This window comes from Peromyscus eremicus, chromosome 7, assembly GCF_949786415.1.
Source record: "Peromyscus eremicus chromosome 7, PerEre_H2_v1, whole genome shotgun sequence".
Lineage (NCBI taxonomy): Eukaryota > Metazoa > Chordata > Mammalia > Rodentia > Cricetidae > Peromyscus > Peromyscus eremicus.
This window is the reverse complement of record NC_081422.1, coordinates 51,234,843-51,304,606: the sequence shown is the minus strand read 5'-3', so window position 1 is coordinate 51,304,606 and position 69,764 is coordinate 51,234,843. Positions and strand designations below refer to the sequence as shown.

Genomic DNA, 69,764 nt, shown 5'->3' with positions numbered 1-69,764 from the left:
GGGGGTTTAGGTGCCCCAGTGGTCACAGGTCTCTAAGGACTCCGCTGGAGCAGAGCGCTAGACAGGGCTCTGAGTTTGACCTTCCCTTCCCACAGACTGTACTTTCTCCGCCTGTAAAGACTAGAGGTCTCGACCCTACGGGTGCAGCTCAGTCCTGTGATAACATGTGCTTCAAAACAACCCTCAAGGCAGGGGCTGAGCACCCTTCCCCTCATTTTGTGTAGGAAGAGCCCAGCTCAAGAGTCCGGGGTCAAAGGCAGGTGCCTGGCCATTTCCTGTCAGGGACCCAGGCCTCCTGACCTAAGAATCTTGGTGTTTTTCCTTACCCACTGCCTTCTGGAAATCTGGCCCTGGATTTAGCTCCTACCTAACAGCTTCAGGCTGGGGCCTTCTCCTCCTGGCTCCTTCCCAGGCAAAAGCCTGCCTAGTCCCAACCAGGAGCTGGAAAAAGCAGAGTTGTTGTGGCCTTTCCCAGTGCCTGAGTTCCGCCAGCCCCAGCTGCAATGGGACCTGGCCTGGGTTTCTCCAGTGAATGGATGGAGCACCTCTGTACCTCTCTTCTCTCACTCATAGCCCCCCACTGGGCTCCCTGCTGCAGCCCACGCTCCGCTGTGCACCCTCTTCCCAAGTCCTTAGCAACAGTCATGTCAGTACATTTCACAACGTTCGACAGAACTGAGCCCCATTTGGATGGAGAATCTGAGGCTGGGAGAGATCAAAGGGCTTGAGTAAGTTGATCCAGACAAGGGGTAGCCAAATCATTGAGCCTTAGCTCGGTGCTCTACTTGGCATGCCTGGTTCTCTATTCCAATTCTCTTACTTGACTGTATGGCCTTTAACTGGTCCCTTCTCCTGTGTTTCAGCTCCTCGTTTACGTTTGGATTTATAAGGATGAAGTGTTTTAATATGTCTCAAATGCCTACCCCAGGGGCTGGCATACAGTAGGTGCTCAACCTATATTTGTCTTGTATCCCCTTTTTCTTCTTTTTTTTTTTTTTTTTTTTTTTTTTTTTAAAGATTTATTTATTTATTATGTATACAGTGTTCTGCCTGCATGCCAGAAGAGGGCGCCAGATCTCATTACAGATGGTTGTGAGCCACCATGTGGTTGCTGGGAATTGAACTCATGACCTCTGGAAGAACAGCCTGTGCTCTTAACCGCTGAGCCATCTCTCCAGCCCCCCCTTTTTCTTCTATACATTCCAGTACCTCAGTTTGTCTACGACTTACTCACACACACCCTGCCCCCCATGGAGTGTCATCGGTGGACCTTCAACTTTCCCCTCCAGAGGCAGTTGCATATAGTAGGTGTTCCATGAGTGCCTGTCGAAGCTGACTAAGACGCCATTTGTTGCTAGTCTACAGGGACTTCCACAAACTGAAGAACTACCCAGGCACCCTAGGTAACTGAAGCATTGAGTCCATGACTTATTTTTTATTTTCCTTCTTTGGAGTCAGCAAGACACTTGATCCTCATTAGGAGCCAATTACTGTCCAAATATGGACCCAGGGTTGGGGAGGGGAGGCTTCTGGGAATGTTGGGGGAATAGAGTTTTCTTTTTAAGAATGAAAGGGAGAGGAGGTGTTGGCCTTTTTGTGAGTTAGAGACTAGAGTGGAGATTCGCACTGGTTCGATGCTGCCCATCTTCTCCCATCTTCCTTGGCCCCTACCCACAGATTTATTTGCCCACCACCATCAGGAGTCGTTTGCCCATCTGGGGAGCCTCCAGACAAGCGGCTGCTGCCCATCCCGCGGCTGAGATTTAAGACAGGATGAGCTCAGAGCCTTCCCCAGCCTTGGTGCTGGTGGGGCTGAGAAACACAGACCTAAGGAAGAACGCAATCAGCGCTGCATTCATGACCCAGCTTGTGCATCTCTGCCGGGGTTCCCAGTTGGTAAAGCATTCACCAGGAGAGGTAACTAGGCCATAGAGCACTTGCCTAGCATACATACACATGGCCCTAGATTCAATCTCTAGCATTGGGGTGGTGGGGAGGGGGATGTAGCTCAAATGGTGGAGTTCCTGCTCAGCATCTAAAAGCCCTGGGTTTGCTCTGCAACAGTCATAAAACCTGGGCATGGGGCTAAAGAAATAGCTCAGCAGCTGAGAGTGCTCACACTCCTGCAGAGGACCTGAGTTTGGTTCCCAGTACTTGCACTGACTGCCTCACAACTACCTGTAGCTCCAGTTTCGGGGGCTCTGATACCCTTTTCTAGCCTCCATGGGTACCTGCATACAGGTTATACATTCACATAAACATACACAAAATAAAATTCAATTTAAAAAAAAAAACCTGGGTGTGGTGACACAAGCCTTTAATCCTAACACTCAGGAGGTAGAGGCAGGAGAGTCAGAAATTCAAGGTCATTTGACCTTGTTAGTTCCTGGGGTGAGGGGTGGGGGTGGGGGTGGGGGAGAGAGATGAAGAGTAAGAATCATTCACCTGAGGTCTTGACACCTTTGGAAATAAGTGTGTTCTCAGATGAAAGAGAAACCCGAGGCCTTCAAGCTGGAGGGTCACCGGGGCTCTGGGCACACAGGCTCGGCCTCTGTGCGTCTGTTGCATGAGACTTGAACCCTGGGCTGAAGCTGAGCAGCGGCATCAGAGTTGAGGCCCCCCGTAGCTTTAGATGACTGACTCAGAGCAGTGCTGTTGGGTGGGGGTTAGTGCTGGCGCCTTGTCCTCACCCCCGCGTCGAGGGCATGCCTGTCCTGAGCAGAGCTGACCTAAACCTCCCTGGCATCCTCAGGGTTGACTCTTGCCTCCGTTCTGCCTGCTAACCTTTGCCATGACTTTCCTCCAGTTGGGCTCACCAGACAGCCACAGGCAGCTCCTGATGCCCCTACCTCCCTGCTGCTCACGTCTTTGCCCCCTCAGGAAGCCCTGGCTGCCCTCTTCCCCGCACAGACTTTTCTGTGTAGACTCCACGGAGTCTTCTCTCTAGCTCGACCAGCCCAGGGGGTTTTCACTCAGTGCTCTCCCCACCCCCTAGACTGACACCTCTCCAGGGACAGGACACTTTGGGCGACAGGAAAGAAGATGGCTCAGAATGCTCCCACCTGTCATAGAAGTCAGAGGGTTGCCAGTTCTTGGAAGTTTCAGTGACTGGGAGTGTATGCCGTCTGTTTCCCCAAGAACTCTAGGGGAATGAGACAACAGATACCTACCGACTCCTACTTCCCCACCAATGTGTAGCCCTGCAGCCTGGCCAGGTTCTTCTGCTCACTTTTACTGTCCCCCATTCCCAGTGTATCTGGGAGGAAGCATGCCAGCGCTGGCAGTGGCCACAGCCCCACCCTGCCCTCAGCCTGGGTGTTTTGCACCCTGACCAACTGGCTCCACCCAAGGAGCCTGTGGCCAAAGCCAGCCTGCTGGTAAATGGCATGTGCTTGTGCCCTCAGAGGGGTGGTGTCTGAGCAGCGCTGTGCTTCAACTGCTTGGGCCCTGCCCTTAGGGAATTGGCCCTCTGCCATGAAGGACACAGAACGCCGACTACCCTGTGCAAGGGGACATGGGTTTTAGGCATTGGTTCCTTGGCTCTATAGTTTCATTATTAGGAACTTCTCTGCAGAGCCTCAGGCTAAGCCTCTGTTAGGAGTGGTCTTGCTCCGGCTTCTGGCCCAGGAGCCTGTGGGGCTCCTCCAAGTGCAGGCAGCCAGACTCCAGCGTGCAGGAGCTGCTAGCCCCAACAATTACACAATTCAGAAGCTGAAAAGTTGTCTTTGCTGCTTTGCGAGTAAGGCTGTGGATGGGAGGCCCATGTGGAGCTTTGCCTGTCCAACCCCGGGTGGGCTCTGGACCACACCTACATCACACTGGGGCTATGGGGTGGGGGTAGGGGTGGTCTACCCTCTCAGGGCCTCTCAGGTTCCCCAGAGCAGGCTCTCCCCTGCCATACCATGTCCACAGAGGCTTGTGGCTTCAGTGACTGTGACCAGCTGGCTACAGCTGACTCCCTCTGGGATGTGCTATTTCTAAATATTAGTTCATGCTGTTAACCCTCGCTGTGCTGTCCTGATGGACACTGACCACCTGCAGAAACAGCCTCTGGGAGGGGGGCTAAATGGGCCCCAGTTAGGTGGAAAATCTGTGAGCGTACTCACTCAGGATCTGGCATGGGTTGGGCACCTTTGAGAGGTTCGGCTGGGTTTCTTGGAAGGATGAAAAATACCTGCTTAGGCCTGGGACCAAGGCTTGCAATGGGCTTTAGATGTGGGTCTGAGCTGGCGGCCCAGGCAGGGCAATGGAAAGAATGTGGGGTGAGGAGCCAGGAGTTGGGTTTTGCCAAACCTCTTCTGTGTGCCTAGGATGAGTCATATCACCTATCTGTGCCTTTCCCTCATCTGTACAGAGCCACCGTGATATTGGGATGATGGCCTCTAACCGAGACACAGAGGCTTTGTAAACTGAAGGACAGAGCCTGGAGGTTCTGCCAGGGTCTCACTCTTTGTTTATGACTCTCAGGATCTCTTTAGGAGAGGCACCTGGAGCAAGCTGGTGAGGCTACCATCAGCCAGTCTGGAGCTGGAGGAGTATGTATTCTATACAAGCCTGCACAGCTTGGGCTGTGGCCATTGCTGGCCCATTGACTACTTATCCTTGTATAGTGAAAAGCCTCATGGTGGGGCTGGGGAGACAGCTGAGTGTAAGCATGAGGACCTGAGTTTGTATCCCCAGCACCCATGTAGAAAGCTAAGCATGGCCTTATTTATTTATTTATTTATTTATTTATTTATTTATTTTTTTTTTTTTAAGATTTATTTATTTATTATGTATACAGTGTTATGCCTGCAGGCCAGAAGAGGGCACCAGATCTCATTACAGATGGCTGTGAGCCACCATGTGGTTGCTGGGAATTGAACTCAGGACCTTTGGAAGAACAGCCAGTGCTCTTAACCTCTGAGCCATCTCTCCAGCCCCATGGCCTTATTTATAATCCCAGATCTGGGAAGTAGGTATAGGTAGTTTCCGAGAGTTCGTCAGCTAACCAGTTTGTCTTTTTTTTTTTTTTTTTTTTTTTTTTTTAAAGATTTATTTATTTATTATGTACAGTGTTCTGCCTGCATGTATGCTTGCAGGCCAGAAGAGGGCACCAGATCTCATTACAGATGGTTGTGAGCCACCATGTGGTTCCTGGGAATTGAACTCAGGACCTTTGGAAGAACAAGCAGTGCTCTTAACCTCTGAGCCATCTCTCCAGCCCCACCAGTTTGTCTTAAAACTGTGAGCTCTGCATTCAGTGAAAGACCCTGTCTCAAAAAGTAAATAAGGTGGAGAGAGGGCTGGAGAGATGGCTCAGTGGGTAAGAATGTGCATTACTCTTCCAGAGGGTCTGAGTTCAATTCCCAGCACCCACATCAGGCCACTTACCACTTCCTGAACCCCCAGCTCCAGGGATTGGATGCCTCTGGCTTCCTGGGGCATTCCCTTACACATGCACACACCCACAAAGACAAATGTGTTACAGGGTTAAAATTAAAACAAATCCTTAAAAAGAGTAAGTTTGAAAGTGGTGGAGAAAGACAGCTCACATTAACCTCTGGCTTCTACACGCACAGGCAAACACACCTGCACATCCATGCATGTAACACCCACATACACAACTTGACGGTGGCCAGTCTCTAAGAAGCCCTCGGCAGTCCCCATCTGCTGGCATTTACATTCTAGTGCAGTTCCTGCCCTGGATGAATAGAGCTGGCCTGTGCACCCAAGAAGGCAGTGCAGGAAGATGATGCAACCCCCAAGGTAAGGTCACAGTGGCTTCTGCTTTGCTCCCTCTGATCACTCGCTGTGACTGGCCATGAGTAAGGACAGTTCAGCGTCCTGTGGAAGGTGGAGGCCTCTTGCTAACGGGCAGCACCAAGTCACCTGTTAGGAGAACAAGCCATCTTTGGGTGTGGATCTGCCAGCTCTCCAAATACACTTTCTGGTGACTGCAGGCTCTACTTCTGTCTTGCCTGCCCCTCCCAAGAACTCTAGAACCAGAGTCTCCAGCCAGGTCTCTCCAAATTCCTGTACCCCAGACCCTGTGTGGGACAGGAGGTTGCTGTGGTAAGCTCTGTGTGTTTTGTGACACCAGATAATGGGTGTAATGCTGCACAGCTGCCTGCCAAGGGTAGGCCAGTGAGCGGGATGGGCCTGTGTCTGCACTCAGAAAGGACGCTCTGCTCCTGCTGGCGGAGTGGCATTCCCCTGATTAACCAGTGAGCCAAAGAATTACTCAAAACAGTTCTCCTCCATCCCCTCTGCTAAGGATTGAACTCGGGCCTCACACAGCTAGACTTACCTGAGCTGCACCTTCAGCCCCTCAAAAATATTTTTCTTTCAGTGTGTATATACATGTTATGTATTCATGTGTCCATGTGAGTGCATATGTGGGAATGTGTGTGTGTGTATGTGTGTGTGTGTGTGTGTGTATGTACATTTGTGCACATGTCTGCTGAGGCCAGAGCTCAGCATCAGGTGTCTTCCTTAATTGCTGTACATCTTATTTTTAATTTGTGTGTGTGCATGAATACATGCTAGAACACACATATGGAGGACAGAGGACTACTCTCGGGAATTCTCTCCTACCACTTGGGTCCCAGGGTTCAAATTTAGGTCTTCAGTCTTGGTGGCAAGTGCCTTTACCTACTGGGCTGTCTAGTCAGCCTGTCACCTTAGGTTATTATTATTATTATTATTATTATTGTTATTATTATTATTAATGTGTGTCTGTGTGCATGTATGCCACATGTGTGCAGGTGTTGGTAGAGGCCAGGATCTGCTGCAGTTGGAGTTGCAGGCAGTTGTGAGCCCATGACATGGGGGCTGCCAACCAAACTCAGGTCCTTTGGAAGAGTTTAACTGCTGAGCCATCTCTCCAGTCCCCCACCTTAGCTTTTAACTCAGGGCCTTGTCCCCGAACCCGGAGCTCATTGACTGACTGGCCCAAGCGGTCCAAGGATCTGCCCCTCTCTGCTCTCAGGCCCTGCTCCTTAGCTCTAGAGTTCTAGAGGTGTGCCGGGGATCTGAACTCAGGCACTCATGATGTGTGGCAGGCACTTTATCAACAGATTCATCACTTCTCTGCACCAGGCACTATGTTGGGGGCGCACACTGGGGACAGAGGGGTGCCTAATATATAGAAGCCTGACTTTTGGGGACTTATAAGCTCCCCAAAGTGACTTGGTGGTTGGTTGTGCAGTAAAGACTTGTGTAAAGACAAGAAGGGTGTGTAGGACAAGCCCAAGGCTCAGGCACTAAGGTGGATGGTAGGGTGATACACTGAGATGAACTTGGGGTGGGGAACATCTCACAAGTTCTTTGGGGGCTAGGGATGTAGCTTAGTTGGTAGAAGGCTTGTTAGCGTGTCTAAAGTCCTAGGTTTGATCAGATGAACCAAATAAAACCAGGCATAGTGGTGGGTGGCTCCCACTTGCCATCTTAGCACTTGGGAGGTAGAGACAGGAGGATCAAAAGGTCATCCTCAACTACAGAGTGAATTGGACGTGTTGATTCTGCCCCTCATGTGAAACCCAAGTGGCATGGTGCAGGCATGAACCTAGTGCTGCTGAGAATCTAGGCGAACAGGGAAGGTTGGGGAATTGTTGATGTAACACTAAGGAAGGAGCCACAGGAGGAGAGGGGACTGCCTCGGGCAGATGAAGAGTGACATAAAGAGAGACAATGATCCAGGTCTGGGCTTCGAAACACCAGGTACTGACAGTTTTCTTTTTAATTTCTCTTTTCTTCTCTTTTCTCTGTGGCATGCACATACCCATACAACACAAAATAATAGAATAATAATAATAAACAGCTTTTGTGATATATATATATATATATATATATATATATATATATATATATATATATATCTGTGTGGAAGCCAGAGGTCAGCCACCATTGAGTGTCTTCTTCCATTGCTCCCCACCTTCTTTTTTGAGGCAAAGTCTCTCTCTGCACCTGGAACTCACTGATTAGGTAAGTTGATGGCCAGGCATTCCTCCCCAGTGCTGGGATTACAGGCATACACTGCTCCATGCAGCTTTTTGTGTGGATCCTCTGAGTCTGAACTCAGATCTTCAGGCTCGCACAGCAAGCCTATTACCCACTGAGCTATCTTCGCGTGCATCACCTGGGTGAGGGAGAGCCTGCCAGACTGCTTCCGAGTAAACTTACTATTTTTCCATTCTGTGATTAATAAGCATTTGCCAAGACTGAAAGGTCAGGGTGAGGAAGAAGAGCCAGAAGAGAGCCTGGAAAGGGAACCAGGGAAGGAAAACCAGGAGAACATCCTGGAGCCAGGAGAGGTTCTGGGGGATGTAGGGAGTGGTCAGCCGTGTTGGCCGGTGCTGCCAAGAGGCTAAATCAGAAGATGATGCTAAGAGCGCACTGTGTGCAGGTCTGCGGGCATCTAGTCCAGCCTAGCATGGGTGGGGCAGTAGGCCTCCAGCCAGCTTTCAGTGAGTCAAGAAGGAAAGAGAGGCAAGACTGGCCACCACAGGAGAAAACACCCTTTGAGTAAACGTGTCTGTAAATGGTGGAGAGGGACAGGTGGGTACAGACAGGTATGGGTTCAAGGGCAGAGTTGTTTTTCATTTTTTTTTTTAGAATATTACTTATTATTTGGCAATTTTTTTAAAGATTTATTTATTTATTATATATACAGTGTTCTGTCTGCATGTATCCCTGCAGGCCAGAAGAGGGTGCCAGATCTCATTACAGATGGTTGTGAGCCACCATGTGGGTGCTGGGAATTGAACTCAGGACCTCTGGAAGAGCAGCCAGTGCTCTTAACCTCTGAGCCATCTCTCCAGTCCTTGTTTTTCATTTTTAAGAAGATTTATTTATTCATTTTGTGTGTATGTGTGTACGTTTGAGTGTATGTATGTGTACCACATGCACACAGAGCCCTAGAGGGCCGAAGAAGGTACTGGATCCCCTGGAACTGCAGTTACAAGAGGTTATGAGCCACCCAATGTGGGTTCTGGGAACAGAACCCCAGGTCTCAGGAAGAACTGCAAGTGCTCTTGACCACTGAGCCACCTGTCCAGCCCCCCAGAAGCACAGTTTTTAGCAGATGGAACGGGCCTTGGATATCAGAGGTGCCAGAGGTGCCAGATGACATATGGAAACCTGAGGGGAGCAGCCACAGCTTCCAGTGGGAAGTGGAAGTAGGTAGGTCTAGCTTCCGGCCTTTTTTTTTTTTTTTTTTTTTTTTTTTTTTTCCCCGAGACAGGGTTTCTCTGTGTAGCTTTGCGCCTTTCCTGGAACTCACTTGGTAGCCCAGGCTGGCCTCGAACTCACAGAGATCTGCCTGGCTCTGCCTTTGGAGTGCTGGGATTAAAGGCGTGTGCCACCACCGCCCGGCTCCAGCCTGTTTTTGCTTGGTGCAGGTGAGTAGGAACTGCATGAAGCCCTAGTCATGTAGAGAGGAGTAAGACATGCTGGGACAATGTCTGGGGACAGGGGAGCAAGCTGCCCAGAGGTGAGGCTCATCGAGGTTGCCAGATCCAAGGTTGAGAGCTTTGAAGGCAGGAAGGGCCTGAGGGTGAGGAGGAGGTACAGGCTCAGTAGTCAGGTGTTGCATAGAGACTGCGGGGGTGGGTGGGGGGTGGGGGAGTGGGGGGTGGGCCTGCCTAGAGTGCTCACAGGGTGGGGTGAGCAGGTAGCTATGGTCTCCCAGAAGAGGGGCTGCTGCTGCTACCTAGGAGTCTGCTCTCTGTTCTGAGCCTTTCAGTCCCCAGGAATCTTGGATTCCCAGCATGCCTGATGGTGGATGACTGTGCTGGGTGGCTGCCACGAGTTCAGATCACCACCCCAATTGGCAACTCTGTGAGCAGTGAGACTGTGACCTGAAGAGATTCCTGAATTTTGTGTCCTAGTATTCCTGCCACTGATGAAGCTGGGGGCTCTGGATTAGTCCTTGATTGTTGTGGACAATTCCTTTACGCTGTGTGAAGGTCTGCCACCCTGATCGGTTTAAAAAAGAGCTGAATGGAAGAGATTAGGCAGGATTTCTAGGGACAGAAACCTCTGGGAGGAAGAAAGGTGGAGCCACCAGCCAGAGGGAGAGGGAGCAAGACATGCAGGAGGAGAGGTAAAAGCCATGAGTCACATGGCAACATATAGATGAATAGAAATGGGTTCGTTTAAGTTCTAAGAGCTAGTGGGACGAGCCTAAGCTATAGGCCAAGCTTTTATAATTAATAAGTCTCTGGTTTGTTTTTGTTTGTTTGTTTTTGTGAGCTGGTGACCCAAAGAAAAGCCCGTCGACACTTGATCCCTGTTGTGGTCTCAGTGTCCACACTGGGGTGGTGACAGACCCCATCGAAAGGCCACTCTCCTTGTCCTTTAGTTCCTATGAAATGAAGACCTTTCTTAACCTGACTCAGATCAAATCCCACTGGTGGATTAAAGACTGAGCCCCGTATCCTCCTAAGCTCTTGGGGGTGAAGAGGTTTCTGGGGTTTTCCCAGCCCTGGGGCTCATCCCTTCATCATGTGGAGCCTGCATAGCGGCTCCAAGCCTCAGTATTTCCCAACATACTCTGTCGGAGGTGCTCTCTACCATAGCCATGGGAAGCCGCTGCTGTGAACATCAGTGTGAGCCCTCTCTCTCTCTCTGTCCTTCACTCCGTGTCTGAAATGCCACCATGAGGTAATGCCACTCCTTTAGCTAGATGTAGCTCTTTAAAGATATCATGCCCTGGCAAAGGAGTCTGGGAAGGGGCTGTGAGATAGTCAACCTTAGTGGGAAATACGTTCGCTTAAACAGGAAGACTGATGGAAGATAGGACTTGTCCAGAGTCTGGGAGAGATAGGTGGAAGGGACGGAGGGGTAGAAGGTCCCAGAGGGCTGTGGAGGTGGACAGGAACCCTTCACCCAGGACCTACTCACCCCTTCTGTTCCTGTCCCCAATCATAAGATACCCACTGGTAGTGAGTCACTGGCTCAAGGGCCATGTCACTCACTACCCCCTCCTTAGACCTTAGTTCCTTCTTACTGAGGAATGCCCGGGGCGTTCAGCCTGGTTGGATGTAAGAGTGGGCAACGGAGCTGCATTTTCCTGTAGCAGCGCTCTCAACAGAGAGCTGCTGTGCCACTGTTCGGGCACCACGGCAACGGGGGAAATAAACACTCCGGGCCTCACAGTCCAAGTTCTGCCGTGATGTGATGTCACCCTGCACTCCAGCCACTGGGCCGTGGCTGGCTGATGCACCTCTGTGGCTTCAGCTACTGAGCCCAGACTTCTTCCCCGCAGACCCCAGCTGTTCGGGAGTCTCTGAAGTGGGGTGGGTAGTGGATAGAGGGGCCTGGGCGTCTCCTGGTCTCTCAGGCACTGCTTGTAACTGCTCATGTTTCCTCTCAGCCTTCACCATGAAACTGCCCAAGGGAGCCAGGAACTGTGTGTTCTATGCACAGCACCCAGAGAAGGAGGAAGAGGTGCCCTCATGGCAGGAGATAAAGCAGACCCCTGTTGTCATGGCCACAATCAAAGGTGAGAGCAGCCCTACCCTAGGGCCTACCAGGCTAGGTTGCTGTCAAGGGCCTAGCCCAACAGCCCCGCCTCCTGCGAAGCCCCACAAACACTCCTCAAGTCCTTAAAGCAACCTGCACCTCCAAGCTAGGCCCACTCACTGGCTCTGTGAGACCGGGAAGAGAGTTGGAGCGTGGGGGCGTACAGCATGTTTTGGGGAAAAGACTAGAGCATTTAGCTTGGTTTTCCACTTTTCAAGGTGCTAGAGATTGAACCCAGGGATCCATCCATTATAGGTGAGAGCTCTACCACTCAGCTACTTCGCCAGCCCTACCTTTAGTGATTTCTGTTTCTTTTCAATAGAGACCAGGCAAATGAATTCTCACTAGGTTGCTATTGACTGATCATTACTTGGGAAGTGTGTTAGAGCAGTGATGAAATGTTTGGGTTCCGTTGGTTCTCACATCACCAGTTACTGTAGCTGGACAGATTACTTTTTTTTTTTTTTTTTTCCCTCAGTATTATTGTCTGTGAGATGGAGAAGACAAGAGTGTCTGTCTTAACAAGGTTGTCTAGAGGCTCAACTGAAATAACAATATCAAGCGGTTAGCATGGGTCTTAGTGCAGACCAAGTTCTCAATGAACTGTGACTGGTGTCTTTCTGTATCAGGCTGCGGGTCCACAGGAAATCGCATCTTAGCTCTGCATACTACCTTCCTTGTAGGGCACCAGCTCGATGCCCGGCTCTGTGGCAGGATGCCATCAGCCAGAGCAAAGCCCCCTGTGTTCTCATGGTACATCAACCGCACTGGGGGCCGAGGCTAAAGATCGTCTTTGTCTGTCCTCACAGGTCCAGGGCCTGCCAAGTACCTCCGGCCATCCTGTACCGGCTACATAGCCCACGACATCTCCATGTTTCAGGAGCCGGCTTACACCCTACACTCGAGGCACACTGAGAAACGTGAGCAGTCCCCACGGTCTGTCCCTGAAGGGTCAGGGCGACTGTCTAAGATTGCATCCGTAGGCCGCCGGGGGCTTGGGCTGGTGAAGATGGAGACAGGAGGAAGCCAGTAAAATTTCCTAAGTGGACCCCCACATGTGAAGAAGGTAGCTCTGTGCAGCCAGTCAGGCAGATCTCCCCAGGGGGAGCTGTGGGGGCCTAGAACTGTCACCAGCAGAGCAGGGCTCTCTTTCCCTGGGGCTCTTTGGCTCTGTGTGTCTCATATTCTGCTGGGGATGCTTGCAGCAGTCAAAGATGACCTGTGACGGAAAGCCAACACCAGTGAGATGAGAGGTTAAGTGGGGATATGGTCATGTGTTTGGGGGCCTGAGGTTTAGATACCTGCCTCCCCCCCCTCCAAAGTCACATCTCCTTGGCAGAGGTTTCTTGGCTGGGACTGAGCCCTTTCTCAATATTCACGGTAGCTACAGTGGTTGTCATTACCCTTGGCACCAACCCGGAAGTGTCTGTGGTAGGAGACTAACCACACTGTGGTCTGCCTGTTCTTATCTGGTCCTTCCAGCAGTCTCTGGCGGTCATGCACAGAAGGTCCCATTTTACAGATGAGGAAATCAAAGTACACAGACCCCCCAGAGGAATCTGAAGAGAGTCCTTGGTGGGGTGGCAGCTGTGGCCCCTCTTTGTCCCCTGCAGGGATCATAGACACATACAGCCCCGGGCCTTGCTATTTCTTGGATCCCAAAGCGACTCGTTTTGGAATATCTACCTGCCCCCAGGTCCCCATGGAGGAGCGCATCTCCAATCTTCGTAAGATGGGCCGGGAAGATGGGCCGTTGGGAGGATGGGGTGTGGGAGGTATCCATCCTTAGAACCTGGGAAGGGGCACAACAGGGGCATGTCTGAGAATGCTGGCATCTGCTCATTGTCACATCAAGACCCCAGTGTTTAGCTAAGTATGGTGGCACGCAGTAGTAATCTCAGCACTTGGAAAGCAGAGGACAGCCTGGTCTACACAGCCTGTTCCAGGCCAGCCAGGGTTATAGTTAAAAAAAAAAAAAGACAAATATCATGATGCTGCCATCCCCACCTATGTGTCGCTGTTTTTATGCATAGAAGCCAACGTTATGATATACATTGTGTTATGATGTCACAGGGCTCACGTCAAAGTGGCAATATTGTCATGCTAATGAGCTCACAGACTAATGACCTAAAGAAAATTTCCTGGTGCTGTTGTGGGACACGGGGCAATGCCATCATGTTGACTGCCAAGGAGTCATTGCCACAACGTCAGTGATGGCTTTTGTTTTAGGACAACAATGTCACCATGGTGGTGACTGTCTTTCCCTGCCCACAGTGCCATGTAGCCCTAATGTCCACACCCTGCTGCTGCACTGTTTGGTTTTTTTTTAAGCCCCCAGGGCTGGGCAAGAACTCAGCTCCCCCTGAGACGATGCAGCAGCTGGTATCAGGGCCTGTGAGGTTCTCCCCATCTCCCTCCCTTTCAGGCCTAAGCACCACTCCAGCCCCCTGCCACTACAACCTTGAGAAGACTCGGCCCCCTGGGGAACGGACGGCTCCCCAGTTCTCGATTGGCTACCGGTGTCCGTGCAGAGTGATGGATCCCAACCCGGCCTCCAACCAGTACCAGCTGCCACTCTCACTGGGACCCAACATCCCTGTCTTCCGAGCCGCCCCCTGCTATAGTCTGGGCTCCTCAAGCAAGAATTGGTTCTACAAAGAGAATATAGCGGGAGGTCCTGGACCTGCGATGCATGCCCGACCTGAGCCGTCCGTCTACCAGAACCGCAGCCCTGTGTTTAGCACGGCCAAGCGCTTTGCCTATCCATTGGACCACACACTTCGGCCTGGCCCTGGCTCCCACAATGTCCAGCCGGTCACTGTGCACAAGCCCCGCATACCTGCCTTCACCATGGGCATCAAACACTCGCCCCACTTGTGCCCATTGATTGTGGACATTCTTGACTGAGGCCAGTGTTAGTATGTGCCCCTCCCTCCTCACAGATGCTTTTTTTTTTTTTTTTTTCTATACCACATTGAGCAACCTGATCTCATATGAATTCCTTTAGCAGAGCTGGTGCCTGGTGAGGAGCCAGCACACAGAGGCATTAGATAAATATTTTTGTTTATTCATTCCTTTGTTTTGTAAACATTTTCAGCTGCTTCCTCTGGACTCTGCTCTGGGTGAGGGGCTAGGGATCCTTGGTACTGTATCCTGTATACATGGGGGTCGATGCTGGCCACTAGGGGAAGCAGCTGTGTGACTTCCAGGGAGCCTGGGCAGGCCCACCTTAGAGTGGCCACTGACAGGCTGTGCGGCCTTTCCCTGCGCTTCTCTGGGCCTCATGGTCCCTTTCCGATAGTGCCAGGGATCGCCCTGGATGAAGTTTAAATTCTCCCCAGTTCTAGGGCTCTATCTTTGGTCCCTGCCAGGGTCATTCCTCAAGATAGGAGCGGGGACCTGGGCAGAAATGGGAGGGGTCATCTTGGTTTGGGATCGGGAAAGACAGGCTCCTGGAGAAGGACCCAGATGGATATGTGGAGACTTGGGGGCAGGTAGAGGTAGTGACAGCATGCAGGGAGACCGAAGGGTGCTGCTGCCTGGAAGCTCTAGCCAGGAGTTCCAGCTGAACCCCGAGGGCTTTAGCTAGATAGGACACAGTGGTTTTCCTTGTTTGTTTTGTAGTGCAAGCAGTCCTCAGCCTTCCAAGTGTGGGATTAGCGCACAACACTACACTCAGTGAAGACTGTACTTCCGGAAGACTTTGGGCAGTTAGAGAAAGGCAGCCAGCATGGGAAGTGCTGGAGGTTGTGGTCAGCCTGCGGCCTGCTGGGAGGGGTCTGAGTGTCACATGCCTATCTTTGGAGAGTCATTTGCTATATTCCCAATCTCAGCAGCTCAGCCTGGCGAAGGACATCAGTGTGACCAGGGGAGGGCAGCATTGTCTCAGTCCTCAGGGCCAGGCCTGGCTCCACCTGCTTTTGGATGGTACCTGTGGGCTGGGGCCTTCCAAGCAGGAATCTGACATTCCTTGACTCTTGATTCCTACCCTTCAAGACCCCACTGGCTCAGCCAGAGGGGGACATTCAGAACCAGAATCAGTGTCTGATGGCTTGTCCCCTCTATTTTATTTTATTGAGACAGAGTCTCTCTTTGTGATCCTGGCTGTACTGGAGCTCTCAATGTAGAGCAGATATCTGGTCTTGAATGCACAGATATCTGCTTACCTCTGCTTCTCAAGGGCTAAGATTAAAGACGCATGCTACCACACCCAACTCCCTCCCTTATATTTAAACAAGCTGGTTTTAAACTTACATTGCAGCCCAGGCAGGCCTTGAACTCAGGATCGCCCTCCACCAGCCTTCAGAGTAACTGGGGTTCTAGGCCTGCATCACCAGGCTTCCCAAATGATTCACCCTTGTAAGACCAAGAAGTATTCAGGATTTTTTAAAAACTGTTTTTTGTGTGTGTTAGGTGTTTATGTGTATGCACACCCATGTGTGTGTGGGTACACATATGTGTGCATCCTTTGGCCAGAGTTAACATTAGGAGTCTGCCTCAATTCCTCTTCACTTTAATTTTTGAGACCAGTGGGGTTTTTTTTTTTTTGTTTGTTTTGTTTTGTTTTGTTTTGTTTCATTGAACTGGAAGCTCCTCAATTTGGCTGGACTTGCTGGCTAGAGAATCCCCCCAAATCCTCTTGTTTCCACCTCAGGGCTGGGATTACAGGTGGGCTGCCACATCCAATATTTTTACCAGGAGCTGGGGATCAAACTCAAGTCCTGGTGCTTGTGTGCCAGGCAGTTTACTGAGGGAGCCCCCACTCCCCACCCCTGCCCCACCACTTCAGGATTCTGTTTCCTTTTAAAAGACAGGGTCTTGCTGTGCAGCCCAGGCTGGCCTTGACCTTGTGAACCTTCTGCTCTAGTTTTGAGGGTTGGAATTTCAGGTGTGCGCCACTACACCTGGGCTAACATTTGAGATTTGGCTGAAATGAAAACTGAATTGAGTATATCTAAGTATGGATGGTGAAGAACGGAGATCACTGTAGTAATATTAAAAGAGACCCAGCAATGTTTAGGGAAGAGGCTTGTAGCAACCACCTACGTTCATATCTGGCTCAGAGCCTGGAAGTGTCTTTCTTCCAGACCCCGAGTCCATGTCAGTCCCATCCTACCCATAACTCGGCAAGGCTGGCCTGGGCAGGCGAGAGAGAGAGAGAGAGAGAGAGAGAGAGAGAGAGAGAGAGAGAGAGAGAGAGCGAGCCTGCTCGGGGACCCATCTGTCTTGCAGCAGATTAGAAAGATGTCATTTTGCCGACAATGCCATTTATCACAGCAGCTGCAAAAATTAGTGATGCTTGGGCTGAAAGTGTTGGATGGGGATGGGGGTGGCAGGTGGCAGCCGCTGAGCTCCCCTGTGGCATCAGGTCAGGTGAGCCTCACACCAGTCTCCAAACAGGCCTTTTTGGATGGAGTGCCTAGCCTGGGCCAAGACCACTGTTGGAAAGATGAAACTGAGTCTCGGGGCATAGAAACAACCCTGACTACATAAGGAATGTGTGGCCTGTCTCCAAATTGGTTTGGTATGTGACCAGGATTAGGGTTCAGTGTGGGATTGGAGGTTTTACTCATCCTGGGACCAAGTCCACTTTTTCTTCACTAGACAGATCAGTCTGGCCCTTAGCTCACCAGATATGAGTAGGGTTAGATATGAGAGCTAGAAGGGAATTTTGGAACGGATTTGGGTTTCTGAAGGATGGAGAGAATGAGGAAAGAGGGTCACAATGAGTCACTCACAGACATATGTCCCTTAGTTACAGGTCCACTAAGCCAAGGTATCTCCCAGAGAAACGGAAAACCCACCCTTTACCCTCTATCTTATGTCAGCTACCCCCAAACACACACCTTGCACTGTCCTCCCAGGAAGAAAGCAGGAACCTTCCCTAGACTCCACAGCAGATGCTACCCACACCTTGTGACACTCCAGGTACTCCAGGCACCTCCTCATCTCACACACCTGAGCCTGGTTCACAGCTGCACCCCAACTCCCCAGAAGCAAAGGATATAGGCTATAAGGGTAGCAGGGCATGTGCATACATGCGCGCGCGCGCGCACACACACACACACACACACACACACACACACTCATGCACGCACGCATGCACGCACACAGAGATGGGGGTTGGGGTGGGAGGAGAGTGCTCTGTGCTCATGAAGAAATTGGGGTGCTCTGGGTCAAGGGAGTCACATCCATCAGGACGAGTTGGGGTGGTCTCTGCCAGTCTCCAGGACTCGGAAGGAGCACCCAGGGAGGCAGCCCTTCTGTCCTCATGCCTCAAGGGGCAGGGTGAAAGCTGATTGGAGAATGTCTCCCTGAGTCCTAAGGGTGGGAAGGTGCATGTCCCAGCTGCCCATCGTGGAAAGAGGACTTCCTGCTGTTCCCCTTCACCCTCTGTGTCTGCAGCCTCCCATCTGGTCTAGCTCTTCCCCCCACTGGGTCGCCCTTCCTCTGGTCCCCACCACTACTCTCCTCCTTGATTCCTGTGTCCGTCTGCCCTGTTTATATTCCAGAATAAAGATCGACATTTTCAATTACCCCCGAAATAACACAGCTGCTCTTGGAGGCTCCAGCCAGAGGGGGGATTATGTGTGTGTGTGTGTGTGTGTGTGTGTGTGTGTGTGTGTGTGTGCGCGCGCGAGTGCACACGTTTGCGTGCGTGTGCATGCAGGCACGCACATGAACATTTGTTTGTATTTGGGACTCGTGTGGGAGTGGGGTGTCATCATGGTCCCAATGTCCTTTGTTTGTGTCCTCTCGTCTAGAGCCTTCATTTCTTCCTGGGAGATTGGAAGCACGTTTCCCTTCAGGGGAGGAAGGGAGACAAAAGAGAGAAATAAAAAACTGTCATCGCTGTCTTGTAAACACAGTAAGCGGAGACTCAGCAGGAGACAGGGACGAGGGAGAGGCAGGGCTATGGAGAGGGGGCTGGGAGAGAAGGGTGGGCATCGGGGAGGAGAGGGATGGGGTGCTGGGGAGAAGGGCTCCCTTAGCTCTCCCTCAGAGCCTAAGTGGGTGGACGTGCGCAGAGGGAGGGCTTCCTGGGGAGGAGAGAGATGAAAGGGTTGGTCCAGAATTGTGGAGGGGAATCAGGGAGGAAGACCCTGATGGCAGGTGCCAGGTGAGTGAGATGGACACGCCTCACTCTTGTGGAGCATGGCATCTACCAGGAGCCTCATGCACACTTCTTGCCGTGTTCAGGCACTGACGTAAGCAAAGGACCAGAGATGGTCGTCGAGTGGTCCAGCAACACAGCTGGATGTGAGGCGGAGGTTTCCAGCCAGGTCAGCTCTCCTTTCACATGGCCTCTCCCGTAGGAATGGCAGCTAAGAAAGAGGGTTGAGGAGCTGGCTCCAGCGCATTTGGTTGTAGGTCTTTGTGCAAGTCCTCCTTTCTCTGGTCTGGCTCGTCAGTTTCCCCATTTGAGAAGTGGGGAGAACACTGGCTGCTTCTCAGGGTTGTGGGGAACATCAAACATCTGGATGCGATGGTCTTCCAGCTCTGGTTCTCTGAAACGCTGGCTGGAGGCAGAAGGGAGCTGGAGACCCCATCAGCACTGGGAGAGGGACTGGCCAGCAGCCAGACTGCGGCCTCCTCTGCAGCTGGAAGGAGGCCGAGCTCCAGTTCCACTCCCTGCTGCCTCCAAGTGGTAAGAATTGGGTACTGCAGGAGGTGGGTCTCGCTGCTTCCTAAATTGGTCCTCCCTGGCTTTGTCTTGATGGCCAGAAATGGGAAGGGCTTGCTCTCAGGTGGTCCACAGCAGAAACTTAGCTGAGGCAAGGTACAAGGTGGTAACCTCAGCTCCATTTTCATGGAAAGTTCTGGATCTTTCAGGGAGCCCCTTTGCTCTCCTCCAGCAGGAAGCTGCCTCATTCCCTGAGCTCTGTAAGCCAGGCAGTGGATCTCTTGAGACCTCAAGTCCTCTGTCTTGGGGTTTTGTCTGCAGCATCTACTGGACTCTCACAGTGGTTGGACTCATTTTGATCCCCGTTTTCTGGGTAAGGAAGCAGGTATGAAGAGGTCGTGGCTGTTAAATATACATTGGCAGAGCAGGGATACAAACCCAAGTCAGTCTATCCTCTGGGGAGAAGCCTTCATTTGGACTCAAAAAAATTGCCCCTGTGGACATGTGACAATCAGCTGTGACTAGGCTTTGGGCTCCAGGGTGAGCCTTTCCATTGTACTGCTACGTAAACAGGCAAGGTCCACTCCTCTTTGGACCTTTGTTCATGAATTGAGTGTGTGTGTGTGTGTGTGTGTGTGTGTGTGTGTGTGTGTGTGTGTTCTGGACTTCTCAGATGTTTTATCTGGCTCTGGATTCAACAGGTTCAGCTGAACAGCTTTCAAAGCTTGGGTCCAGGGGTGAGAAAATGGAAGACTTGGAGGATGCCTCACTGTAGTCCTTGTAGGCTTGCCCAACAGTATGTAAGATTGGGGGTGTTTGGGGAAGCTGGTCTGTGAGTGTGGACACATTCAGAGCTGGGGCAGGTGCAAGGTAAAAGCCAGCCCTTGGTCCTGGGAGTCTTTCCCTCACTGCCTACCACAGAGGGGAGTTTTTCTTGGCAGGAAACAGCCTCATCAATCAGTGGCAATGGGGGGCTGACAGGCAGCCCCTCCTCACGGCCGGGGCTTCAGGCAGACTCATAAATCCCACTCTAGGCTGGCTGTAAATTCCTGTGATTCACACCAGCCTCTTGGAGGACACAGGCATTTGGGGCCGTGGGAGAGGCTGTTCTCTCCTGGGCAGAATAGGTGAGCATGTGGAGGAGCCTAGGTCATGACAGGGCCCTCAACAGCCCTGGGAAGACGTGGAGCCACCTCTGTCCAGATACAGTCTTTAGCCGCGTCCCTCAGTGTTCTTGCCTGAACCAAACTGAGGCCACACCTGTGCACCCTGTGACCACGAGTGTGACGTGTCTGAGATTCTGTGGGACCTGTGACCAGAGTTTACATCATCCCTACATGCCCCTCAGCAAATGGCCCATGTCTTTTCAGACAGTATTCTGTCTTAGTGACTATGAGGGCAAAGGGGCACAGGGCCTTGTTGGCATAGTTTGAGTTCCGGGGGTCTAGAATCCAACACTACTCAAGCAGAGATGACCTTAGGGACCCTCAGGCAGGTGGGGCAGCCATTTGTTAGTACCCAGTCAGGACTTCTGTCACGCTCACATGCCCTCTGAACACTTACTTGCTCGTGCTTTTCTTTAAGCTAGGTTACTTTTCAAATGTGTGAGTTCACCTGGTCTTCAACAAGATTTGTAAAACCAGGATCTAAGGCATGAGTTAATACAAACATATTTGCACACACATGTGCAACTCCCCTCCGAACACACAAGTGTATACAGTCATCGCTTCTTCCTGGTGGTGTCAGCATCCATAGATTCATCCAACCAAGGATTGAAAATATCTGGAAAGGGACATCTACACTGAACATGCACAGAATTCTTTGGTTATTATTTCCTAAAAACATACTATATAAAAGCCCTGTACATAGCATTTGCACTGGGTTAGCTGTTTAAACATTCTGAAGAAGATTTGAAGCAATCGGAAGGGCGTTATGGCAAGTACAAAGCATTTTGCACAAGGTGTACTTTCTAGATGGTACGGCATCACCAAGGATCACACACCACTCCGTGAAAACTGATTTCTAGTCGTCCCTCATTTTACAGATGAAGAAACCAAGGCCCAGAAGCGTAGGGACCTGCTCAAGGTCACACAGCTGTAGGGTAGGCAGCCTCCAGCCCAGCTGACTGCCAGCTTGGTGGTCATTATTCAGGAGTGTGTTCCTTGTCTGTGGAGGAACTGCACAGGGTGTGCAGGGCTTCCTTCCCACTGGAGCACACTGGGATTCCTGAAGGTTTTTTAGAGACTGTGCTCAAATATGGAGGGATGCATGGGGAGTGATTTCTGGAAGCAGGCTAATGGGTCTCTTGGTGGGACCAGGCACTGACCTCTGACTAGCCCTCTGCCTTCCCCCACTTTGTGGTGTCTGTGGATTTGGTTGTACCTCAGGGTTAGCAGGGAGTAGAGGAAGAGTACTCAGGGGAGGGAGAGAGCGGGGCCCTTCAGCAGTCCTTCTCCAGGGAGCTGCTCACTGAGCAATAATTAGTGGTACCTGCTCCCAGGCTGGCAAGGAAGGTGGCCTCATTAGTGAGCCTTTCACTGCATTGCATAACCCTCACCTACAGGCCTAGCTTTCTGCTGCCACTGGCACCACTGTCACCCAGAGACATGGCACAGAGGGTCTCTGGTAGGGGACAGGTGTCAGCTCCAGGGGGCCAGGATGACAATATGTGCTGATAGCTAGAGTGTGTGGACACAGCATAAGACACACAGACATGCTCGTGCACACGGAGTGGGCACCGCATAAGACACACAGACATGCTCGTGCACACGGAGTGGGCACCGCATAAGACACACAGACATGCTCGTGCACGTGGAGTGGGCACCGCATAAGACACACAGACATGCTCATGCACACGGAGTGGACACTGCCTAAGACACACAGACATGCTCGTGCACATGGAGTGGGCACCGCATAAGACACACAGACATGCTCGTGCACGTGGAGTGGGCACAGCATAAGACACACAGAAATGCTCGTGCCTGTGGACATACTGCTGGACGTGTGTACACAGGTGTGTGTACAGCAGCAAACAGACACGTACAGTAACACATGCATTCCCCAGCCTTGCCACTCAGGCATGACATTGCACACAGATGACCTGCTGCACATGCACTGAGATCCACAAGGAATGTAAAACCCTCCTGCCAGCAGCTGAATGTGCATTGACGTTCTTACAGCTCAGGCACACACACAGAGGCTGTTCAGAGATGCATACAGATCAGACCTGCAGATTTGTGCAGAAGCCCAGGGTGTGCCCAAACACCTTTTTTTGTGAAAGGATACCTGTGTGTACATATATCTTCATGAAGAACACACACGTGTATTTTTCTTGGACTCTAGCAGGGCTCAAGGGTCTAGAGTTGGTTAATTCCTTGGGGGAAGTGCAGAGACAGGACACCATTATCATTCTGGCAGGGAAGGGGAGGAAAAGGAGAAAGTGGACAGAGCAGAGAGGACAGGGTGGGGGGAGGAGCAGCTGGAGGATGACCCAAGGGATTGGGAGCAGTGGGGACTGAGAAGGTTGAGGGACCTTCAGGGCTTCAGAATGGTGATCCTTCTGTTCTTTCGTCCTAGTCCTAAACCAGTGGGCTGTCAAGGTCAAGTGTCTGGGCTGGGGCAGAAGCCTCCATCCAGTGCTCTTGGCACATGACGTGGGATGGAGACCCACGAGTGTCTGTCTCATCATTGGCTTCCATCCAGATGAAATCAGGGACCTCCAACTCTGATCCCACATCTACTCCAGGGAGGGGAGTTGCAGGGGTAGAGCGTTCTTTTCACAGGAGACACATCTGCCCATGACATTCCTCCCAGATACCAAGACAGTTCCCTACACCCCCACCTGACCTCGGCCTGAAGATACAGTCTGGGAGACAGAGGCATGGACTCTGAGGGACAGAAGGAATGAGAGCCAGGAGAAGGGAATGGGGCTGGATGGGAGGATGGATGCCAGAGACTCTTGGGACCAGAGAGGACAGAGACAGGTGTGGAAGAGCCAGGCCGAGGCTCAGAGCCATCCAGAAGCTTCCAGAGAGGTTCAGGGACAGACAGAACAAGGCAGATAAATGAGGTAGAAAGACCTGGAGATTGGGACAGTTAACCAGACTCGGGTACTTACCCTGTTCACACAGCCATTTCTCGGCCTCTGGCAATGTGGAAAGAACTCTGGCCTTGAGAGATGTTGCTTGACCTAGCTCAGACCACCTAACATCTGAGCTCTGGCTATATATGTATATATATAGCATACATAGCAGGGGTACTGCCTTTGCCCCTGGGTAGGCTCTGAGACTCCCAAGGGGAGGCTGGATGACCTTTCTTTTTTTTTTTCTTTTTTTTTTTTTTTTTTTTGGGTTTTTTCGAGACAGGGTTTCTCTGTGTAGCTTTGCGCCTTTCCTGGAACTCGCTTTGGAGACCAGGCTGGCCTCGAACTCACAGAGATCCGCCTGCCTCTGCCTCCCGAGTGCTGGGATTAAAGGCGTGCGCCACCACCGCCCGGCAACCTTTCTTTTCATACTCTGAGTTATATGGGGCTGAAGGTAGGAGTGGAAGATTTGGCAAGGGCTGGGAGGCTAGGCCACCTTTGGAAGTCCCCGAGATAGTAAAACAGGGGGAGGAGGGATGTCTCTGTGGGGCCAAGGTATTGTGCTGGAGCCACACAGCACTGAGTGATCGAGCATTTGCCCTGAATATTGAAAATGCATAAATATCCATTTTCAGCCACCAAGGCAGATATAAATATGAGCAGGGGTGTGCAGTCCCCAGCTGTAATTTACTGGCTCTGCTCCCCTGGTGGCACGGGCAGTTACACTTGGTTGTCAGGAGCCTTTTCTGGATGGCTTTATGACGGTCAGATGCCACCTAAGTCCCTTCTCCTGAGAAGTGGTACCCCAGGAATTGCTCCAAGGCAGAGTGGTCATTCCCAGGCCTGCTCTGCGTCACCTGTCCTGTCAGTGGGGCTTCCAGTTTATGAAAGAGACACTACCCCAGATCCTACCTTGAGAAGTAAAGGGAAACAGACTCAGGAAGAACCACATGGCCAATAGTGTCCTTTAAATATCCTGTCTTGCAGAGAGTATTCCCAGGCCCAGCCTTCAGGTTTAAGCAATGAGACCGAGGGGCGAGGCCACAGCCTGTTTAAGACACCATCTTTCCTCAGTATCCAGACCCTTCCTTAAGCCTGAGGAATTGTCCACTCTGGTGGGTGGCTCTGCCTCCCCAGAAGTGGGCACCCTGATTCCTACCAGCTGCATTCACTGAGGTGGCTTTTTCCTTCAGGTTGAGCCATGGGGCCAGAACTGTGTTCTTAACCTCCTTCCTTGGCACAAAGCTCTGATGTGAGGCAGAACGTTTTCCATCCTTTGGTCTTTCTTGGGTCCTTGAGTCTCTTGTCCACAGGAGGACTGCACTGGGCTCCCCTACCCTGAGTGTGAGCCTACTACAGAAGAAGGGACATGGAGGCACCTGCTGTTAACCTGTTAATAGGGAGACATTGAGTCAGGGCCTGGGCACAGGGCAGGGGCTGGGTATCCAAGTAGGAGACACTGGCAGGTCTCACACCTACAAGGCACACACCCCTTCTGGGTTGTTCCAGTCTCTACCACCATACTGTGACACCTCTAGGGCATAAGCCCTAGAAAAGAACTCCAAAAACCCCACCCCTCACTTCGTCCTGGAGGAGAACCCTACTTTGGCTAAGGATGACGGGACAGTGTTTGCCCCTTGCTAGGAGGCAGGTATACCGGTTAGTTTGTGGTTTTGTTTTGCACTGTCAATGTGGTATAAGCTAGAGTCACCTGGGACCCTCAGCTGAAGAATTACATGGATCGGATTGGCTTGTGGGTGTCTGTGTAGCTTCGTCCGGATTGCTGGTTGATGTGGGAGGGCCCAGGCCACTGTGAGTGGTGCCATCTCTAGGCTAAATAAAAAAGCTCGCAGCGTAGGAGCCAAGGAACAAGCCAGAGAGGAAGCCACCAAGCAGCATTCCTCCACAGCTCTTGCCCCTGCTTCGCCTTGAGGTCCTGCTCTCATTTTCCCAACGATGGAGTGGTGGTGTCTGCAAGTGTGAGATGAAATGAAACTCTTTTCTCTTCAGGGGGCTTTGGTCATTTTTTTTTTAAATCCTAACAACAGAGGGCAAACTGGGACTGTCAGGCTAGACTTACCTGCCCCACCCCACGGACTGGTTTCCCGAGTGGGATCTTCCTGGGTGACGCGGAGACAGCTGGACCTCCAGGCTCAGGTGCACCAGGGACCTCACTCACTCTGCAGCTGGTCCTCAGGGTCTCCTCTGTTCTCTCTCCTCGAGGGCTTCCCTGGAGCAGTGAGGCCACCCTGTCTCCAGCTGTGTGTGCTGACTGCACTGGAGCTGTGCTCTTGACCTCAGCCTCTGGGGAGCTGAGTTGAACTACTCCCTAGGTTTGTTTCTGGGAGGGCTTGACTTAGGGCACTAGTGGGGCCATCTGGTTTAGGTCATTCTCTACCTGGCCCGAGGTGAGGGAGGGAAGACTGGCATGGTTTCCCGGACCAGAGTCTTTCTTAGAACAAGGTGGGAACAGTCATTGGTGGCTGAGCTGGGGTTGGCAGCCACAACCCCCAGTCCCCCAACCTTCCCAGACTCCAGCAATTGCTGCTCTATGACGAACCTTCTACTGGACTTATGGGAAATTGTGAGCAAACAAGACAAAGTCCTTTCTTTATAAGCACACACTTCTGCTGTGTGCTTATAATGCCAGCATACAGGGGGCTGAGGTAAGAGGATCACAAATTCAAGGCCCACCTGGGCACATGAGCTAGACCCTGTCCTGAAATAAAATGTTCAGAAGGGGTGCTCAGTGAGATGCTCAGTGGGTGAAGGTGTTTCTCACCAAGAGATGATCTGAGTCTGATCCCCAGAACCCACTGTGGAAGGAGAGAACTGACTGCCGAAAGCTGCCCTCCGATCTCCACACACACGCTGTGGCAGATGTGCATTGACAGACAGACAGACAGACAGACAGACACACGTGCGGGTGGGGCCGAGGGAGATGGAGAGGGTGAGGGAGGGAGAAAAAGCAAATGTAACAAAAATTCCCCCCCACACACACACTATACAAGGAGGGGGGTATGGTGGTGCACCCCTTTGATTCTAGCACTGGGGAGGCAGAGGCAGGCAGATCTCTATGTGTTCAAGGTCCGCCAGGACTACATAAGGAGACCTTGACTCAAAAAAAAGGGGAGTGGGCTGGGTACACAGCTCAGTGGCAGAGTGCTTGCCTAGCATGTTTGAAGTCCTCCGTTTGGTCCTGAATCCTAGCTTGTGAGAGTTTGGAGCTCTCGTGAGAGATAACAAAGTCCGAAAGTAAGGAATACAGAGCTCAGGTGCACAGCGAAGGGAGTCTAAGCTGTTTCTGAGCAGAGGGAGGGAAGGAGTTAGCTTACTACCTAGCCTGCCTGGGTTTGTGAGGGAGTCTAGAGGGGTCGGAATTAACCCAAACCACAAGTGGTGAGTAGATGGGGCTGGGAAACGGCTCAGGGGTTAGGAACATTGTTGCTTTTGCAGAGGACCCGCTGTTCAGTTCCCAGGACCGCATGGTGGCTCACAGTTGATCTGTAACTTTAGTTCTATGGGATCCCATGCTCTCTTCTGACCTCCCTGGGCACCAGGTGTACGCGTGGTGTATACACAAATGCAGACAACACCCATACACACAAAATAAATCTAACATTTTTTTTTTTTTTTAGTTGTGAGTAGGGCCAGCTCCCAGGAGGTGGCAGGGTGTGGCTATTTTGGGTCAGTAGCAGGAGCCCTGGAAGGTTCTAGGAAGGGAGCAGGGGCCCAAATGAAGGTTTCAGGGAAGTGTCAGATCTATATTGGCTGAGCCCTTCTGCTTGTCTGGGGTAGGGATACTCAGCTATCTGGGCTTCCCACTGGACTCCCAGGGTTAGCATTTAGCAGTGGACAGACACATAGCCTTCTCTAAATTAACACCCTTGCTGAGGCTTGATGTCAGGGTTAACATTAGTCTCCTGGCTTGGGGGTATATGCAGGAGATAGTTTGGGTCATCACCCCACCCCCCCACATACACTTCTTCGTTTCAGAAGTAGAGACAAAGGCTGCTGAATGATGAAGGAACATAGGTCTGAAGCTAAAGCGGAGTTGGAGTTCACCACCGCAAAAGGAATCTGGCCACCCTCCCGACTCCATTTTGGAGGGTTAGGGCAAGAGGTTCCTACCTATCTGTCGGCCAACCCTTGGGGTCCTGCCAGATTCCCATGGGAAGGGGCGGCCAGGTTTGATCAGGCCATTAAGGGCCCCTCCCCTAACCTATTTCTCTGTCTCCTGCTTGCCCAGGTGCTTGGTTGCTTCTCTCCACGGTTGCCATGGGAACCCCAGGTGGTTAAAGGGTGTGCAAGCTGGACTCCCTGAGGAGCTGGATGGTGTGGGGGTCAAGGGATACCAGTGGGAGTGATCTCAGCCTGGGGGCTCTTCTGCCTCCTCTGGGCCCAGAGCCTCCATTGAGGTTCGCCCCATGTACCCCACACAGGCCTTAGTCTTACGACCCCTCCTTCTAGTTCCCACATCTCATCAGTCACCGCATCCTGATTGCTTATCCCACTTCCCAGGTGTCTCTGGGACTCATCCATTCCACCCCGGCTTCCCTGTGGCCTGTGGCCGACAGCAGGTCTCCCCGCTTGCCTGCTTTCCTCAAGGCTCTCTCGCCCTTTGATCCACTACATCCCTCTTGGCTCAAGACCTATCTATCAACGGCTCCTGCTGCCTCTGCCTTCTGGACAAAGCCCTCCTCCTGACCTCCAGGCCTGTTGCATCCTCTGCAGGTCTGCACAATGGGTAGATCAGCATAGACCCCCAGCCCCATGTTCTATGGCGTCTTTGAGATGTTAGTGGGTGTTCCACGCAGCAGAGTTCCCCGGAACTATGAGAAACAAGGTCAGGCTCCCTCTCCTGGTGCGTGCACAGTACACTGGTATATCTCAGGCAAGGGCTTGGAGAGTGCTGGAGTCAACAGGTCTGATTTGTTTTGACCACGAATAAGGAAGGTGTACAAATAGCCCCAGGAGCGTACTCCCCCCCCTCCACTCCCTTCCCTGCACCTGTGTGCTAGACAGGCCCTAAAGTGCGGTCGGGATCCGCATCCTGGGGCCTGTTCCCCTCCTCTGGTTTGGAGTCTCCAAGGGATACCCGTCAGTCAGAAGAGGCACTGAAAACCAGGCCCTCTGCTAACACCGTTAACCGGTTCTCCTGTGCTTCTAGGACGTGTTTTGTCTTAAACCTCAGAGCGTTCTTCTCAAACTTGACCTGGTTGCCAACACTTAAAACCTGGGAGACTCCACAACAAATTCAGAATTTTAAACTTCTCCTAGGCGTGAGAAGACCTATCAACACAGCGTGGAATGTCCCTCTGTGGAATCGAAGACTGGCACGAACCATTTACATGCAAAGCACCAAACCTGCAGGCAAGGAGGTGGCGGCTCAGGGCGCCCGCTGAGCCTCCCGCAAACGCTGAGCCCCTGACCCCTGTCAAGGGGGGCGGTGGTGAAGGGCTCTTCTCAGTGAATTCCTCTTTAGAGGGGTGACTTGGGCCTGGCCCACCCCTTCCCAGGGGACCCTCCTGCCAAGATCTGTGGCAGCCGTGGGGGAGAGGGGCCACGCTGGCTCCGGGAGTGTTCTTACTAAAGTCAGTGAAGCAGCAGGGATCTTATGCAAATCAAGTCGATGAAGCCACCGTGGCCGTCCCACCCTCCACCTTCAGTTCTGGGGATGGGTGCCCAAGTGGCTTGAGGTAGCAGGGCTGAGAGAAGACAGGGAGGGACTGCCTGCAGCCTCGGCCGTCACTGCCTTGGGCTAAGTTGAGGAGAAGGCTCCTGGCAGCTGCTCAAGTCACCCCGGCAATCAGGAGCGTGCTGGGTGAGAATCATTCCCTGCAAGAGCTAAAAGCCAAGAACAGTGTGGGCCCCGCCACACTGGTGCTGCAGAGCCTGCTAGCTGCGGCAGAGAGCCCTCTAAAAATAGCCAGCTTGGGGCTCGTGGCCCTTGTTCCCTGGAACCTAGGAAAAACCTGGCTCATGAGGGGAGACAGGGTACCCTTTTCTGTGTCCTGTTACTTAAAGGGGCTTGGAGAAAGGGTGGGGACTGGGGAGGGTAGTGAGGGCCATTGCCCTAATAAGGGTCATATAGAACCCTGACTTGAGGACCCCGGTCTGAGGTGGAGGGAGACCCAGCCCTGCATGCTCCCCTTGCCAGCACAGCTGAAGAATTGCCCATCAGATGAAACTTGGTACCCAGATGTAGTTTTGCTCTGGATAGGCTAAGGGAATTTGAGAGTGGACTTTTGACTTAGCTGGGCACTAGAAATCTTGTGCTCTGTCCCAAAGTACCTATTGAGAGCACACTTTGGGAGGTGTGACTCCAGCCATCTCCCGCTTTACCTGAGGAGTCTTGCCCCGGCCCTCACTCTTCCCAGCCTATCCAACCCTCCTGGCTTGGAATATCTTTCTTGTGTCTCATGGCCTCTCACCTCTGGCCTTCCTCAGAGAGACCCTCCCCAAGCCCTCTAGGGGACTGGGATCATGGTAAGGGCTCTGTGGGATCAAGGCCAACACACACTGTTGTGACATTTTGTTAAGTGTTGCTATGTCCCTCATGGATCCCTGGAGAGAGAATGTGCACTCACAGCTGACTCCTGGTCCGGGCACAGTCTCATAGGTCTTTCATTGTCTCAGTCACTACACTTATAAAATGAGGATGATAATATTTGTAAAAGGAGAAGGATGCCCTCATGGGTGGTTGTGAGGATTAAGGTGGTTTATATATCATAGGTGTGCAGTTTATGTGACAGAATTGGAAGCATGACATTACACAAACGTTAACTGTTTTTGTTATTCCCAGGTCACATTTTTTTTTCTTTTTTTTTTTGAGACAAGGTTTTACAGGCTTGGCTGGCCTGAAATTTGCTGTGTAGTATAGATGTAACCAACCGTCTTATTAAATAAGAAACACAGAACCAATGCAAAGAAGAAAGCCAAGAGATTAGAGCTAAGAGCCTTACCCGCCTGCTGCAGCTAGCCTCTTCAGCCAAGAGACCTACTTCCTGAGTGTTTGTCTTTATATAGACTTTCTGTTCTGCCTTCTCATTGGTTGTAAACCCAACCACATGACCGCTTTATCACTGCCTGTTTGTACAGACCTCCAGATCTTCTATGGTTAGTATTGAGATTAAAGGCATATGTCTCCAATGCTGGCTGTATCCTTGACCACACAGAGATCTACCTAGCTCTGCCTACCAAGTTCTGGGATTAAAGGCATGCAACACGAACGCCCAGCTCTGCTATGGCTTGCTATTAGTTCTGACCCCCAGGCAACTTTATTAACATAAAAATAAAATCACATTTCTGCTGTGGGATGGTCTGTATGTCAAGTGTGTTGCTGATTGGTCAGTAAATAAATCACTGATTGGCCATTGGCTAGGCAGGAAGTATAGGCGGGACAAGGAGAAGAATTCTGGGAAGTGGAAGGCTGGGAGGGAGACATGGCCAGCCGCCATCATGACAAGCCGCATGGGAAGATCCCGGTAAGCCACGAGCCATGTGGCAAGGTATAGATTAATAGAAATGGATTAATTTAAGTTGTAAGAACAGTTAGCAAGAAGCCTGCCACGGCAATACAGTTTGTAACTAATATAAGTCTCTGTGTTTATTTGATCGGGTCTGAGTGGCTGTGGGACTGGCGGGTGAGAGAGATTTGCCCTGACTGTGGGCCAGGCAGGAAAACTCAAGCTACATATTTCAGTACAAATAAAATATCACCATAGTGTAGATCAGGCTAGCCTTGAACTGATAGAGATCTGTTTGCTTATGCCTCCTGAGTTCTGGGATTAAAAGTGTGGGTCACAACACCCTGATTGAGGTTTCAATAAAATATATTTATCTTTGTGGAGGAAAGCCTGCACCCATGTGCCCACCTTAGTGCAGCTTTGAAGCGTTATGAACCCCAAAGACCATGTGTGTCACTGCTGAGGCAATTCTCATGTGCTTAAAAAAAATGGGTCCAATTAATATATGTGAATTGTTTAAAGGTCTGAGGATAAATGGCCACTCATCCTGGCTCTCACTCTGATGCCCCTCACAGACAGCAGCCCTTTCCCTAGACGCTTGTTCTCCTCTGTCATCAGCCATCTCTCTGCAGACAGAGTGCTAAGCTGTGGCATCTAGGGCAGGGATGCTTCTGTTCCCTCTGGTGATTGTGGGACCATTCTGCCTCTCTGACTCATTTGCCAAGCTCTGAGACTGCACTTTTGGGGGCTCTCAGATCTCGCTGCTGGTATCTCTATTGCCTCTGCTGCCCCCCTTCAGCTGTCTAAAGGACCCTCCATCCTTGCCTCATCCCACCCCTTGTACCAACCAGAGTGAACTCTCACACAGAAAATGGTACCACGCCCTCTCTGGCTTCAGACTCCTCAATGGCTCCCCAGGGGATGCAGTAATGACGGCATGAAGGTGGGGGAGAAAAATTTGTGTAGAAAAAAAGAAAAAGAAACAGTCTTCCCCAGTAAATAACAACATCATCAAAGGAGACCTGGGATTAGCTCCGGGGCATGTGAGGTCACTGTGCTGGAACTATGCCTGTAAGTGGCCCTGGGGTAGGGGTGGGGAGGAGTAGGAAGCTGAGATGAAACCTTTTTATGCAAATAAATTGAAATGAGGCAGTTTTGACAAGCTGCCAGGAACAAAGGCTCTGTGATCCTCATCTCCCTTCTCTCTAAGCAGCTGGCTGGAGTGAGAGGTTCCTTGGGGACCCAGGGGAGGGGCTGAGGGGAACAGAATCACAGACCTTCGGCATTAGGGAATCAGGAGCAAGACCACCTATCTGAGCCTATCCCCAGTCTTCCCTTACGCCCTTTGATGGGTACCCACCTCCACCGGAAGAGATACAAGCTGGGCCTGGTGACACAGGCTTGTAATCTAGTCTACTCAGGAGGCTAAGGGAGAAGGAGCATATGTTCAAATCCAGCCTGGGGAACTTAATGAGACCCTGGCTCAAAATACAAAGTGAAAGGGATCTAGGATGCAGGTTAGTGATAGAGAGCCTTGCCTAGCATGTGTGCACCTCTAGGTCCATGCCTCAGTTCGCGTGTGTGTGTGTGTGTGTGTGTGTGTGTACGTACAACAGAAGCTCTTATCTGCCAAATTAGTGATGAGACTTCCAACTGATTTCTTTTTAAAGTGTCTTTTTAATTTTTTGTTTTTCGAGACAGGGTTTCTCTGTGTAACTGCCCTGGATCTCATTCTGCAGCCCAGGCTGGCCTCAAACTCAGAGATCCGCCTGCCTCTGCCTCCTGAGTGCTGGGATTAAAGATTTTGTGCACCACCATTGCCTGGCTGTTTTCTTATTTATTTTTTTAATTATTACATCAATTTATTTAGCGTGTGTGGAAAAGAGGGGGTACCTGTTCCATAGCACATGTGTGGCTATTGGAAGACAACACGAAGGGAAGCTGGCTTTCTCTTTTTACCATGTGGGTCCTGGGGATTCCATTCAGGTCTCAGGCTTGGTGCAGGAATCTTTACCAGAACAAGCTTGCTCGAACCTCTTATTTTTCTTTGAAAAAAATTTGGTGAAGCCGGGCTTTAATCCCACCACTCGGGAGGCAGAGGCAGGCGGATCTCTGTGAGTTCAAGGCCAGCCTGGGCTACAGAGTGAGTTCCAGGAAAGGCGCAAAGCTACACAGAGAAACACTGTCTCAAAACAAAACAAAACCAAAAACCAAAAACAAACAAACAAACAAACAAAACAAAAAAAATTTGTGGTGTGTGTGTGTGTGTGTGTGTGTGTGTGTGTGTGTGTGTGTGTCGGTTTACCACTGTGCCCGTGTAGAGATCAGAGAACAACCTGCAGGAATCAGTTCTCTCCTTCTACTTTGTGGAGCCCAAGTCTGCTCAGGCAGTCAGGCTAGCTGGCAAGTGCCTTTGCTGTCTGAACCGTCTTCTCAGTCCCTCTTCTTTTTAAGTGGGTGCAGACACAGAGAACTGGGTGAATCACACTCTGGTTACGACACATTCTCATTACTAGCCCATGCAGGGCCACTGTAATTACTCGATTAATCTGCTCGCTCAGAGCAACAAAATGAACACCTTTGCTTCAGGTCTCAACCCAAGACCAGGCATCTGGGTGATATTTGTGCCTCCTTTGTGCCCCTTCCTCATCACATCCCAGCCTGCCTCCCGGAGGGAATCAGGACACTGAATTTTATGGCTATTACTCTGGCACTTTAAAACATATTTTTTTTAATCACTGTCTAAGTCAGAATAAACTAGGTGGTACATAATAACTACAACAACGAAAACTCTCCAGTATCAGCGGCTTACCCTCAAAGATTTATTTCTCTGCTGAGACAGATTGGCAGAGGACTCTGTTCATTACAGAAACTCAGGGACCCAGACGTGTGGTATAGCCCCGGCCTAGTGACTATTTCCAGTCAAAGTGCTAGGTTCTGATTTGGGGTCAGGGTTGTGGGGAGAAAGAAGAGCTAATTTCCAGCTCTTAGATGTTTCTGTCCCAAAGTGACCCTGAGTATGTTGACATCTTTTTCCAGATCTTCCCAAGGCTACTCCTAGAAATGTAGTTGAACCAGGAAAACACCTTCCAGCCATGTAGCTCTAGACTGATTGGAACTGTTTTGTGAACTTTATAAAAAGGACATCATAGGATATGTGGTCCCTTTTTATTATCTGAGGTTTTTACTTTTCACTCATTATTATATGATGAATATCCACGTTGCTATGGGATATAGCCGTAGTTTTAAACATTTTGTTGAAGTACAGTTTCCCATGAAATGATTCTACCTTCATATACCCATTTTCTTTTCTTTCTTTCTTTCTTTTTTTTTTTTTAAAGTACATTTGGATTGTTCTGGGTGGTTTTTTTTCCCCCTTTTTTCTATAATGGACACAGCTCCTGTGACTCTCTTTTTTGGAAACTTCACTTTGATTTTATCATTCAAACCGTGGGTTTGGAGCTACTCAGAGCTCCCCGAGAGCTTTGGCACAGCTTCTGCCTCAGGATGCAGGCCTCTTACTCAGGCAGCCCAGTCTCTTAGCAGCAGAGGCCACTTCACATCCCTACTATTCCCCCCAGCCAGCGAGCTAATGAGCGAAGGCACGCCAGCACTGCCATGCGTGGCAGCTGCTTCTTGAACCTCTCGTCTTTCGGCAGGAAGCCGGGTCATTGTGGAGATGAGGACAGCACATCACGCACCAGGCTTTGGCGATGAAACACACTGTGCAGATACGAAGAACAATGCATTCATTTGCGGAGCACACATTCATTTAATCCCTTTCATGTCTCTTAGACCCAGACCACAAAGAGACGTTCCCTGCCCTTAAGAAGCTCACAGTCTAGTTAGGGAGGGGTGTGGCACATTACCAGACATGTTATGGTGCTGGTTGGTGCGTGAGATGTGCAAGTGTAGAGATGTCGTTGGGATATTAGAAATAGAGATGGGCTTGGCCATCTGGATACAACCAGCTCCCTCTCTCCTTCCCGCTTCCTTCTTTCCCTCCATCATTTCTTTCTCTCTCCCTGATGTGATTTTACTTAAATGAACTCAGCATCCTCTATACTGGAAAATAACAGAAATTCAGACCTTGATTGGTGGATTTCCACTTTTATAGTCCGTCAAGTTGCTAAGCTAATGCTTATGCCTTAAATTCTTCTAGCTGGGTAATTTTAAATTGTCCTTAGAGAGATAAGGTAGCTACAGCTTTCAGAGTTCCTTTGATTTCTTCCAACTTCTTGCCCCCTCCCCCCATATTTTTTTTCTCTCTCTCTGTGGTTGCCAGAATATCACTGTATTCTCTTGGGAAGTTAGCATTAAGCTGACCCTAATGTTAGAGTCAGGCCTCTCCTGCTTTAGAGGCGTGGGTTGCCTTCAGATCTAAACTGCAGGAGACATCACCCAAATTCTGCTTCTGGTCAGCAGTGTACTTGTTGTTGCTATTTTAATTAAGAATATAAGTATTCCTGTAGGCAGGGAATGACTGGGGATCTTTATTGTGATGTCTTAGCCTGCCCTGTCTGGCCCCACTTCCACAGGCTGACCTCATTGTCTGTTCCCACAGATTGAGTACTTTGCCGCAGGCAGCCCAGGAGATGTGGATGTCCGGAGGGTGGTTCTAACCCTGCTGGTGTTGGAGCATAGTGGGGGGAGCATCCGCAGGGAACGTGGCATCCCAGTGCACCACTCAGAAGAGGAACCTGCAGGCAGTGTTAGACAGGGAAAGAAGAGCTGTAAGACAACTCGTGTCAGCCAGGACCCGCTGTTGACGGAGGCCCAGAGTCCTCTGCAGGGTCGAGGACGAGGGTCATTGCAGAGGACGAGGTACGGCTGTGGGGACATTGATTGTGTTTCTGAGTCTTCTCTCATCCTATACACACGGCTCTCTGAAATCAGGAAGTGATGGTCGGAGCTTTGACAGCTTTTAAAGGAAGTTATATACATATGTATGCACATTTGGTATATATATATGTATGTATAGGTATCTAATCGTTATCCATTTTAGCCCCTTTAAGATCTATAATCTGCTGGCGTCAAGTACACGATGTTCCCCTTAAATACTTGCAGCTTACAGTAGGACCTGGCACGTGATCAGATATGTTATGGTGTGGCCTTGACTGTGCAAGTGTCAGGATTATCCATTTCTGGACCGTTTTCATCTTTCCAAACAGAAAGGCTGCACTGCTCAAACCACAGGTTCCCAGCTCCTTCCTCTAGCCCCTGGACGCCCTTTCTCTGCTTTTTTGTGGAATTGTCTATTGTAGTGATTATGCGACATATATTTTTTTGTGTGTGTCTGATTTATTTCATTTGGTATAATGATTTCGAGTTTCATCTATATTACATGAATCAGAATGTCCTCTCTGTATAGAACTGAATAACATTATCGATAGAATTTTGACTTTTTTTTTTCTGGAAGCACTGGGTTGCTGGGCAGAGTTTTCTGTGGGGAACCACAGAAAAGCACCTGCTGTATAGGATGCCCTCAGTCTCTTTGTGGGAGGGTGGAGACAAGGTAGGTCGCACAGAAGCTGTGGCAATGATGTTATCACACCTGGTGCAGACTCCTGTCCCCCTTCTCCTCTCCCTTTGAAGCCACCAAGGCCCTTTCTGTCTTCTGTGCATCTGCCACTGTCCAGTGCAGTGTGCTGTTTCTTGGGCTTTTGGCTAGTGTGGACTGTATGTGAGCCCTCTGGGATGGCTAGACCGCCCAGCTCTTTTTTTCCCTTCTCTATCCCCCCTCCCTGGGTGGGATGCTGAATTGGGGGGTAGAGAGGAGGCATGGTTTCTTCCACCCCCGCTGCAGCCTGCCAGGCTGCCTCACTCCCTTTGGCCCCCCTGGCAAGTTTCATCTGCGAAGCTGGGTTTTGAAGGAGACAGAACAAGCCCCAGGGGTGCCAATAACAGGGTTATAATCCAGCGGGATGAGACTGAGCTCTCTGGAGCCTCATAGCGTTTTTCCAGGCCCGGCCACTTTATTACCGTAGTGCTGAGTGATGGGGCTCTGGGGAGCTGTGGCTCCAGAAGCCGCACCCGCCACGCTTGCGGCTCCCGATTGATCAAGCTGCAATTGGGCAGAGCGAATTCATGCAGCTTCCTGCTACCCCGTGTTCTGCTCCCCACTCCTCTCCTCTTCCCCTCAGGCTTCGCCTTTGGGCAGTGGGGATTTGGTCCTCATGGCTGCATGGACTCAGGGGACGTGGGATGCTGTTACAGCTAACCCCAGGCTTCAGATTCAAGGCTGCTCCCTCCCCTGTTCAATACTGGGGCCTTGGACATCAGGCTGGTCATTTCTGAGCACCCACTGCCTTTTCAGAGCATAAGGGGGTTGGGCCAATCGTACTCTGATGCTTTGACTGCTTTATGGGTTTTTGGTCTAAGATACGGTTTTATGTAGTTCAGGATGTCTTTGAATTACTTATGTAGCAAAAGATGACCTTGTGTCACCTCCTGAATATTTACCCTCAGCTCTCAAGTGACGTTAAACAACAACAACAACAACACACACACACACACACACACACACACACACACGCACGCACACGCACGCACACACGCGCACACACGCACACACGCACACACACTTCAGAGTGAATTGTACATTGCAGAACTTGGGTGGACAGAGGTGAGGGCAGCATGCAGCTCCTCTCTCTCTCCACCAGAGGGCACCCTTCTTTCCTTTCTAGAGAAACAGCACTTGTCCTGAGCCACTGAGTCAGGGACTCTCTTCAAAGCTGCCTTAGGACTGCGATTCTAGGGGGAATCAGATGCCACTGTGGCTCGGTAAATAGGCCCACCCAGTGAGAGAGGGGACAGCGCAGGCCTGCAGAGAACCCACAGCCACATCTAGCTCTGCCCTGAGGTGCTCACAAAGAGCTGTCAGGTCTGTGCTCTGGAAGCTCCCTGGGGAAGGACATTTCACAGATGAAGGAATTTACCAGCCTAGGGTTTTATAGGCACAATATTGGTCCAAGTCACTCTCATGAGAAGTTGTCAATGATTTACTTTCTTCCCAAGCAGTTGGAAATATTAACTAAAGGACATGAGGCCTGAAGTTAAGCATTCACAAAGACAAGCGGTGATTTTTTTTTTTAAACAAGAGCCCCTCCCCCCATCTACCTTGAGTATTTTATCTCTGGTCCTATAATAAAGCCCTCCTGGTGTCTATCTCAGACAGCAGCTGATGGAAGCGGGCTCTGGTAATCACAGATGAGAGATCAGATTCCCCAGGGGAGAGTAAGGGAGCCTAGATTGCTAGGCAGTGTTCCCTGGGCACTGCTGTAATAAGGTCACACGCACAAGATTGGTCTGAACTGTCTGAGGAAGGAGACTTAAAAGCAAGGTTCTTCGAAGTTCTCCTGGGGGTGGTCTGGGGTTAAGTGCCTGCACATTTCCCACTCTCCATGGTAGCCCTGCTCTCCTCCAACATCACCCACTGTCGGGAGAGTCGCCATGAGGTGGACGTCTTCAAAGTCATTTGGCATAGACCGCTTCCCCCACACAGTGTTCAAACATTCATGCCAGGCTGACATGATGGTCCTGGTTGGTAAAGGCAACAGCTACCTGACAACCTGAATTTGATCCTTGGATCCCACAGGGTGGAAGGACAGAAATTACTGGCTTAGGTGGTTCTGACCTCTACATGTACGATACAGCACTCCCCGCCCTCCCCTTCTGTCCCTCCCCCACCCCAAAATAAGTAAAAAAAAAAAACACATCATGCCTACATTGAAAGTCTATCACTGAACTAGGCATAGTGAGTGGTACATCCCAGAACTTGGAAGGTAGAGATAGGAGAATCAGGAGCTGAAATCTAGCCGTGGCTACATAGTGAGTTCTAGGCCAAATTGAGCTACATGACATCTTGCCTCAAAAAAAAAAAAAAAAAAAATCAACCAATCAACCCTCAAACAAACAGAATCCATCACTAGACCTCCCAAGAAAAGATTAGATTAACCAGACAAATAATAACTTTTCAGATAGACAAGGTCAAAATGAAAAATTTATAGTATCCTAAAGACGTAGCTTCTGCATGGCAGATGTGAGAAGCATAATCACTCAGCTTCTGCGCCCCTGGTTGTTTTCTGTTTTTTACTCTTGACATATTTGGTGTTTTCTTCCTTCTACTTTATTTGGGCCTGTTACTCTGTTCTTTCATTGTATTACGTGTGTGTGTGTGTGTGTGTGTGTGTGAAAGTGTGTATGTGTGTGAGTGTGTGAAAGTATGTGTGCATGTTTGTGAGTGTGTGTGTATGTGTGTGAGTGTGTGAAAGTGTGTGTGCATGTTTGTGAGTGTGTGTGCCCGTGTGTGTGCGCGCCCGTGTGTGTGTGTGTGTGTGTGTGTGTGTGTGTGTGTGTGTGTGTGTATGAATGTATCACAGCACTTGTGTGGAGTTCAGAGACAGCCCGAGGGAGTTAGGTCTTTTCTTCCACTGTGGGGGTTCTGGGAATCGAACACAGTCAGGCTTGGTAGCAAGCACCTTTACCTGCTGAGTCATCTCACTGGTTATATTTTGTTCTCCTTTTGAATTAAGTACTCAGTGTGCTTATTTGATCTCTTTTCTACACTCTAAGAATCACTCATGCTTATCCACTTATTTCCAAACTGCTTCAGCTGTGTATCACATGCTGCATATTATATTCATAATCTTTAGTGGTTACTCTTTCCTTTTTTTGCCAAAATTTTTTACTGTAGTGAAATAGACCCAATATAAAATTTATCCTTTGAATCATTTTAGATGCACAGCTCAGTGGAATATACACTCACAATGCTTTGAGCTATTGCTACCGTCTATTTCCAGAGTTCTTTTCATCTGGTAAAAATGAAACTATTTCCATTAAGCAACGATGCCCCACTTAAATTTTTCTTTTGATCTTGGAAATTACCATTCTACTTACTTTAAATAATTATTTTTTAAAGCTTTATTTATTATTAGTGTGTGTGTGTGTGTGTGTGTGTTTCATGGTGCACATGTGTGTTCCTGGGCTTGAACTCAGGTTGTCAAACTTAGAAAGCAAGTACCTTTACCTGCTGATGATATTACGGGGTCTACCCACTGTCTGTTAGCACCTCACATGTAAGCAGAACCCTACAGTATTGATCTCTGTAGAGTGGCTTATATCACTTAGCATGTCCTCAATATTCATGATGTACTCTGTATCAGTTTCCTTTTTTCTGAGGGGCTGGGTACCAATCCCAAGGCCTTGCACTCGATGGGTAAGCAGTCTAACATGATTTGTACTCCAACTCTCCAACCCTTACAGTTCCCTTCCTCTGTTCTTCATTCCTCGCTCCCTCCCTCCCTGCCTCTGCCTCCTGAGTGCTGGGATTAAGGGCATGCTCTATTACATCAGGCTATTTCCTTCCTTTTTAAAAAGCTGTATGACCGTCTGCCGTGTTACTACCTCTTGCTTATCTATTCTCTTGATGGGTACTTGGGGACTCCCTTGCTTTACTTGTTTCAGATAGTGTTGACATGAACATAGGCACGTAGACATCTCTCAAGTCCCTACCTTCAATTCTTTTGAGAACACAGGATTGCTGGAGTTTATGGTAACCCTAATCCTAACTTTTCCAAGAACTGTGTCCTTTCCCACTGTGACCAGACCACTTCACAGTCTCTTCAGCAGGGGATTATGTCCAAGATGTAGACATAAAAGGTAGACAGCCTACAGAGTGTAGGCAACAGCATGAAGTTAGAAGTCAGTGCCCAAAGTAAAATGAGAAAGGCTACAGATTTGTAGAAGTTTAAGCGTGATCTGGAGCAAGCAGTGGATCAAAGAAGAAATCACAAGGGAATCTGGAAAGTATCTAGAGATAAATGGAGATGAAAACAGATGTGCTAAGGCTTATGGGATAACACCAACGCAATGCGAAGGAGGAATTTACAGCTACCAATACCCACATCCAATCATGAGACGGAGGGGCTGGGGGTGAGGCTCGGTTAGAGGCTTGCTTGTCTGCCGTGAAAAAGGCCCTGGGTTCAGTCCCCAGCATCACATAGACTGAGTATTTTGGCACATAGCTGTAATCCCAGCACTTGAGAAGCAGAGGCTGGAGGATCAGAAGCTCAAGGTCATCCTGGGCTACACAGTGAGTTCAAGGCCAGCCTGGGCTACATGAAACCCTGTCTTAAAAAAAAGATGAGAAAGAAAGAAAGATCTTAAATCAACAATTTAACTCACAACTCCAGGGGCTGGAAAAGGAACAAGTAAGACCCAAGGGACAGTAGGAAGAAAGTGAGAATGACTTGAGCAGAGAGAAATCAACAGAGAGCGGGAAAGTGACGAAAAACATCCGGGACACGAAAAGCCAGATCTCCAAAAAAAACTAAAACTGACAAACCTTTAACTGGATGAACACAGACAGAGAGAGAGACACACACACACACACACAGACACACACACACACACACACACAGAGAGAGAGAGAGAGAGAGAGAGAGAGAGAGAGAGAGAGAGAGAGAGAGAGAGAAAGGGAGGGAGAGAGAGTCAAATTACTAAAGTGAGAAATAGAGCAGGTGGTGGTGGTGCACGCCTTTAATCCCAGCACTCAGGAGGCAGAAGCAAGTGGAGTTCTATGAGTTCAAGGCCAGTCTGGTCTACAAAGTGAGTTCCAGGACAGCCAGGGTTATGTAGAGATCTTGTCACAGAAAACACACCAAACCAAACCAAAACAAAGAGAAAGAAAAGAAGTGGAAGTGAGACATGGCAGTCGACTTCACAGGGGAAGAAGATAAGAGAGCGCTGGGAACAGTTGGGGCCAACACTGGGTGACAGAGATGTGGCAGACAAATCACGAGAAACTCAAGATCTGCCAATCATAAAAGGTTAGAAAATCAGCAAGGAAATTGAATCTCTGATTAAAAACAAAACAACGACCTCCCAATAAAGAAAACCCTGGACCTGATGGTTTACCAGTGGATTTCAACAAACATTTAGAGAAAAACACACCATCTTTCTAAACTTTTTTTTTTTTAATTTGAAAACACTTCCTTAGTCATCCTATGAAGCCAGCACACTGTGAAGCCAAAGCCTGACTGACTAACCACGGAGGAATGTCCCTCAGTGGTCCAGTGTTTGACTGGCACGTATGAGGTTCTAGGTTCAGCATGAGGTTCTAGGTTCAATCACCAGGTGCAGCAAACACACACACACAAACGAAACCCCCACTGTAACTATAGATCGAATCACTCATGCACACTAACACAGAAACCTTCCATTAGGGCAGTTGAGATGGCTCAGTGGGTAAAGGAGCTTGCCGCCAAGTCTGGTGACCGGAGTCTGATCCTTAGATCCTACAAGGTGGAAGGAGAGAACTGGCTCTTGCATCTTGTCCTCTGACCCTCACACATGTATTGTGTGACCCACCCCTAGACATACACACACAATAAAACAAAGAACTATAATACAATTATTTTAAATCTTTGAGAAAAATACTAGGAAACTGAATTCAGTGGCATATTAAATGGATTTTATAACGTGACCAAATAGCATTTGTTCTTGAAATGGAAGGATGGTTCTGTATATTAGAAAAATCAATTAATGCAATAGGCCATATTAATGAATGAATCGAGGGAAGCTGTAAGATTATTTAATTTAATTTTTTTGCATTTATGCATTCATCATCATCATTGTGTGTGTGTGTGTGTGTGTGTGTGTGTGTGTGTGTGTGTGTGTGTGTGGTGTATACTCACAGGCATGCACCCGTGAGCCAATGTACATATATGGAAGTTAGAGGACAACTTGCCAGGGTCAGTCCTCTCCTACCACATCTATTAGGTATTCAGTTTTGGCAGGAGGAGCCTATACTTGTAGAAACATCCCTATGCCCTTCCCCTTTGTTTCTTTGAAACAGGTTTTCATGTAGCCCAGGCTGGTCTCGAACACCCTACATAGCCGAGGTAAACTTCTGATCTTCCCATCTTGAATTTTCAAGTGCTGGGTTATAGATACCCAGTACTGAGCTCCTTCCTTCTGCCCCAACTCCTAATCATTGACACAGATTCAGAAAAAGCACTTGACAAAATAACATCCTTTCCAGATAAAAACACTTAAAAAATTAAGAATCAGAGGAAACGACCTCAATGTAATAGAAGCCATGTGAGCAAAACACACAGCAAATACCATAACCAATAGTGGTAGGCTTTCCTGTTGTCTTAGTTCGGGTTTCTATTGCTGTGAAGAGACACTTGACCATGGCAACTCTTTTTTTTTTTTTTAATATAAATAGGTACTGCTTTATTTTTTTTACATTTCTTAATTTTATATGTGTGGGGGCACTCATGTGGCACATGTATGGAGGTCAGACAAATTGATTTTTCTTTTTCCACCATGTGGGTCCCAGGGAACCAATCTCAAGCCCTTAGGCTTATCCTAGGGATAGAACTCGGGTCCTCAGGCTTGACAGCAGGCACTTTTATCCGTGGAGGCCAACCATGGTAACTCCTATAAAGAAAAACATTTAATGGTGTGGCTTACAGTTCAGAGGTTTAGTCAATGATCATCATGATGGGAAGCATGGCAGCATGCAGGCAGACATGGTGCTGGAGAAGGAGCTGAGAGTCTTACATCTTGATTTGCAGATAAAAGGAAGTGAACTGAGGCACTGAGCATGGCTTGAGCATATATGGGACCTCAAAGCCCACCCCCACAGTGATATACTTCCTCCAACAAGCCCATATCCACTCCAACAAAGCCACACCTCCTAATAGAGCCACTCCCTATGAGCTTATGGGGGCCAATTACATTCAAATTACCACAGCTGCTAAGATCAGGAACACAGCCTGAGTGACCAAAGTCTACCAGTTTTCTTCAGCATAGTACTGGAAATTCTAACTAGAGCAATTAAGCAAGAAAAATGAAGACATGCAAACTAGAAAGGAAGAAATAAAAACTGTCTTTACTAACAGATGATATGATCTTATGTGTTGTAAACCCTCAAGACTGTACACACAAAAAATTGTTAGAATAAATGAATTCAGCAAAATCACCATCTGGAATGCAGCTGTAAACCAATACATGACAATGACAAAAAGAAAATTAGGAAAATAATTTGACTTATAACAGCATCAAGAAAATAAAATAAGCCACCTAATGCACAGGCCTGGAATATCAACTACTAGGGAGGCTGAGGCAGGAGAATCTTAGTTCAAGGCCTGTCTTGGCTACGGGGTAAGTTCAAGGCCAGCCTGGGTAATCAGATAAAAAAGTGAAGAGTGCTGGTGATTAAGGTCAGTGGTAGAGCACTTACTAACTTGTTTGAGGCCTGAGGCTTAATGCATGTTCCTGCAAAACCTTAGAAGTTTACCATGGAGAAGGACATGGATAATGAGAACCATTCATCTATTGATCAAAATTAAAGAAGATAAATATCAACCAAACACATTTCACATTAATGAGCTGAGAGGCCTCATGTTGTTAAGATGTCAATATTACACAAAGCAGTCCACAAGCTCAAAGCAATCCTTATCCAAATCTCAATAATAAATTCCACAGAAATGAAATAACCCGTCTGAAAACTCCCAAACGGATTCTCCAGGCACCTCGGCTAGCCAGACCAGTCCCGAAAAAGAACAAAGCTGGAGTGCTTAAGTGTTTTCAGCTTCCAAACTTGCTACAGAGCTACAGTTACCAGAACTGTGTGAGACAGACTGACAGACAGCTTCATGGACTAGAAAAGAGAGCCTGGTGTTACTGGGTAGACTTCCGCTCATGTCTGTCAGAGTTGGTCTGTTGTGTTAGTCTCTGTTTACCCTTGTCTGCCCAGCTTTGCATCTGCTACCGAAGATGACAGATTGTAGAGGCTGACACGGTAACGTTCGCGTGGCTCTAGGGCAGTGGTTCTCTACCTTCCTCATGCTGCGACTCTTTAATACAGTTCCTCATGCGGTGGGGACCCCCACCATGAAATTATTTTCTTTGCTACTTCATAACTCTAATTTTGCTGCTGTTAGGAGTAGTAATGTAAATATCTGAAATGCAGGATATTTGATATGAAACCCCTGTGCAAGGGTTTGACCTCCCAATGGGGTCATGACCTACAGGTTGAGAACCACTGTTCTAGGTTCTTCTAAGCCCAAGAGATGTTCAAAATCATTGCTACCCTTCTGGATGGTAAAAGAGTTTTCTTTTTTAATTCCATAATTTTAGTTAAACCTTTCTTCCAAACATAGTTATAGCTGTTATCACCACTGACATTGTTTTATTGTCAATAATTCAACACATATGTATGTTTAAAACCAATTTTTGTATTCACTCCTGTTTTTCACATCTGCTTTTCCTTCAGCTTCATTTTTCTTTTTGTTGAAGGACCTCCCTCATGACTCCTTTCCATGAAGGTCGTCTGTGGTAAACTCTCCCAGTCTTCATACATGTGGAAGGATCTTGAGTGACTATTGGACAGCAAACAAATTTCTCTCTCTAGTAAAAAACATCAACAGCAAACTTCACACTTAGAAGTGTTGGTTGCATGGTTTTCTGGCCTTCTTCCTGTTCGTGAGAGGCGGACATGTTTCGTGTGCATTCCGTGGTAGGTGGGAGGTCTGGAGCTTTTGTCTTTAGTTTGATCTGCTGTTGTACTCTTGGGATGGTTGAGCTGTGTGTATGAATCCAGACACTCAGTGTTTACCGTACTCTTCCACCACGTGAAAACTGGCTTTTAACTACAGGAAATTCTGTGTCATAGTTATCTTTAGAGGTCAACTTGAGACACCTAGAAAGAGGGATTCTCCCCTGAAAAGTCACCTCCATCAGATAGGCCTCTGTGTGTGTCTGGGAGGCATTTTATAAGTGACTAACTGATGGAGGAGGGCCTAGCCCACCGTGGGTGATGCCATCTCAGGGCAGGTGGGTCTAGGCTAGATCAAATGGGCAGCTGAGCAAGCCAGAGGAAACAAGCTCGTAACCAGCATTGCTCTGTGGTTTCTGCTCCAAGCTTCTGCTTTGGCTTCACTGAGGGATGCAAGCTGTAAGGCAAGGCAAGCCCTTGTTCCCAGAGTGCTCTTTTATTCTATTATTTTCCATATCTATTTATTCTATTTTATGTGTAGGAGTGTTTTGCTTGTATGTATGTATGCAAACCATGTGTGTACCTGGTGCCCTCAGAGGCTGGAAGGGGGCTTAGATCTCCTTAGAACTGGAGTTACAGAGTTGTGAGCCATCAAGTATGTGCTGGGAACTAAACCCTGGTCCTCTGTAAGAGTGGCTAGTGCTCTTAATTGCTGAACCATCTCCCCCCGCCCCCCCAGCTGATTTCGGTCACAGTGTTTATCATAGCAATACAAAAGCAAACTAGGTATACTGGCTGGTTTTGTGAGTCAACTTGACATAAGGTAGAGTCATCAGAGAGGAAGGAGCCTCAGCTGAGGAAATGTCTCCATGAAATCAGCTGTAAGGCATTTTCTCAACTAGTGATCAATGGGGCCGGGGATCAGCCCACGGTGGGTGGTGTCATCCCTGGGCTGGCGGTCCTGGGTTCCACAAGGAAGCAGGTTGAGCAAGCCATGGGGATGCAAGCAACATCCTCCATGGCCTCTGCATCAGCTGCTGCCTCCAGGATCCTGCCCTGTTTGAGTTCCTGTCCTAACTTCCTTTGGTGATGGAAGTATAAGCCAAATAAACCCTTTCTTCTCCAACTTGCTTTTTGGTCATGGTGTTTTGTTGCAGCAATAGAAACCTTTACTAAGACATGATTTTTTGTTTGTTGTTTTATTTTGAGACAGGGTTTCTCTGTGTAGCCTTAGCTGCCTTGGAACTTGCTCTGTAGACCAGGCTGGCCTCGAACTCATAGCTCTGCCCGCCTCTGCCTCCTAAGTCCTGAGATTAAAGGCGTGCACTACCACTGCCCAGCTTAGGACATGATTTTGATGATCACTTATTGTCTCCTGATTCTCTTCAGACACGCACATTAGGTGATTGTTGGGACTTCTCAGTCTGCCTTCTGTTTTTTTAATAGAAATTTTTTCATTTTTGGAGGTTTTTTCATTATTCATTCTATGTAAATTCCTTAGTACGAGATTATAAATCACTAAATTTCTCTTTGGCCATGTCTAATCTAGAATTTACTCAATTTTTGAGGTTCCCATTTTTCTGATGCCGATGTATTTTTCATCTCTAGGATTTTTTTTTTTTAAAGATTTATTTATTATGTATACAGTGTTCTGCCTGCATGCCAGAAGAGGGCACCAGATCTCATTGTGGATGGTTGTGAGCTACCATGTGGTTGCTGGGAATTGAACTCAGGACCTCTGGAAGAACAGCCAGTGCTCTTAACCTCTGAGCCATCTCCCCAGCCCATCTCTAGGATTTTTAATGAGTTTTTTCATATTTGTTTATTCTTGTTACATTTCTGTTCACTTTTGCTTCATATTTCTTATGATTTTTCACAAATGCCACTTCCTTATGTTTTACGCAGTTTCCAAACAGGTGCATAATGGGTCTTTTAAGATCAGTAGCTCTGTTCTTCTAGATGCTGATTTTGTTTCGGCATCGATGTCCTTTATGCTGAAACTTGGGCTGTGCAGATTTGTCTGCAGGGGATTTCCCGCTTCCTTTTCCTGTAACAACTGAATACTCAGCTGCTCCTACTTTTGACCCCAATACAAAACTAGCTCTTAAATCTTTTTTTTTTTAATTGTCCAAAATCCCAGTTTCATACCCTTCTTACTATGCTGCTGTTTTACTTTGGGATCCTATAACAAAATACCACAGACTAGATGGCTTAAAAATAGACATTAGTTCCTCATGGTTCTGAAGGCTGGAAAGATCAAAGTCACGGGGCTAGCAGATTCAGTGCCCAAAGAGGACCCATCTCTTGTATCTTAAAAAAACATTATTTTATCGTGTGTGTGTTGGGGGTGGGTTGAACATGCCCAGCAAGTGTGTTAGAGGGCAGAGAACAACTCGTGGGAGCTGGTTCTTCTCTCCCACCATGTGGGTCTGGGGGATGGAACTCTGGTTGTCAGGTTTGGTGGCAGGGGTCCCTACCTTCTGAACCACCTTGCTCACCCCAGGACCCACTTCTTGACTAGTGGATAGCTCTCCTTTTACTTTATGCTCAAATACTTATTTCTCAGCCTGCACATACGTGTCTTCTTATAGGAGGGCCCCACCTTTATATCCCAATTTAAATCTGGTCACTTTTTGAATGCCCCACCTTCTAGAGTAATCAATGCATTGAAGGTTTTGGTTTCAGCTTATGAATGTATTTGTATATGCGATCTTTCAACATAGATGACTTTATGGAGGTTCTGAATCCCACATTACACCATAAACATAACTTCCTGTTGCAATGTCTTGAATAGCATTTCAAAGGTCTGTATTAACTTCATTGTTCCATGGGCTTGAAGCTTTTCACAGAGGAAAGACCCTGAGAAGGAACGCCAAATGTTTACATTTCGGCTCTTCACTGTTTATATATTTTTAAATTTTAATCTTATTATAGTACATGTGCATATGATGTGCGTGGGTGTGCATGTGGAGGTCCGAGGACAACTTTGTGGAGTTGGGTCTTTTTCCACTTTTGCCTGGTTTCCAGGGATCGAACTCAAGCCATCAGGCTTTTTCGGCAATCGCCTGTATCTGCTGCGTCATCTTGCTGGTCCTGTTGCTATTTCTGAGAAGAGATACCTCCAACCTCCTGATGTGGGGATCATGAGCTGCCCACTCCACTGGCCCCAGGATGCTGTGAGAAGGTGAGATGCCCCTTATGTTTTAGACAGAGGGACTTCGTTTCTTCTAGGCAAGGTGTTTTTTGTTTTTTGTTTTTTTTTATCTTTGCTTCCTATAGGAATTTTCTGGCTGGACCCCAGATACACAGAGCAAAAGTGCTCCCAAGAGGCAGGTCTCTGACTTTCCAGGTTGAGGTCTCAAAATGCTACTGTGTGTGAGGTTTGATCACAATAGAATGGCTCAGGGTAATAACCCGTGAACATTTCTTTGAGTCTCGTGCTTTGTAAATTATCAGATGGTTTTCAGTATCACAATCCTTGCAAACTAAGCTGCAAAGCAGATATTGCCATCCCCATTTTACAGAGGGGTAGGTTGAGGCTCAGGGCTTGGCAGTGGGCAATGCTTCTTACTGACGTGATTACTAGTGACTTACTAATGAGCTTGCCAAAGTGCAGGCTCTGGTTCAGGCCGTGTGCTGTGGATACAGAGGGCGTTTCTAACAGGTCCCAGGTGAGGTGGCTGCTGGCTGAGGGATTAACCTGAGCAAATGGCAAAGTCTAGGTGTGCTCCTGGGTCTGTGCTCCTTGCGGTGAATCCCATTACTTTCCTAGTTTTACGTTATAGGTGGCGAAGAGGGGACCAGAGAGTCCAGGGAGAGCGGGGCATTTTCCAGGGAGGGGAGCTTTCCTCAGCCTCATCCCCACCCCCAAGTTTAATGAGGAAAAGTAGGTTGTGGGCTCATCTCCTGGGTAGGAAGCCACACAGCCTGGCCGCAGACAGTGGGTGTGCTAGAAAATTAATTTTTTAATTAAAAACATCTTTTTTCTCCTCTTTCCCTTTTGCGTTAACGTCTCAGTCTGGAGTAATCATGAGATGTTCTGGGGAGACTTAACCTTAGAAAGATGGTTGGTGCATCCGGTGAGGGATTTGTCTGATTAACCGGAGGTTCAGGCTTTGAAGGGAGAAAGGGAAGGGAAAGGAAAAGAGAGGAGGGGATGCTTGGGGCTCTGACGTTCTCCACCTGCCATAGAACTTAGTCACAGCTAGTCTGGAGAATCAGAGCTCAGCTCCTTGGCCTGCCATCCTTTCCTTGGCCTTGACTTTTCCAGGCTGTCTTTTATCACTATGGTGAGCCCAACAGGGGAGATGGTGGATTTGTTGTTTTTATTTTTTGAGACAGGGTTTCTCTGTGTAGCCCTGGCTGTCCCAGAACTCTCTCTGTAGGCTAGGCTGGCCTCGAGCTCAGAGACCCACCTGCCTCTGCCTTCCCAGTGCTGGGATTAAAGCAGGCACCACCACCATCCAGCTGGGAAATGATGTCTTAAGTTGGACTCCTGAGAAATTGAGCCTGATAAAGTGGTACCCAGGGACGCCCTGTAGCTTAGTGGAGCAGGTGGAACAGTGGGAGCAGCAGGAGGGCTAAAGTCTGGTCTATGCCCAAAGCCTTTGGGGAGCTCTGAGATGAGGAGCCCTGTGAACCACTAGGAAGCTGTGCTTAGGTTCTTGTTCTTAGATCTGTCGGTCAGTGGCTGTGGGCTTCTCTGGGAGGATTGTGATTCTCAGGCATCTCCACATGAGGTCTGTCTCTGTAGGCTGAGCAGAGGCTGCAGTCATTAGCTGCAAACATTCTCAGCAGCCAGAGGTGGGTACCTGGCCTGGCAAAGGGGTCTGTGTGGGGCACCACTAATACCTTCCACAGGCTGAGGGAAGGGTTGGGTATAGTGAGCTGGGGAAAATGGAGGGATCAAGAATAATGTAGAATGAACACCCCCCCCCAAAGATAGATAGATGATAGATAGATAGAAAGACAGATGATAGATAGATAGATAGATAGATGATAGATAGATAGATAGATAGATAGATGATAGATAGATACATAGATAGATGATAGATAGACAGGAGAGGATGAACAGTGTAGGAGGCAGAGTAGAGAGGACTTTGTGGGTGGCTGAGTCCGAGGAGGTGAGAGAGGTGGCTGGGTGGCAGGTCTAACATGGGCACCCAAAGCAGTATAGCCTTGGGACGGAGCGACATCTGACATCTGGATGTGCTTGGCATCTGAGCAGAGGTGCTGAACCACAGCTGGTCTGCTGGGTTGCAGTAGAGATACAGATGCCATCTGTGTGGAGATGGGAGAGAATGAGTAGGCTGGGGGCTGAGCAGAAAGGAGGAAACAGCCAGGTCCTGTGAGCTCCATATGATGGGGGCTGCCAGAGGATGGGGGCCAAGGGCAGTTTAAGAAGGGGCAGTGCCGGGCAGTGGTGGCGCACGCCTTTAATCCCAGCACTCAGGAGGCAGAGACAGGAGGATCTCTGTGAGTTCGAGGCCAGTCTGGGCTACAGAGTTCCAGGAAAAGTGCAAAGCTACACAGAGAAACCCTGTCTCGAAAAACAAAACAAAACAACCTCCAGCCCTCCAAAAACAAACAACCAAACAACCAAACAACCAAGAAAGGGCAGCACACACACACACACACACACACACACACACACACACACACACACAAAGGGGGCAGGAGGGAGCCCACTGAAGGGGTCCTGACACCGTGCTCCCCTCCTCCATCCTCCCAAGCACACTGGCCTCAGTCGTCCCTGTTCTCTGCCAGTGTCTCTGTGGATGAAACATGGAGACTGTCTGAGGAGCCTCCATAAATGATGAACTCCTTGAGGAGGGGAATTGTGTCTGTCCTGACCAGCATCATGACCCAGCTTCTCTTATGCGCCCAGCACATAGCAGGGTCTCAGTGAGTCTTTACTGAAAAACACTGGCTGACACTTCCCTAGCACTTACCAGGCCCTATGTATCAGCTCACTTAACTCTGTGAGGATCCAATAGCTCCTGTTGCCCAGACCTGGGAAGAGATTCTACAAATATCTTGGCCGTCCCATGGGTTTCCCCCTGAGACCTAGAAGCTGCCATTGTCCTTGTGCAGATGCAGACTAGAGGCAGAGACAGAAGTTACCTGTCCAAGGTCAAACAAGGGGTTAAATGGCAGAGTCAGGACATGGCCTCAGGCGATCTGACTTTCAGTTCCCATGCTCTCAGCACCTGGGTGAGTTTCTGTTTCATGTGGCACACATGTACACAGCTACATATGTGCAGCCTACAGAGGCTAGCTCTTGTCCAGTGCAAGAGAGGAGAGCCGTAGATCTTACCGTACAGGCGTCTTCTCACACAGGCTGAAGCTTGTTCAGAATTCATTATGGTCTGCTTGATGTCTGAGGACAGAGCTCTTGGGGGTACCAGGGGTATCTGGTGTTAGGCAGGACACTTGCGGTCCCTGCTCTGCGATGACAGCGTAGGTTGAATACATCCTTGAGCCTTATTTCCTCTTGTGCAAAATGGGGCTGTTCTTCCTTGCCAGGACTTTTGTGATGATTAGAAGTGACGTGTGGCATGTAGCACCCTGACAGTGACACACTGTGACAGTGATGCCATTATAAGGAGCAATGTTTTGGATACACAGCCACCTCTTTGCCCGACAGTGGAAATAGAAATACCTCCCTGCAGAGAAGGGCATCCATGGTAAACTGCTGTCTGGCTGCATCTAAGCTCACCCAGGCTGTCCAGTCATGTGGCCTCTGGCTGTCTCCAGCCTACCATAGGTGATGGCTGAGGGGGAGACAAGGAACAGGGGCTGCAGAGAGGGCTGAGGGACGTTTCATCTGACAGCCTGCAATGAGCCCCCATCCATGACTAGTGACAGAGCAGAAGTGGGATTAGGGCTTCCTGTATGGCTGCCCTGAGACCCCAAGGGTTGCTGCATCATCCAGTTCTAGGGGGCTCCAGTCTGTTGTGGTCTATGCCGTAGGGCTCCAGGGGATGGGGGCTGGTGCTTAGATACGGAAAACAACATGACTCATGCCCCCGGTGCTGGGTGGCTTAGAATGAGAGCTCGTGCGGGGCAGCATGTCACAGCTCAAGTGGTTAGGAAGACCTGGAGAAGTGGACAGTCCTCTCCCGATGACCTGCCCGCTATATGGGCATCAGGTCAGTGCGAGAGCCCGTCTTCACCCTGACTAGCATCATCCCACCGCCACCTGGAGCCCGGGGAAGTAAGTATACCTTTGAGCACACTATGCCTGGACTTCTACTTAACACACTTCCTGTCCTAGCCCCACAGTGTTGGAACTAGGCGGGGCCCTTCCCTGACTCTTCCGGCAAGCACAAGGCTGGGCATACCGACACTGGAGACAAACTAGGAGATTAAAATGCCAGGCTCTTCCGGTCGTCTCATGGAGACACACGTAGCAGCCTTCAGCTCCACCTTAGGCTTTCTCGGGTGTGGGGCAGGCCAAGATGGAGCAGATTGGCCCTGTTGAGTGTTAGCCAGCAGACAGTAAGTGACCAGAATGACTAGTCACAGCAGAGGGTGTGTAGGGTGTGGGAGCCCGTTCTTGGGTTCCTTGTGGCTTTACCCAGCAGGTCCGCATAGAGGATGATCAGGACCATGGGCCTGAGTGCAGGTGTCTGAGATGGTCTGCACTTGGCTGTGCTGGGGAGGAGGTCTTTTGCTCCACTCCTTGGCGTCTCTATAAATACCCTGGAGCTGAGACAGTTGGGGCCCGTTGGAAAAGGTTCCAGGCCCTCTTGAGGCTATCCTTTATTTTCTATCTGTTTATCTCCGCAAGATTCTCCTCAATAAATCCTTCTATCTAATATTTCCTGCTGCTTGCACTCAAGAAAACTCTGGTGGAACTGTGGGGGTGGTTGGGTAAATGCCCTGCAGTAGGGGGCTGGGGTGGGGAACAGAAAAGACCAGAGTGTCATCAAGAGGCTTCTTACCATGACTCCCTGAGGAAGAAACTGAAGCTTGCCTGGAAGAGATGAAGGGAAAAGTGACCTAGGGACATAAAATAAGAGTGTGGAGTCACAGAAGAAAGTGTGCTGGGCATCCCAGGAGTCATAGACTAGGCTTCCAGGCCCAGCTCCTCTATCTGGATAACTGAGTGATTTAAGACAGATCACCGTCCTCTGGGCCTCCATTTCTTCACTAGTCTAATAAGAACTGGGTGGCACCCTTCCCCGAATACTTTTAATGTGGAAGCTCTTAATTTTTTTCTGAGTTGTGACCAGACATCATATCCTGATCCCCAGGGCTTTGCTTGGCATGAAAGGGTCATGGTTCTGGTTAACCCTAACTTGAGACCCTGAGTGCCAGAACTAAGAATGTGGGCTTGCTTTCCTGGGAATGCCGGGATGGGATCCGGTGGGAATGTGGCTGCAACTGGATAAGTCCTCTCTCTTCTGGCCTCCTTGGGCCAAGAGGAGTTGTGAGCTGTGAACTGTTCTCTTTCTAGCTTCAGTAGCTCTTGAGGACAGCCAAACCCCACGATCTCTTTTTTTGCAGGACTTGCCTCTCTATTTTATAAGCATGCCAGCCAATCGGCTCATGACCTCTCCCCTGCAAGGCAGAAGTGACCGGTCATATTTGGTCTGGTTTGTCTGTTGCTAGGTGCTGGAAGCTGCCTCTCCACTGCTGCTGGCCTTAACATCTTTGAAGGTTCAATCTTGAGTCTGCAACTGATCTAGGAGGTTGGGGGCTTCAAGAAATGATGCTCTGAGTGAGGTATCCAGATGCTTTTGCCAAATGGTGTGTACGTGCACGTGTGTGTGTGTGTGTGTGTGTGTGTGTGTGTGTGTGTGTGTGTGTGTTCAGGGGGAAAGAGAAAGACTGAAGCCTGAGGAATCCTGGAGGGCTTCCAGGAAAGGGTGCTGAAGAAGGGATCTGAAGGAGTTGCTTGTCCAAGGTCAAACAAGCGGTTACATGGCAGAGTCGGGACATGATCTGACTTCCAGGACCCATGCCTTAGCTCCTGTGTGAATGAGGGTAACTCCATGCTGGTCACGGTACACTTTCCATCCCCATAGAGACACTTCATCAGATAGCCTCAATGCTCTTCGTTCTCTCTGCCAGCCCGTCACCATCATTCCTCTGCTGGATCCTGCTGTGAGACCACTTCCCACATGGACCCAGCACTCACTCAGGGTGGGGTGCTAGGTGTCTACAGTACCTCTGGGCCTGGGTCCTCCAGATATACCTTCTTTAAAAAAAGATTTATTTTATGTACATGCATGAGTATCTACATACATGTACATACACCATGTGTGTGTCTGGTCTCCACAGAAGAGGACCTCAGATCCCCTGAACCTGGAGTTACTGGTGGTTGTAAATTTCCCAATGTGGGTGCTGGGAACTGAACCTGGGTCCTCAGCAAGAGCAGCAACTGCTCTTAACCACCGAGTCATCTTTTCAGCCCCCAACTTTTCTTTATTATTATTATTATTATTATTATTATTATTATTATTATTATTTTGCTGTATCTACTTATTTTGTGTAGCAGGAGAGAGGTAAGCATGCCACAGTGCGCATGTGTAGAGGTCCCAGGACAACTTGCTGGAGTCAGTTCTCTCCTACGGTGGGTCCCAGGGGTCAAACTCAGGTTGTCAAGCTTCCTTTACTTGCTGAGCCATCCCTCCAGCTCCCGTGTAGCAACTTCTTGACAGGAAATGTGAATGAGTTTGGTTCGTAGCTGAGCCGCCGTCACTTCCAAATAGAACTGCCAACCTAATCCATTACTGGTTCCTAGCACCAAGCCAAGAGAGGCCCACCTGCCCACTGCTTTAACATTTTCTGGAGTCTGAGGCCCCGGTCCAACATAGAACATCAGATCAAAGAATAAAACCACCACCTCCCTGGCCCCAGGGCATCCTGGGGCTTCAGCTGTGCTCAGGCTGATTTTGTTGGGTGGAGGCCAGGATCACCCTCCCCCATCCCAGGGTCTACTGTGGGTTTTCCCAGGCCACCAGGAGGGGTCAGCTCACTGATCTCTGGGCAGCAGGAGGTGACCTGGCCTGGCTCAGGACCTACATGTGGAGAACCCTGCTTCCTCTTGAACTACAATTTCTGCCTCTGTGAAAAGGAGACCATTACCACCAGATGTGGTGGTTCATACTGTAGTCCCAGTATTTAAGAAGTGAGTGTAAAGAGGATACTGAGTGTTCAAGGCCAGCCTAGAATGCACAGTAAATAATTCCAGGCTGGCCTGGGCTATCACTCTGTCTTACGTTCATACCCCCAAGGAGGGGTGCTTGAATCTCAGCTGAGGGCTGTGAGAACTGTAAAGTGCCAAGCTCACCTTGCTGGCTCGATGGGGCCTTGGTCATTGGGGGTGTCTACGGGCAGAAGCTCAAAGTGGCAAACATTTGGCCCACACAGTAATTTAGAGGTTGTCTTAGGGTTGGAGAGTTGGCTCAGCAGTTAAGAGCACATAACACAGCAGAATATAGTGGTGCACACCTTTAATCCCAGCACTTGGAAGGCAGAGGCAGGTGGATCTCTGTGAGTTCGAGGCCAGTTTGGTCTACAGAGCGAGTTCCAGGACGGCCAGAGCTATATAGTGGGACCCTGTCTCGAAAAAACGAAAAATGAAAAGAAAAAGGAGCACATGCTGCTCTTCCAGAGGACCCAGGTTCCACTTCCGGCACTCATGTCAGGTGGCTCACAAGCAGCTGTAACTCCAGCTCTGGGGGGATCTGAACCCTCTGGCCTCTGTGGGCATTTGCACTCACATGAGCTTACTCCACACTTCCACTGACACACATACACGCACAATTAAAAATAATACAAATAAATCTTCATAAGTTGAATTAGTGGCCACTACTTTGAAAAATAGACAGTTTCTGGACAAAGCTGGATTTTGGCTTGTCTTCAGAAGTTCAAAGGCCTGGTGAGACTGGGATGCCTGCCCACTGGACACAGCTGGAGCTTCCAGGCAAGGCTGTGCTTCTGTTTCTCTCGAGGAGGTCCATTCCTGTCACCTGCTTAAGCCCTGGATAGGTAGTGTTTGTGACCCTGACCTTCAGAGCATATGGGCACTTCAGAAAGGAGTCTTCCCTGTGGCCCCATAAACAAATGGCCAAATGTAGGAGGGGAGGAAGATGTAACTTCCCCCTGGCCTCCTCAGTGCACCCCTTCGTGTGCCCCAACCTCAGGGGGCAGTGCTCTGTCTTGGATGTCATATTTCCCTTCCAAGAAAATCTAGGGCCTGGACCATTGCCCACATGGCAATGTTCTTGGAAGGCTCAGAGAGCCAGTTGGGTAGGTTTTCCCAGGTCAGGTACAACAGCTGGACTGTCCCTCAGGGAGGCTTAGTTTTCCTCAGGCGATGGTCTGGTGCTGGGCCTTCCTGGCCCTCAGCCCTCAGTGAGGCTCAGCTTTTTTTTTTTTTTTTTTCTTCAGGGAGTGGTTTGTGTTCCAGTAAATTCTGTAGAACCTAGCATCTGGGACAGGGCTGGGCTGGGAGAACTGCTCTCATCATACTGAAAAGAGGGTAGTGTGGTTTTCCAAATCCTCTCCTCAGTTGGGAGACATTGGGGAAAATAACTTCTCTGAGGCTCAGTTTTCTCATCAGCAACATGTCAACAAGTTGTCATGGAGATCAGCTGGGATCATGAGCGAGAAACCGGCCCTGCACAGGTCATGCCCATGATTGCTGCCCACGTTTGCTGGAAGGAGGAGGTAAGGAGTCCCAGGCTCATTGTTGGGGCCAGACAAGTTACTCTGCCGTGGAATCTTGGTATCAAGACTGTGCTCCAGCTGGTGGGGCACGGGTATGATGATAAAAGTGAGGGACATCTTCTATGGGCTATATCCCTCTGAGCTGGTCTAGGGGGGAACATGTGGGGTGGGGAAGTAAAGAGAAGTGAAGACTGTTTTTTTTTTTTTTTTTTTTTTTCCGGTCCCCACATCCTATCATAGCGACACAGTTCTTCCCATGAGCTGGACCATTTCCTTCACTGGAGAGGAACCCTGATTCTGGCTGCTTGCTCTCCCTGAGAAGAGGAACTCGGGCCTCAGAGACATATAGAAGAAAAAGATAGCATTACAGTTTATCCCTGAGTCACCCCATGGGACAGCCCCAACAGAGATTGTAGATGGAGACCCTCTCAGATCTTTACTTACTTTCAGCTGGAAAGCGCATGAGGGGAGAGGTTTGAGCAGCCTCAAAAAGGAGGAGCCTCGTTCCCTCTTCCCAAGTGCTGTTATTTGGTCGTTCTCCAACTCAGCAAAGCAGGTCATGGCCTTCCTTCTGCGAGTGCTTCCTGGAGACCCAGCTACAGTACTCACCAGGCTGTGGCTGCTGTCCCAGAGGAGGGATTTCTGAAAGCAGATGATTACAATATCAATGGCTGTTGGTGGCAGCCACTGAACCACTGGGCTGTATACTTCCTACTGTATGTACTCCAGTTTGGGAATTACAGACCAGCCTGTCTCAATGAGGTTCATCCTTCCAGAAACTCTCAGTTAAGAACAGAGCCACTCCCAGGCAGAAGGAAGAGATGCATTCATGCATGACCTCCTCAAAAGGGTTCTATTTGTGGTAGAATCTAAGAACTAGCTGTCCATATATGTTAAGGGAACATGTCCAAATGTATTAGTACAAATATAAATGTACAAATATGTAATAGAACATGTCCAAAATGGTGAGTCACCTGCCTGGTGACTTATAAAAATATTTATTTTATTTTTAATTTATGGTGTGTGTGTGTGTGTGTGTGTGTGTGTGTGTGTGTGTGTGTGTGTGTGTAAATGTGTGAGTGTGTGTGTATGAATGTGTGAGTTCAGGCACTTGACTTGCGGAGGCATGAAGAAGGAGTCAGATCCCCTGGAGCTGAAGTTACAAGTAATTGTTGACTGCTTAACATGGGCACTGAGAACCAAACTTTGGATCTCTGCAAGAGCAACAAGCACTCTTAATAGCTGAGCCATCTCTTATTCCCATTTCAGATTGGTTTTAGAAAGTCCAGAGTACCAGGCCAGCTTTGGGGTCTTCAGAAATCTGGGAAATGTTTCAGGACCCTGGAAAGCACCTCCTGTTCTGGGAGGTGGTGGAATGAGGTGTCAGTGTTGTAGAATATGGTAGATCTTGAGAATCATTCCATGAATGGAAGCCAGGATGGGGTGCCTGGAGGAGCCAGGCTTGTCCATGTCATTCTGTGGGTCAGTGATCTCATTTCTGTGTGGTCCAGCTAGCTGGTCTATGTGTCTCGGAACAGAGGCAAAGCGGCAGCATAGCTGGTCTCTGTTGCTGAGTCTGAAAACACAGGTATTTCTCCAGAGCAAATAGGAATACCGTCAGCCGCATCCTGCCCTTACCTCCGTCCTGTAAAGCCCTTGGTGTGTGGCAGTACTTCACCATTTGGATAGGCAGGATGGTGAATATTGCAGCAATGTTTTCTGCAACCTCCTGGCCTGAAACCAAATCTGGGCCCTGTCACTCTTAGGCTGTGCAATCTTGGGTGGATTACTTAACTTCTATGCCTTCATTTCCTTGTCTGTGATATGGGGGTGACATAACACATCCTTCGTAGATTATTGTCAGAATTGAGCACAGCATATAAAAAGCACTTGAGGTACGAAGTGCTACTGCTTTGCAATACTAAGTCTTTCTGCCCCAGCTCTGATGCATGGCCCAGTTCTTTCCATGGGGCTCCTGACCTTGCTTCCCAGGTCTATGAATGGGTAGAGGCAGATGTTCCCCGGGCTTGTAAACCACTGGCAAGGCTCTTTGGGGGAGCATGAGAAGGGAGGCTGGAAACTGAGCCTAGATTTTTCCTCTGTGGTTCCAACACGACATTGAGAGCAAGAAAGACCCGAGCTTGAACCTTAGCCCTGCAGCTCATAGGCAGTAACCTTAGGCAGGTTTGTCTCTGTTTATTGATACCACAATACCCTTGGCACACCTACTCTGAATGAGAAAATGCAGGCAAAGGCTGATTGTATTGGGACCACAGGTAGTATGGTGTTGGCTGTCGTGTGGCTGTTTCCCCAATGTTTCTGTCTTACTTGGGGTCTCTGCCGCTCCCCTTTGCCTCCCGGTGAGTGAAGCTCTTTCTTTTTGCATCCAGGCTTGGTTCCATCCAGGGGACATGGGGCCTTTGGAGTAAGCCCATTTGTATCTCGACCTCATGGAGAAAGCTTTCAACCGAGAACAGGCCTGGTCTCTGGTGGCCTCATCCCCTGTCCCTGCTTTGTCTTAGCATCAGTGCTCTGAATTTCTAAACAAGTCCTTTGTCCCTTACCCGAACCCTACCCTTTCCCACCCCCACCTCAGCCCAGCAGTAAGAAGGAGAGCATTTACCTTATTAACAGCTTGGATTTGACAAGCATAAACTGAGCGGGTTCCAGGCCTTATCACATGAGTTATCTCATCTATAATTAGCATTTGATTAGCATCTACTTTGTGTCTGCTAATGTAGGAAGCACTTTACATACCTTTTCTCATTTAATTACCCAACAGCCTCTAGAAATGGTTATTATTACTAATTTTATTTTACAGGGGAGGAAACTGAGACCCAGAGGGGTTGATGATACTTAGGACTACTTGGAGGGGGCCCTTGGAGCCTCGGGGAGGGAGAACTAAGCTCAGTCTAATGAGGCTCTTTGCAGGAAGCCCAGCATGCAAAGATATTCAATAAAGGTGCCTCACTCCTGCTGCTCTGTTGCCTCTGGGAGCCTTGCCTAGATGATTCTTCATGCCTCTCCCCCAGCCTGGTACCCATGCCGCCAGTGGTCAAGGCATGCATTAAACTTGATCAGATGCATCTTTTGCATCCCAGCCAGGTGCAGTGGTGGACTTTCAGGCAGTATGAGAGTTGGGAGCTGGGCACAGAGAACAGCTCCTTCTCACTTGTTCACAGCCAACGGTCATATCTAGGGGCTGTGCTGCGGAGTTACCCCGATGTGTGTGATGTGATGTCTGATTCTCATGAATTCTTACTAGTGGATTATTTATTCTGCCCAGGACTTGGAACACATCCCAGGCCCTCACTCCTTACCTGTAACATCTCTGGGTCACAAGTGTAAGGAGAAGAGGGCCAGAACTTCAGGACACCTGGGTGTCCTTGCTGTGCTCACAGGGCCCTGTTTCTCTGTATAGCATGGGACAAAGTGTTTTCAGAGGGTTTGCTCAGCTCTGCAGTCTACAGTGAGAAACCCTCTCTGTGTTTGTAGGCCCCATCAGAGAGATGCAGCTGGGGGTGGAGGCCTAAGCCCAGGGCAGATGGGATGTGGAAATGAGGCAGAGAGAGAGGAGTCTTGGTGACTCTCAGCTCTCTGGCTTGAACAATGGTGGGCTGGGGAGTTGTTTCCTGAGATGAGGAAAGGGACAAAGGATGCTGAGTTCTGCTTTGGATCCATTGAATTTGAGACTCTCAAGAGATAAGTCTGCATAGTTAGCATAGAGCTGAACTAGGACTTGATCCGGGGATGTGTGCTTTGAAGGATGCTCACCCAGTCAGAATGTACAGCTTGCAGCCAGGCTAATAAGGGCCAAAGCTGTATGTGAGGATGTGGGTTTGAGGTCACCCAATAGGAAGGAGAAAAGGTGTCATTATGGAGGGCTTCCTGGAGGAGGCCATTGTGAACTCTGTATCCTGAAAGTACTGAGAGGTGGGACCAGAAAGAGAACAGGAATCAGCTTAATCGAAAGAGTCTTGGCTATGAAAGGCCGTGTTTGGCAAGATTATGTGGCTTGCCCAGGGTTGCCCAGCTAAGAAGCGGCAGAGGCAGGAGTCTCACAAGATCTGTCTTGTTGCTGAGATTCACTCTCATGACATCAACTTCAGCATCTTTCTTGGCTCGGGGAGAGGGTCAGGAACTGCAGAGCAGGAGAAACTTAGCTTCTCCCAGTCCAGGCCATCTCTTGCTAGCCATTTGTGATTGGACCCCAAATTAAAAAAAAGGGGGGGGGCTGGTAGAGTTCTAAGTCTCAGAGCCTCAGGGATGGCTCCAGTTTTAATGCAGACATGCTCTAGGTGTGGGGTTGTCCTCGAAGGCAGTAGCCATGAACTGGGGGACATTCTCCCTTGGCCCATTGCCATGTCTGAGTCCATTGCCATTGTCTGGTGTGGCATCCCCTACCTCCCTTCACAGAGAGGCAGATTACAGACATTGAACTTTGGGCGGACCGGGTAGAGGCCTCTGGAGGGGGCCCTTTGTGCTGCATAGGCCGATGTGCTACAGAGACTAGCTTGCCTGACAGAAGGGCAGGGAGCCCTGGGCACACACCAGGCTGTGGTAGTGGTGGCCACGGTGAATGCCAACAGCTCCAACAGCTCGCAGTGAATACGCAGTGTCAAATGGGGTGCGTTACTCTCCGTGCAAATTAAAAATTAAAATTAATCAAACACTCAAATTGATTTCTTTCCCGTCTGTTTGCTCTGCTGTGCTAGTCAGATGACTGCCTGCCCACCAGGCCAGTGCATCCCATCCCCACACCAGGGCTGGGCAGCTTGCATGGCTGGAAAGGTCTCTTCCTCTAGGAAGATGCTATCTTACTCTAGCTTGGGGGCATTGGTAGCAGTCAAACCATCCAGGTACCTGACCCCGAGACTGTGTGCCAGCCTTAGAAAGAGAAAGTGCTGGAAAAAAAAATCATTAAAGCTGGTCTAGGAGATAGACCTATAGGGACAACTCCCCCAACCATTATAAATAGTTGCCATGAGCCAGGACAGGCTTACCTTTCTCTGCCCTCAGTTTCTCTGTCTGTAGGATGGGGACAGTGGCAGATGAAGAAGCAGATGTTGCAAGCTCTCTTGCTGGCTCTAATACAGGCCTGGGGCTGAGCTGGTGTTCACAGGGACTAATTTCACCCACCCTGCTGCAGGCAGCCAGCAGCCCCAGGCCCCGTCTTCTCTTCCTTTTCCAGCTCATCAACTGCCACTCAGAAACGCAACTGAACGTGGGGACAACAATGGCAGCTAGTGGCAGGCAGGCTTCCTCGAAGCTGTCTCTAGGAGAGTGGCACGTAGAAGATTTATTGGGACACATGGTAGGGTGAGGGAAGAGCATGGGGCAGACGGAGAAGTGAGGCTGTGATGCCACCACGCAGACTGTGGGTCCCTGTCCCCGAAGACTTGTCCTGAGTTGGGAATGAGGTTCAGGCCTCCAGCTGCTGCCTGGCCGGTCCTTGGCTGCAGCTACCTCTGGGAGGCCAAGGCCGAGGGACCAGAGGCTTTCTCTGCTGGAGTGTGTGTGTGTGTGTGTGTGTGTGTGTGTGTGTGTGTGACTCACCCACAGTCCAGCCTCATCTCTCCCAGCAGCAAGGGGTAAGCCCTTTACCTGGGGGTGGGGGCACCTGAGCAGTGCCTGGGGGTGTCCCCTGCACTCTGGGTGTAAGAGGTTTCTGGAACAAGTTGGCAGGGGTCAGTTGGCGGCCAACAAAAGTTGTCTCTCTGAAAAGGTCTAGAGATTCTCCTCTGGATGCTCCTGCAGACATTTGCCCATTCTGCCCTCACGTATCTCTGTTTGGACCCCATATGCCTCCCTCTCTCTCACTAGGCCTCCTCAACAGCCTCCTCTTCATGCTCTTCACTTCATCCCTGCAGGATGCCTGCCTCGAGGGGCCATAGACAATAGTCACAAATTTGGGTCCAACCACATGCCTCCCCTGATTGAAACATCCGCTTCTAGCCCCTGACCTTGCCCCGCCACCCACTACGTGTACCTTATTTGTTCCTTGCTAATGACACAGCACTGTTGGTACTTCCCATTTTTTCCATCTCTTTCTCAGTTTTTCTCTCCATTCTGCACCTTCTTTCTTCCTTTCTCTCTCTATCTCTCTCTCTGTTCTCCTTTCTCCTCCTTCTCCTGCTTCTTCATCTTCTTCCTCCTCCTCCCCTCCTCCTCCTCCTCCCCTCCTCCTCCTCCTCCTCCTCCTCCTCCTTCCTCTTTCATTCTTGATCTCAGACAGTGTCTATGTGGTCAGAGCATGCTCTTTAACCCCCCGCAGCAGGCCAGGCCTGAGGTGGCAGTTGTCAAGTACTCAGAGGGGTCCTGGCTGATAGCGTTCCTTCTCCAGGCCATTTCCATCCCTTCAAGGAAAACACCCCTGGCAAGCCAGGTGGGCCTAGACCTAGAGTTAAGGCTGACAGGAGAGTACCTAGCCATCTCCTTCCTCCTTAGGGACAGACTCCTCAGGCTTCTAACCCTCAGCTCTGGGACCTGTTTCCTCCTGTTCTTCTCACTCTTAACACGTCCCCCACTCCAGAACTTGGGTTCATGGCCTTCCTCCTCAGTCACAAATGTCCTTGTGTGCATCTGCCCATGGACCACGAGTCTCCGGAGGACAGGTCTATGGGCCTGGCATAGAACCCATCCATAGTGTGTAGTGACTGAATGGCAGATCTGTTCCCTGAGCTGTGCCTGATACAAGCCCCCAAAGTCCTCTTCCTCCAGTCACCTACCAAAATGCAATTAATTTCAACTCTACTGTTCAGTTGTGGATGGGGCTCCCTTTCTGCCTAGCTCCCAGACACCCACTGCCCTATAGGCCTGCTGCCATGGTACAGCCCTTTCCTAAGGCCCTGTGGGATGCTTGTGCTGGACGACATGCCTCCTTCCCTGGGCAACAGGAAGCCTCCCCGGGCTTTGAGCACAGCCAAGCCTTTCCCTAAGGTGCAGGTGGGTGTGATTAGCATGAGAGAATCAGGTGATGGAACCCTCCAGGCACGATGCTGTGAGCCCTTGCTCCATGAACTCAGAGTCACCTGCAGAACCATCTCCACCTCTTAGGGAGAGAGATCAGGTACCACCCTCACTCCCCCAACCAGGGCCTGCAGAGCTGATGTGGACAGTGAAACAGCACAGTGAGCACGTGTAGGAGGGAGCGGCTGTTGTCTGGACCTGCACAGCAGCACCGTGGCAGAGGAGATACACGGCACTGCTCCCAGGCTGGCCAGCGAGGATTTCCAGGCTGTGAGGTGTTGGCAGGAGGATAAGGAAAAACCAGTGAGAGCATAGGAAGATGCTCCCAGGAAAGAAAACCGCTGGAATGTCCCACCTGGGGAGGGTGGAGGAGAGCTGGGGAGCACAGGCCAATGGCAGGCATGGGAAGCCCCTGGGACCCTGGTGGGGCCATTTTGTTTTTTTTTTATTTCAATATTTTAAAGTATTCTTTATTGGATTAAAAGGTTTCTTCATAGATATTGTCTGTATCCTTGGTACAGTATTTCTTTTTTTTATTATTAAGAAATTTTTTTCATTCATTTTACACACCAAAGATCCCCCTTTTTCCTCCTCCCACCCTCCCAAGCTCCCCCTCCCAACCCATCCCCCACTCCCACCCAGAAGAAGGCAAGGCTTCCCATGTGAAGGCACATTCAGTAGAGGCAAGTCCAAGCTCTTCCCCCCTGCCTCAAGGTTGCACGAGGTGTCCCATCATAGGTAGTGGGCTCCACAAAGTCCGCTCATGCACCAGCAATGGATTCTGATCCTACCGCCAGGGGGCTTCCCAAGCAGATCAAGCTACACAACTGTCTCATCATGCAAAGGGTCTAGTCCAGTTCCATGCAGGCTCTACAGCCATTGATCCAACTTTCATGAGTTCCCTCTAGTTTGGTTTGGTCGTCTCCGTAGGTTTCCCCATCATGATCCTGATGCACTTGCTCATAGAATCCCTCTTCTCTCTCTTTGACTGGACTCCTGGAGCTCTGTCTAGTGATTGACTGTGGATCTCTGCATCTGCTTCCATCAGTCATTGGAGAAAAGCTCTATGATGACAGTTAGGGTATTCACGGTCTGATCTCTGGGGCAAGCCAGTTCAGTTCAGGCACCATCTCCACTATTGCTAGTAGCCCAGGCTGGGGTCATTCTTGGGGATTCCTGGCAACTTCCATAGCACCAGATTTCTCTCTATCCCCATGATATCTCTCTTTATCATGGTATCTCTTTCATTGCTTTCCCCCCCTCTCCCTGTTCCAGGTCAACCATCCCATTCCCTTATGCTCTCATCCCCCATCCCCTACCCTCCATTGCCCACCCCTCACCCCCAGTTTACTCATGGAGATAGCATCTATTTCTGGGGACCATTTTGTTTGTGTTTTCTCCATTCTCTTCTTTGTGGCAGGCTATGGCCCAGGTTGGAGAAGAGATGGCAGGAGATGATGGGTCCAGCGCTTACGTATCAGAGACGGGGAGGGCCAAGTGTTGCCTAGATGCGCTCAGGAGGAGCCAAGTTCTCCTGATCTCTTGAATTGTTAGCTCAGCTGCTAAGCTCAAGTTCCCGAGTATGCTCTGCCTTGTGCCAGGGCCTGGGCATTAGAGAAAGTGGTACCTGTGTGCAGGGTTCTGAGTTGTGGTACAATAAACATTGGAAAGTATGCTCACCATCCTTTGCTTTGACCCTGGCTCATCATCCAGGGTCACTCAGAGCTTCAAGACTAAAACCAACTTCCAACATGGTCCTCTAGAACCTACTGTCTTGGCCGCATGTTACTGGTAGCCCCATCTCCAATCCCCTTTCCTTGTACTGCTCTGGTCCAAAGGTTTTTCTCTTTGTCTTCTCACCACAAGGCCTTTGCACACATGGGCTCTCTATGGAATCCACCACTTCTATGAGTTAATGTCTATTCAAACCTTTGGCTCCAGGTCAAACATTCAGACTAGATGTCTTTCCTGATTCCCCAAACAGTGCCAGCCCTCCCCCACCCCACAGTCCTCTTCATAATGCTTGTTTCAGTTCCATTTTTCCCCTGGATGATGGTCTTTGTCCCTTTTTTTCCACCCTAGGACTTCTGGATACGCCCCATACCCAGCATAGTGCCTGTTCTGAACAGGTCCTCAATTTGTGTTCACAGAAAGAATGATGAATAGACTCTGAGTTCAAGTCTTGGAGCCCTATGCTGAGCCTAGGGCTAGAGTCAGGATGTGAAATGATGGGAGGCTCCTGTGCATAGTGTGCTAAGCATAAAGCAGAGAGATTGGAATGGGAAGAGATGGTGGAGGAGGCTGCTTAGGGACAGAAGGACTTGAAAGGTATGTCGAGTAGAAGTCAGGAGGTGGTGGGGAGAGATAAGTGGGTAAAGACTTCGGAATATGGAGGTGCCATGTATTTAAAGACACAAAGTAGACAGTCTATCTTGCTGGGACATTTCTCTGAGCGCTTTGAACCTCACTGTTTGCTTTGACCATGAAACTGAGGCTTGTGAAGTGGGTGGGTGTAGGAGCTGGAAGAAACCGAGGGGGTGAAGTATTGAGTGTGTATTGGTGATGTGGGCTTAGCCATGTCAGGGACCTCAATGCTTCAGCCTGGTAGGAGTGGCAAAGTCCTCCCTGGGTGAGGCTCAGATGGATGGGAAAAGCCTTCCTCCCAGTCCAGGTGAGAGCAAGCACCCAGTGCATACAAAAGCAGCAACTGCTTCTCCCCTTCCCGGATGATTACAGCTGGAGATTTCTCACCCACGCACAGTGAACACTCCAGGTCATCGTGGTCGTGGCTGTGTCAGAGCACACACACCCCACTTGACCTTAGCTTTTCTGTGTCCACGTATCTGTGAGTTTGTCCTCTCTTCTCTCCCTTGCTGCCTGTAGTCAGACCCAAGCTTCCTGGGATGAGGCAAGTGGTAAATGCCCACTTCTTCCTGGGATTGCCTGAAGGCGTTGCCAACCCAGGCTGGCCCCTGCTTGATGACTGGGTCAGAAATGCAGCCAAATCATTTCTTGCTGGCCTTGCTGGAGATGGGTGGAAGCAGGCATGGAACCTTGGCAAGACACCCACAGAGGCACTGCTCAACTCTGGAATAGCTAGCCTTTAGCCTCCACACCTGCTTCCTTTATGTAGAACTCCTGGGGGGGGGCGGGGAGAACAAGGCTAGACTTGGATATACCAAGGAAGAATAAATGAACTAGACTTAGGTGCCTCACCCCCGAGGGGCCTCCTTGTTCCCACATTTTGGGAGGAAGTTGAAGGTAGAGAAGGTGTGCTATCTGTGGGGGTTGCATTGCAAACCAGGAGGTGTTGATTCCTAAGCTTGTCCTTAACAGTCGTAGCTTCCAGGGCAGGAAAAGTAGGAGAAATGGATGGGAACACAAACTGCAGTTGCTTCTCTGCTTGGACTTCAGGGCCTCTGGGGAATGGCTGTTTGTCTCTGTTTGCTTCCCTAGGGCCACCTGGATGCCCTGGGTGACTCCTGAGGAGGTGTGTGGAGCCAGAGCAGGAACAGCCATGAGCTCATCTCCCTGGAGGCTCTGGGAAGTCTGATGGGAAGGAAGAGGGAAAGTGGCCAGGGAAGGAGAAAAATGGATGCAGGAAGGGACTTTGGGATGGGCCACAGAGCCAGGCTTAGGGGCCTGAAAGGAAAAGGACAGATGCTAAATGCCACTGTGACTTGAGCTACTTCTGTGGTCCTCTCCTTAGCTCTTTTGTTTTTGTTTTTGTTTTTGTGGTTTCTCTGTACAGTCCTGGCTGTCCTGAACTCGCTCTGTAGACCAGACTGGCCTCAAACTCAGAGATCTGCCTGCTTCTGCCTCCCACAGTGCTGGTATTAAAGGTGGGCGCTATCATCGCCTAATTGTAGGACGACTCCTTGATGATGAGCTTGAGTTTGGCCCTTCTGGTTGGCATCCTGGCCCAGCCCAGCAGAGGCTTCTTCTACTTCCAGCTCTGGTCAGCAGGGGGAGTGTGTGCTTCATTAGGCTGCTAGTATGGCACCCGAGGTTGGACAGGCAGGGCTTAGGCAAGAGGAAAAAGAGAGAAGAGGCCTCCTGTAGACTGCCTGGGCTGGGAGGTGAGGATAGGGCTCATACCTAGATCTGCCAAGTTGTAGCCTTGATGCTGCCCCAGAATCAAGTTGAAACTCAATTCCAGGTTTCTCAAAAATACACCCTGCCATTCCTTATTCCTCACTTCCTGGTCTTGGTGCATGCTTCTTTCTGAATGAGATTCCCATTCCTTCCCTTCCTGCCTGGCCACCTCCTGCTCATGCTCTACTAAATGGGTCCACCATCACCTCCTCCAGGAAGCTGTCTAGCCTCCCCTGCATTCCAACAACTTCCTTACATCACCTGCTTCCTCATTTTCTGATTGATGCCTCGGTCAATCGGACACTAATACTCCTGTACCTAGCGCAAGATGGGGGCAAACAATAGATGCTTAGTTAACAAGTGGGTGACGTGAGCAACCCTCCACAGGACTGGGCAGCAGGAGCCACTAACATGAAAGTCCAGGGAGACGCTGTTTTGTAGAGTGCTGTACCCAGGAGGTTCCTGTTCTGCTCAGTTTTGCCTTTCCGCCGTTTGTCTGATGAGATGGGAGAAGAGTCAGGACAAATGGGGGGCAACCAGGACCTGAAGGGACTAGAGTGATTACACACATAAGCGAGAGGTGTGATTTGGGCGTCGAAGGTCTGCTTTGTGTCTCCAGGACCCCAATGTCCTCAGAACAGTTAACATACCAGAGCTGGTATGGCCCTAGAGATGATGAAAGCCTGTGTCTTTCCTAGGTAAACTGAGGGGCAGAGAAGTGTAGGCATCTGCCCAAGGTCACACAGTTAAGAGGGGGAGGCCACCTTGGGCCAGGAGCCCTGTCTCTCCCTGCTTGACAGGTGTCTTCACCCCGGGATCGGTTAATGCCAGGACACCTATCTCCCTAATCCTTCCTCCCCGGCCTTACATTCCTGGAGGTCCGGCCTGCACTGCCCCCAGTCCCTAGTTGGCCCTCAGATGGAGCCGACAATCGCTGAGCGCCCCCTGCATGGCGCGGTCTGGGCAGCTCTCCATCGTCCTTCTCCTTGACTCACCTCCAGCCCCGGAGGGCTGGATTCAAGCTCGGCAGACCGGGCGCCTTCTGCACAGCCCAAGCTGCACCACGGCTCAAGCTTGCTCCCGCACTGCGAGGCCGCTCTTCTCCGCGCCCCGGGTGGGGCAGGTCGAGCCGTGTGCGCTATGCCTTTAAGTCCCAGCGAGATGAGCTCTGTGAGTCGCAGCCGAGGCTAGCGCGGGACGTCGCCATCAGCCCGGCTCAGGCCAAGAGCGGAGGGACAGCGGGGACCCTCGCCGCCCACTGCGTGCCGGTAGCTGGGGTTCAGCTAGCGGCAGGCGGTACCCGCTGTGATGCGGAGAATGTGAGAGGCAGCGCAGGGCCGTGGGGAGGTGGGCGCGGAAAAGGGCGGCGGCGAGGCAGACGAAGAGACAGCGGGAGAGGCCGGGGACCGGTCGGGGATTGGTGGGGGACAGAGAGCAGGAAGAAAGGAGCAAGAGCACACGCAGGGGCAGGGGTGAGGGGGGAACTGCAGGAACCCGGCCGTGGGGCCCGACTGAGGTTACGAGCTCGGCCACGGTGGGGCAGAGCATAACGGAGGAGCAGGGACGCCCGTGGGGTGTCCTCTGGGAGTGGCGGGGTACGTGAGGCGCGGTCGGCCCAGGAGGGGTCGCGCGGTGAGGACGCTGGGGCATCTGGGGGCCTCGATGAGCGCCCCGGGAGGGCGAGAACCCGGAGTGCAGAGCCCGGTGTGCGGCAGCGGGGGTGTGTGCGCGTCCAAGTGTGCGCGTGTGTGCGCGAGTGTGAGCGCACAGGCGGGTGGGAGCGCGCTTTAGGGATTCTGCTGGCATCGCAGCGTGGAGAGCAGGAGGCAG

At 49.9% G+C, this 69,764-nt stretch overlaps 1 protein-coding gene across 1 annotated transcript; it reads left to right on the top strand.

Moving 5' to 3' along the window:
- Window positions 1–11,140: 11,140 nt before the first annotated feature.
- Cimap1c (ciliary microtubule associated protein 1C) lies at window positions 11,141–15,714 on the top strand. The gene is made up of 5 exons (XM_059266927.1): window positions 11,141–11,279; window positions 11,357–11,485; window positions 12,315–12,425; window positions 13,119–13,232; window positions 13,931–15,714. Exons 2-5 carry the CDS (start codon window positions 11,365–11,367, stop codon window positions 14,410–14,412), a joined length of 828 nt encoding a protein of 275 aa, XP_059122910.1. The 5' UTR covers window positions 11,141–11,279; window positions 11,357–11,364; the 3' UTR covers window positions 14,413–15,714.
- Window positions 15,715–69,764: the final 54,050 nt, after the last annotated feature.

Excerpts from the sequence above, each read along its gene's own strand:
- Cimap1c (XM_059266927.1), top strand. The coding sequence starts at position 11,365 with ATGAAACTGCCCAAGGGAGCCAGGAACTGTGTGTTCTATGCACAGCAC. Across the intron at positions 11,486-12,314 it reads TGTCATGGCCACAATCAAAG|GTCCAGGGCCTGCCAAGTAC; the intron begins GTGAGAGCAGCC and ends CTGTCCTCACAG. Across the intron at positions 12,426-13,118 it reads CTCGAGGCACACTGAGAAAC|GGATCATAGACACATACAGC; the intron begins GTGAGCAGTCCC and ends TGTCCCCTGCAG.